The sequence below is a fragment of the Lycium ferocissimum genome, chromosome 3 (genome assembly GCF_029784015.1).
Source record: "Lycium ferocissimum isolate CSIRO_LF1 chromosome 3, AGI_CSIRO_Lferr_CH_V1, whole genome shotgun sequence".
In the NCBI taxonomy this organism is placed as follows: Eukaryota; Viridiplantae; Streptophyta; class Magnoliopsida; order Solanales; family Solanaceae; genus Lycium; species Lycium ferocissimum.
Window position 1 is genome coordinate 1,592,332 of NC_081344.1, and position 61,459 is coordinate 1,653,790.

The 61,459-nt window shown below is 36.3% G+C and overlaps 6 protein-coding genes across 10 annotated transcripts; all 6 read left to right on the plus strand.

The window, feature by feature from the left end:
- The first annotated feature begins 12,189 nt into the window (after positions 1–12,189).
- Positions 12,190–14,268, plus strand: LOC132050735 (uncharacterized). The gene is made up of 2 exons (XM_059442100.1): positions 12,190–13,107; positions 13,201–14,268. The coding sequence occupies exons 1-2, from the start codon at positions 12,190–12,192 to the stop codon at positions 14,266–14,268; spliced, it is 1,986 nt and encodes a 661-aa protein (XP_059298083.1).
- A 14,412-nt stretch (positions 14,269–28,680) lies between these two features.
- LOC132049178 (stomatal closure-related actin-binding protein 3-like) lies at positions 28,681–36,026 on the plus strand. Of its 2 annotated transcripts, none has more exons than XM_059439873.1 (13): positions 28,681–28,940; positions 30,491–30,791; positions 31,318–31,446; positions 31,601–31,693; positions 31,823–31,963; positions 32,801–32,869; positions 33,184–33,267; positions 33,654–33,834; positions 34,053–34,169; positions 34,319–34,377; positions 34,511–34,645; positions 35,185–35,334; positions 35,678–36,026. In XM_059439873.1, the coding sequence occupies exons 2-13, from the start codon at positions 30,504–30,506 to the stop codon at positions 35,714–35,716; spliced, it is 1,485 nt and encodes a 494-aa protein (XP_059295856.1). In that variant the 5' UTR covers positions 28,681–28,940; positions 30,491–30,503; the 3' UTR covers positions 35,717–36,026. The 2 variants fall into 2 exon arrangements, with proteins under 2 accessions (XP_059295856.1, XP_059295857.1); XM_059439874.1 differs by lacking the exon at positions 28,681–28,940 and adding an exon at positions 30,153–30,276.
- Positions 36,027–37,991: 1,965 nt separating this feature from the next.
- Positions 37,992–38,879, plus strand: LOC132050736 (tabersonine-19-hydroxy-O-acetyltransferase-like). The gene has a single exon (XM_059442102.1). It carries the CDS (start codon positions 37,992–37,994, stop codon positions 38,877–38,879), a length of 888 nt encoding a protein of 295 aa, XP_059298085.1.
- An 800-nt stretch (positions 38,880–39,679) lies between these two features.
- Positions 39,680–43,019, plus strand: LOC132049179 (G2/mitotic-specific cyclin S13-7-like). 2 transcript variants are annotated; one of them, XM_059439875.1, is made up of 7 exons: positions 39,680–39,775; positions 41,023–41,234; positions 41,312–41,542; positions 41,648–41,773; positions 41,863–42,111; positions 42,195–42,353; positions 42,447–43,019. In XM_059439875.1, the coding sequence occupies exons 1-7, from the start codon at positions 39,739–39,741 to the stop codon at positions 42,771–42,773; spliced, it is 1,341 nt and encodes a 446-aa protein (XP_059295858.1). In that variant the 5' UTR covers positions 39,680–39,738; the 3' UTR covers positions 42,774–43,019. The 2 variants fall into 2 exon arrangements, with proteins under 2 accessions (XP_059295858.1, XP_059295859.1); XM_059439876.1 differs by having other exon boundaries at positions 41,023–41,153.
- A 2,464-nt stretch (positions 43,020–45,483) lies between these two features.
- Positions 45,484–55,068, plus strand: LOC132049180 (calmodulin-interacting protein 111). 3 transcript variants are annotated; one of them, XM_059439878.1, is made up of 11 exons: positions 45,484–45,851; positions 47,696–47,851; positions 48,897–49,723; positions 49,984–50,188; positions 51,174–51,381; positions 51,929–52,374; positions 52,819–53,245; positions 53,610–53,690; positions 53,796–53,986; positions 54,066–54,254; positions 54,414–55,068. In XM_059439878.1, the coding sequence occupies exons 1-10, from the start codon at positions 45,573–45,575 to the stop codon at positions 54,207–54,209; spliced, it is 2,964 nt and encodes a 987-aa protein (XP_059295861.1). In that variant the 5' UTR covers positions 45,484–45,572; the 3' UTR covers positions 54,210–54,254; positions 54,414–55,068. The 3 variants fall into 3 exon arrangements, with proteins under 3 accessions (XP_059295861.1, XP_059295860.1, XP_059295864.1); XM_059439877.1 differs by having other exon boundaries at positions 54,400–55,062; XM_059439881.1 differs by having other exon boundaries at positions 45,713–45,851; positions 47,696–47,846; positions 54,400–55,060.
- Positions 55,069–57,521: 2,453 nt separating this feature from the next.
- LOC132049181 (transcription factor MYBC1-like) lies at positions 57,522–59,185 on the plus strand. Its single transcript, XM_059439882.1, has one exon. The coding sequence runs from the start codon at positions 58,091–58,093 to the stop codon at positions 58,937–58,939; it is 849 nt and encodes a 282-aa protein (XP_059295865.1). The 5' UTR covers positions 57,522–58,090; the 3' UTR covers positions 58,940–59,185.
- Positions 59,186–61,459: the final 2,274 nt, after the last annotated feature.

Consider the following 61,459-nt stretch of genomic DNA (forward strand, 5'->3'; position numbering starts at 1 on the left):
GTTTCAATCAAATTTTGACTCAAATGCTATCAGTATAACAAGAGTCACAGTTCTTGAATCTTTGAATAAACCATTAAAAATTTCTAGTAGTAAATTTTTGAGAAAAAAAAAAATTCAACAAAAATCTGTACCTATGGTATTAATTCTAAGAAATAAAAGATAAAAACTCCCAACCATTTTTTTTTTTGTTTTAAAAAAGAACCAATTAAAAGATTTTATTCAAGAACTAGAATTGAAAAAGGAATTAGATTCCTAGATATCAATGGAAAATTCCATAGAGATATTCTCATTTCTCTCAATAAGGTGCTGTTTTAGAGGGACAACAAGTGAGAAAGGGAAATATTTTTTATTTAGACTATTTATATAGTAATTATTTATTTGTTTTTAGTTTTAAGGGGTCAAAGTTTGAAAATCTTGACAAAGAGCGGGGTTCATTGAAGGTTCAACTTGTTTCCAAAAGGATATTTCTTTACAATAAAAGTTTTCTTATATTTAAAAAAAATTGACTTATTTTATTTCCAAGTTAAGCAGAGAAAAAAAGAAGGAAAAAATATGGCAATAATAGAAATTAAGGATTTTAAATTAGGTTTTAATCCATTTGTGAAAGTACGATGCAACTAGATTGGGTTGTTGTAATAGTTATGGTTAATATGATGTTATAAATACTAATGAAACAGATACGGAAAGACAATTTTTGTAAAAGTTTTAGCATATTTTATATAGGTTTTAACTTTCATTAAGAAGCAAATGTCGATTTATAAATCACATTGTGTGATAATATCATAATGTATACGTACATAAAACATAGAGAAAACAATTGTTTAAGGTTTTGTTTTGTGTTAAGTTTATTAGGGTTTAATTACACGTTTAGTTAAATGCGGCTTTCTTATCAATGATTGAATAATGTCTAGCTTCAATTAATATATCTTGGGTTCAGCTTACACTTTAAAGTTGAGTAAATGCATTTCTTGTATGTAAATTATTTATTGGATAACTACTTACCTATTTAGTGAAATTACAACAATCAATCACATGATTATCCCAATACATGCAAAAAAAGGTACCTTCATAAGTATTCTTTTATAAGTTTCTTCATCTATCTTAATTAGCTTGCAACTAAATCATGTTGTTGTACTTGTGAATAGTTATTATTAACACGATGTGATTAAATAATTATGAAATAAAGTCGGTTTATAAGGATATATTAATATATTTTAGTTCACATTTAAATAAGGTTTCGACTTTCAGTGAGAGGCGATAATTTTTCTGTAACAATTGTCAATTTATAAATCTCGTTGCATGATAATATTCATAAAGCATATTAAGTACATAAACAAGTACTAACAGTTTAAGGTTTGCGTGATGTTTAAGATTTAATTAAACGCTTAGTTAAATGCGAATCTCTTATCATATTTGAATAAAATTTAATTTGAATAAATATTTCAAGTTAGGCTTACATTTTTTTAGTTGAGTAAATATTTTTCTTTTATGCAAAATAATGTTTAAAGATTTATTATTATTTTATCGAAGTTACAATAATCAATGATGTGAGTTTTCTAATATGTGAAAAGGTAACTTCATAAATTATAACTACTCTTTTTAAAATTTGGAAAGTATACCACAATTGGATTTTAGCATTCCACTCAAAATAGGCAATTCAATTAAGCTAGGTATTATTACAATAATTACATACACAAGAAACAAAATGTACATGTATAGCTTTAGTTACTATAACTCATTGAACAATTACAATATAATCCTTATCTCCTCTGTAGATGAAATATCCAGTTATACACACACTATTAGTTGATTGAACTACTCATATTTGAGTCAAAAAAAATACTAATGTATGTTATCTTGTAATGGACCAGATGCCACTGATATATGGACAGGCCCAAATCGAACCAACTAGTCAACTAATATTCTATATGGAACAGCGAAGCATCTTATACCTTTCTAAAGTCGCTTTTTTAATTTTTTTTTTTTTTTTTTTTTTTAAAAGTCCACGCGATATCCAGTATCGGGTTTTGGTAGCTCAACTAATCACGATTCACGATGTATAAGACTCATTAAAGGGGAAATTCATTCTCAAAGTTCGAACTCAAGACCTTTAATTAAGGATGACAGGGTCTTATTCATCCCCGCTGAAAATAATATTGGAAGAAAGAAACAGGGAAAAGGATTTTCTATGACTAATATTACGAGGTTTTTTTTTTTTTTTTTTTTTTTTTTTATGTGTGAAACCTGTTGAATATGGAAAAGGAAAAAAAGTTATTCTCAAATTCTATGGCCCATCCTTAGCATACCATAAGGCAAAAGCCCAACTACCTGATAAAGTGGCCCAAATTGCAGAAGGTCCAGAATTTTTAGGGTCATTTGCACGACTATCCTTCAAAGGCACTGGTCTTTAATTTTTGTCCCCTCAAATTGGTGGTCTTTAATTTTTTCCATCACCTAATACCATGAGATTTGGGATTTGAACTCCCGTTCAGTAAAAAAAATTGCAAGGCAGAGTTTCGTACCAAAGTTAGGCCTTAGGCAAAACTTAGTCTTGCGAATCCAAACTTGCCTTGCGAAATTCCTTTCTTTTTTTTTTTTTAATTTTCTTAACTGAGCTAGAGTTCGAACCCAGAACCTCGGGGTATTAGGCGGAGGACAAAAATTAAAGACCACCAATTTGAGGGATAAAAATTAAAGACCAGTGCCTTTGGAGAGCAATCCGCACAAAAAATGAAATTTTTAAAGAAGTTCGACTACTTCGTTTAATTGGCCCAAAGGTTTGGGAGACCAAAGAAACAAAAAGGGTGAGAAAACGAGTTGTGGGAAAGTGTAAGAGAAAGTGAGGCACGGAGACGGATTTACAGTTGAAGTTAGGTGTTTAACAGAATTTAATATTTAGTACAAATCCTATATTTGTATTAACAAATTTCATACCGTGAGAGACGGTGTGGAGAAGCATTAATAGTTGCTATTGACATTAACGATACGTTGTCTCTCTTATTGTTGGATTGAATCCTTGCCTTTTTTTTTGGGACAAATAGGCATCCCTAGAATTAGCAAAATAATGCGAAAAATTCATTTATTAGTAAAGTAAGGTGATTGTTTGTTGATAACATTGTGACATTAGCATATTGATTATTGACAGTTCCCGTTAACTAAGGGAACAAGACAAGACAGAAAGCCGATGTATTCACTATAACCGACTAAGGCCTCATTTGTTTGCACTTATTGGAGGTCTGAATCTGAATGGTTCAGACCTTGCCCATTGTGCGTTGTTTGCGACAAGATCTAGCGCACTTATCGGTCCTGAATAGTCTGAATCACAAGATCGAAACCAGCTTAATATCGGCTAAGGTATTTTTGTATTTAAACTTTTCCAACCCCAACCCTCCACCTCAACCCCACCCCCACCCACTTTCCACTCCAACCCTCCCCCCAATCCACCTCAACCCCACCCCACTACTCACCCACCTTCCACTCCAACCCCCCACTCTCCACCACCCCATCCCCATCACCCCACCCCACCACCAACCCCAATCCCACCCCATACCACCAACCCCTACCCCACACCACCCACCCCCACTCCCCACTACCCCCACCTTCCACCATCAACCCCTACCCCACACCACCTACCCCCACTCCTCACTACCCCACCTCCCACCACCAACCCCACCCCCACTCCCCACCAACCCCACCCCTACTACCTCCCACCCCTCACCCCAACCACCCACTCACCCCTTCACCCCAACTCACCACCCACCACGACTACAAAACATCTCCGTCATTACTAGTGAACATAAATATTTCATTTTTTTTAATCAAATAATATTTTATTTTATTAAATTTGTATTTATTTTCTACTATTTAGTTACTTTTTAATTTGAATTGTATATTTATTATGTTTAAATAAATACATTACGCACATTCAGATATTGAAAAAAACAATCTTAATCATTTAGTGTTCAGACCTAGAGACAACATCTTAATCATTCAGATGTGCATTCAGATTCAGACGTCTTAATCTTAATGAAATCAAATGAGGCCTAAATCCCCGTAAATGTATATAACTTAAAATGTTAAAGCGTGAGTTTAAATATTGTTTAGGTTTTCACAATATATAAAAGAAAAATTACAAAAAAAAAAAAAAAAAAAAAAAAAAAGCAGGAGGAAAGTGACAAAAATCATTAAGCTCGAGGAGTCATATAGACAGATTGTTGGCACTTAGCAGGTCTATACTATATTGGACATTTCTGAACAGTTCAAACAATTATTCTCTGTGACATTTGTGTCTTCTAGTGATGATTTCTGCAACCAAAATAGAGTACACATAATAGGAATATTGTCCTCTCCTCTTCTTGAAAAAGAAATTAAGTTAACTCTTTATACAATATTGAAGTGTTATTTTCTTTAAGAAACTTTAGTATTTTCCTAAAAAGTTGATCACAATTCAAATACAAAAAGTAAGATGTTGAAGCATAATGTAATGGAGGGAAATACTATCAAGTAGCAACTTTAGAAAAGCTGCAAAAATCCAGAAACACAATAAGAGATAAAGAGTATGGCTAAGTTGATGACTCATTAATGTAATGGCTTTAAATTGAATGCCTCTTTTTTTTCCTTCTTAGAACTTAAAAGAAAGAAGCAGTCTATTTTGTATAAAGCAAAAAGAAGCAGTCTATTTTGTATAAAGCACATTTTTTTAAAAGATGTATAGTTTTTTTTTTTTTTTTCCAGTAAAGATGTGTAGCTTGGACCACCATTTTCGCATTGTAACTTTTAAGTAACTATTCGAGATTTGAAACGTACTGGTCCATTTATTTTTGATTCGTATTGCGTAGAATTTATTAAAGAATGTCGCGCTCTTTATCGATCAGTTGTTTCTTCATTTCTAAAGTACTATTGATTACCAATTCAATCCCAACTCTTGAAATTGGAATAAACTTCGACAACGGATCACAAATTCTTGGTAATCTTCTTTATATAGTGAAAGAGGAGTCCGCTTTAAAATCTTTCACCCTGTACCCAGTCCCTAGTATATGCCTTAACGAAGAATCACAAAAGGGTAGACTAGAAATTTCTGATAAAATGCATGTCAATAACCTAGTAGATAAAAGTACATTACATAGTGCGGGAATTGACAACCTTCCCGTTCATTGACTTTGGTGTTAGACGTTCCCAAAATGAAGACTATCTGCAGGTAAATTCAATTTATATAATAGGTGTTTGTTGACTACAACTAATTTTCTTCTCTTTTTAGGATATGTTTGAAAGAGAATTCAGTACTTCTTGACGTGAATATCTGAATTGATTATTAAAATTAATACAAATTTATTATTTACGATTTAAGAGTTAAAAGACCTTATCCATCCCACCATACGGGTTGGTAGTCATATTGTATTATAAGGAAAACCCTAACAAGCTATCTTTTATCAGGTACTTATTAACCTTTCCGAAATCTAGATATAAAACAATATCATGTGATACACCACTGGTAATGTCTTCATCTAGACCCGTGACTTAGAACTTAATATCCCGCTTGGGTTAGTTAATATATGAAATTAAAATTAATTATATAGATCACAGTCCGTGTTATAACAAACAATTATTGGTTTGGAATAATTATTCTAGCGTGTGAGTATTGACATGAGATATATATAGAGATTTTTTTTTTTTTTTTTTTTTTTTTTATGCAATAGCCACACTTCCCACTTGGTTGTTATTAATGCAATACGACCAAACCCGTTAACAAACAAAAAGAAAAGCGATAAAAAGGAATTTTGTCTTTGTTTTCTATTAATAAATACCAACTGTTTTAATTTGTTTTCCAAAAAAAATAAACGAAAAATCTATCAAGAGATATTTCTAAAACGAGTTCTTCCAACACAAATAATAACTTCTTTGATCGAGACTAAATCCAGATACATATATACATTTTTAATTTTTTTTTCTAAAAAATATTGTTATCCAAATTAATGGCTATATCTTCCAAACTTTGAGGCCTTAATAGGCCAAGAGAAAAAGGGCAACCATTAGAGAAGAGTTCATAAAGGCAATAAGGGCCCTAGCTACCACTACCTAATTAACACTGGAGATGGAGTGATAAGTATAATTTCATTCTTAATCATAATCTTGATTCGAATTCCTGATATGACTTATGAGTTTGCTTTTGGTAGAGAGTGCCTTATCTCCGATGTGAATTAATTTTCTGCACAAATTCAACTTTAATCGGATCTCCATATGACTACAGGACACTGGGCGAAAACTTAAAAAAAAAAAAAAAAAAAAAAAAAAAAAGGAGGGCCTACTTACTAATATCCTATATAGCTAAGGGTCTACACATAGTATTATTTGTACATGCATAGGGATGGATATTGGACCTACCATGTGCGTGTTTTCTGGCAGTTAGAGAAAACCTTCCATCAATTTATTGAGAGCTCTTTGAACATGAGAATTAGGGGTGTACAGGGACCGGGTTGGTTCGGATTTTTTAAATACCAAACCAAACCAATTGCGTCAGATTTTTGTATTTATAAACCAAACCAAACCAATAAAATTCGGGTTTTTTAACCTCGGATTTTCTCGGGTTATTCGGTTTTCTCGGGTTTTTCGGGTTTTTTTCCGTAAAAAGTCTTCATACAAAACATATAACTTTTACTTCAAACATTTCTTTAGTCCTAATAAGAAAATATTCAACAAAAAAGATTAATAAAATCGGTTAAAATAAATCTTGCTAATTAATAAGCCATAAAAAAATGACCATAATCTAAAAATACTAAGTCGGGCTAAAATAAGTACGGCTAATAAGTATTAATTATATGACAAAGAAAAAAATTAAATTATGTATTTTCCTCTCAAACCAATTATGCAAAAGCTAAAGAATAGATATCAACATTATTGTCATTCCTAGTGTTAGCATTGAATTTCTTTTGTTAGCATCGGTGTTGAGTTGATTTTGATTTGACTTTATTTGAGTTTTAACATCCATGGGATATAAAGCTTAAGTTCAAAACTTGAAATAATATGATAAAGGACAAAAAACTATGAAAAAGTTTAAGAAATATTTATAAATTACATTACAAATAAATATTTTTATGTATAAAATATTCAAAAGTTGAGTACATGTAATGTCGGGTTGGTTTGGTTCGGTTTGACTTTTTTTAGCTAAAACCAAACCAAACCAATTATGGTCAGGTTTTTTTATTCAATACCAAACCAAGTCAAACCAAACCACTTATCGGATTTTTTTCTCGGTTTGACTCGGTTTATCGGTTTGGTGCGGTTTATCGATTTGCTTTGTACACCCCTAATGAGAATCATGCAATAGTCTTTTTGGGATATACGAAAAATATAAAGAAGTCTATAGTAATTAGTAATGGTCCAAAACTAATTAACTCCTTGTCACTAAAAAACAATATACAAAGTATATGTCGATTTGGAACAGAAAGTAAAATCTTCTTGTTTCCGAGACCGTTTATCAAATTTTACCAACTATGCATTAACGAGTTTATCCTAATGCAGACGATTTTTGTTAGGAAGACGTAGAAATAGTACTTCAAAATTCATTAAGTATTAATCCAAGGACTTTAATTTTTCTTGGCATCTGTTATATTTTTGGCACAAATCGAAAGAGGAAATGTTGAATACTGTTAGAAATTCAAAAGAACTGTCCCGCTTACGTAAAATATAGTAGAAACAAAAGTCGAGATAGAACGAACTAAATTGAATTTGATTAATTCAACTTATAAGACCTTGAACGTGATTTCATATTGAAATCCACTTACATGCAACTGTGTCGGGTTGGTTCGGGGTTTTTAAATATCAAACTAAATCAACTGTGCCGGGTTTTAAATGTGTAAACCAAATCAAACTAATAAAAATCGGGCTTTTCAACCTCAGGTTTTCTATGGTTTTTTTCCGGAAAAGTCTTCATATGAAACTTATAACTTTTACTTCAAATATTTCCTTAGTCCTACTAAGATACAACAATATAATTAAGGTGTTTATTAAGAAATAACACAAAATGTGAGATGAGAGATGAATTGTAATAAAATATTTAACAATGAAAATATGAAATCGCATAAAATAAATATTGCTAATAAATAAGGCATAATGAAAATGATCATAATCTAAAAATTAATACCAAGTCATGCCAAATAAATACGGCTAATAAGTACTAATTAAATGACAAGGGAAAAATAAAATTAAGTTATTTATTTTTACTGTCTAAACTAATGCAAAACTAAAGAATAGATAGCCCACATTATTGTTATTCCTAGTGTTAGAATTATATTGAATTTCTTAGCATTAGTACTGATTTGCTTTTGACTTGGACTTTATTTGAGTTACTAAAATCTATGTGTTAATAATAAAACTTATTGGAACATTTAAAATTTTAGATCCAAGCTTGAAATAATATGTTAAAAAGACAAAAACTATGAAACAGCTTAAGATATATTTATAAATTACATTACATAAAATATTTCAAAAAACTCTATACATGTAATGTCGGATTTGTTTGGTTCGGTTTGACCTTTTTTAGTTAAAATCAAATCAAACTAATTATGATCGGATTTTTTTTTCAATACCAAACCAAATCAAGTCAAACTACTAGTCGGGCTTTTTTCTCGGATTTTTTCAGATTATCGATTTAGTGCGGTTTGTCGGTTTTCTCTGTATGCCTCTACACACAACATGTATTATGACAATTAATAAAGATCAACATCATTTACGTAAAATCCCGTGTAGGCCACAATAACTAAAACAATGTGCATTAAAATGAAAGAAGAAAAGGATCCATTATAAACTAGCTAGCTACTGGGCTATTGATCAATCACGATCCTTTTATTAAATTTATGAGGCAAACCTAATATTTTTAATGCAACTATAAATACAAGTCGTAAGAGTAGTTATTTCCATTATATAGGCTAGGGTTATTTATAAGGTCATTGTCCCATTACTATCAATCTTGTGAACTCCCATTTTGGAAAAACTTTTTACTTCTGTAGAACTTAAATAATTTTAAAATGATTGGATAACGTCGTACACAAAATCCAATCACCAAGCCAGACTTGTACATTACAAGAAACTAATAAAGTACTGGACTATCAATTTTTTCTAGCTGTTCTAACGAATTGATTTAACTTATTAACTGAGGACCGAACCATTTGTCATTCTTCCATCTATTTATTATACGTAAGTACTGATTTTCAAACACCAAAAGAATGTGTGCGGATAGTTAGGATCTCTCTTTTATTTATTAGAATTAGAGGTCTCGGATCCACTATGTGGGTGGCATCATCTGCGGCATCAAATGTGACTCGCATGTTGAACCTGCGTCTCGCAAATGGTGCTCGCATATGCTGCTTTCAATTTCCCAAATTTCTCAAATTATTATCACCTTCTGCGTTTCATCTGTGTCTCGCAGGCATGAGCTGCGGTTTGCAGGTCATGCTCTCCTGTATCCTTGGTCTGTTTTGCTCCATTTTGCTCCGTTATCTTTCTCCGAACATCCTATCCTACAACAGTGGCGGAGCTAGGAATTCCGTCAAGGATGTTCGAATTCATATAATCTATATATTAAGGGTGCTCAATATGTAATATATGTCTGTAATATGTAATAATTGACATGTTTACACGGTATAATTTTTCGGCGAAGGGTGTTGAACACCCTTGCCAGGTTGTGGCTCCGCCGCTGTCCTACAAAATGACACAAACACAAGAAAAGTAACACAAAAAGTACTTAAAGAGTCACAAAAGTCTAATAAATTAGCATCAACTGTGCCGTAATTTCATGGCACATCAAGTACGACTGTTTAGTAGGAAAAACGAAAGAAGCGAATTCGAAATTAAATTTTTGATCTATTAATTTTAGTCTTAGAAGATTGAGCTTTTGAGAGCACATCACGCGATTGAACACTATATGATTTGCTAGTTGCATTAAACCATCCGGAGGAGTCCAGTCAGCCTCCAAAGTGCATTTTTGTGTGAAAGAAAGAAGATATTTAGCTTTTTTTATTGTACATTAACATTGTGTAATTTTTTATATACCATAAAATTAAGTTAAACATATAATTATAACGATGCAAATATATATTTTATCTATTCTCGTGTGAAGAAAAAACAAATATTTAATTATTCTCATGTCCTCTTATCTTTTTCAAGAAATAGTTAACCATAAAGAGTTTCTCCTTTCTAGTAAAAATCTTTCATATTCAATGACGTTTTGCTTATTAACTATATAATAATAATAAGCATTAGGTAAAATAATCATTAATGGACAGCTACCAACTCACATTAAACAAAGTAGGGTTGATGAAAGCTATATCTAGTTAGGTTCAACAAAACAACTCTCTAAGATTCCAATTTCACTTCCTTTTTTATATTTATTTATTTATTGGGCACTTTAATCATGCTTCAGAATTTAGCTCTAATTTAATCACTAATTACAATTAAAAAAATAGCTGCTTCGATGATACCTACCGATTGCAACCCACCTACATGTAATAAACAATACCAAATGTTAAAGCAAAGCTTTGTCAATTAGCTCAAATTTATCTACAAAACATATCATCATGAGGACAAAGCGTTGATTAATTAATTGAAAAAAATCTAAGTGGACATATAATTAGAAAAAAAAAATTTAATATACGTGGCAAGATGTGATTGGGCCGTGGGAGCCACAAGGAATATTTAGAAATTTTTGGTTACAAGTAAACAACATTCTTTATTAGTACTTGAGTATATTCATCATGAGAAGATAGAACCCAAAGCCTTAATAAAAATTAAGAAAATAAAAAGGTTAGTTGCATCCAACTGATTTAATGATTAAAGCTTGTGCGAGAGGACTGATGTAGTAATTTGTACTAATTGAAACAACACATTTGATTCACCTTTTTATGCTTTTCATTTTCTAATTCTTTTCCTATTCATGAAATAAATCCGAACTTGTGTTTGTTTTATTAACTTATGATAAGATATCCTCTTTCGTGAATCGCTTTGTTAATTTTAATGAAATCCTACACATTTGGATATCTTTTTAGTACGAATATGTAAAATTGAATTACAAGGCATTAATTAATGATATATCCTGGTAAAAAACTTACTCGCATCCAATATTCACACAAAACTAGTGAAAGCATGACATGCATCTTCTGCAAACTCTTTTATCACCTAGCTATGATTAATTCATGTACATTTCACCTGACTTATTACTAAACCATGATAAGATATATATGCTTTAATGTAAATACCTTATCAAGTTATCGTATGACAGGATCACAAAGTATAAAATAGTTGGATTAGGAAATTAATTGGGCATTAATTAAAATATGTTATGAAAATTGTATACGGGTAAAACCGAGGACGTGGTCATGCTCGGTCTCCCGTTATTACCCTCGTGCTCGGTTATGCCCGATCATCGCATCGGGATCGAGAGCTCGAGAACGGAGTTGTGCAAGATAATAATGGAAGGATGATCTGCTGCCATAACGGAAGGCCGAAATATCCGCCCTCACCCGGATATTCCGACGCCAATCCCGGCGACGTAGCTGTCAACAGAATATTTGCTTTATTTAGAGTTGTACTAGGTCTGAGATTCCTCTACTATATAAAGGGGATGACCCCATTCAGAAAAGGGGTTGGCAAGAAAAGAATAGCGAAAGCATTGAGATCAATAAACGAGAGAATATAGTTTCTGTGCCCATTTGTTCATAAGTTTATCCTGTTTACATTCTTTGAAAGCTCGAGATCAAGAGGCTTCGACCTCGGTTTCCTAACTCGAGGTCCTGTGAACCCGTTGTACTTGGTTAGATTTGATTCCCTGGCCACTACATCACATGTTAAACTGTTCATATCCCTAATTGAATTTAGCTGCATATCTTTGGCACCGCGTACAAATTTAACTGCTTACGTATTTAGGGTTAAACAGTTTGGCGCCCACCGTGGGGCCTTAGATATTAGCAGCGGTTCAATATAACACTGTGTTCACACTCGATATTTTACACTTGCTCTTTAGGGTTTGATTTCAGGTATACAGGAAATGTCGGATTCATATTCTGTCAATTTCCAAGTGGAACCGAGCCATCACGAGCATGGTGGCGGTGATGCACCGGATCACGATGTTCCCCCCGTTAATCCAGCTCAAGTCGGTTCATCGGTGGGAAATATGCCGGTCGTGAAGATAACGGAGCCATGCTGCAGCAGCTCCAGAACCAGTTAGACATGGCCATGGCTGCGGGCCCGACGAGAGATCATAGTGCGATTGCAAAATCGGAATCGAGCGCCGATGTTGCTCCATCGGAACCTACCCAAGATGCGGAAGAGAGGCAGGTCCCGCAAGGTAACGATGGACTCCTCGGGCAAAATATCGAATTGAAAAGAATGCTCAAGGAACTGACTAAACGAGTTGAATTCGGTGAAAAGAAGATAGAGGCAAATGATAAGAAGGTGGAGAACTATAATTCGAGGGTTGATCAAATACCGGGGGCTCCGCCGGTACTGAAGGGGCCGGATTTGAAAAAATTTGTTCAAATGTCGTTCCCGCCGAGCGCGGCGCCAATGAAGATCCCCAAAAGGTTTCACATGCCCGATATCCCGAAGTACAGCGGGACAACCGACCCGAACGAGCATGTAACTGCATATACGTGCGCTACAAAGGGTAACGACCTCGCCGACGACGAACGGGAATCAGTGCTACTTAAGAAATTCGGAGAAACCCTGTCGAAGGGAGCTATGCTTTGGTATCATAACTTGCTCGAGCATTCAATTGATTCGTTTGCCATGCTTGCTGATGCTTTCGTTAAGGCCCATGCCGGAGCTATCAAAGTCGAAACCTTAAAGTCAGACTTGTTCAACGTCAAGCAACGAGACGACGAGACCCTCCGTGAGTTCGTGGCTCGATTTCAAATGGAACGCATGGACTTGCCACCAGTTACGGACGATTGGGCCGTTCAGGCTTTCACCCAAGGGCTCAATTCAAGGAGCTCAATCACCTCGATGGAACTGAAACAAAACTTGATAGAGTACCCAGCGATCGCCTGGGCTGATGTGCATAACAGCTATCAATCGAAAATAAGAGTTGAAGACGATAAGATTTTGAGGGCCGCTTCGGTGTCGTGGCACTCGGGAAAAGAAATCGATCGCCCGACGAGAGTAGTGGATCGAGACTCCAGGTCATCCTATGACCGGTACCAACCATATTAGCTTGATCGAAGGGCAAACGGGCGTAGCAATGAATCGGGCAAAGTTGATAGGAGAAGTGACCGAAGGAATGACCGAGGACCGAACAACCGCGGATTGATTAACAAAAACGCTGTCAAAAGAATTTCGGGGAACAGGGAGATTCCGAGATTATCCGAGTATAACTTTTGCGTCGATATAGCAACTTTAGCTGCCGCCGTTAGCCGGAACAAAGAAACAAGGCATCCAAGGCCCATCCAGTCCGACCCGGAGAAGCGGGACAAAAGCCTTGTTTGCAGGTATCATCATACTCACGGTCACCGGACAGAAGATTGTCGGCAGCTGAGGGAGGAGGTGGCTCGTTTATTCAATTTGGGGCATCTCCGAGAATTCTTGAGTGAGCGAGCAAAAATCCATTTTAAAAGCCTGGATTCTAACAAGCTGGACAGACCGGAAGAGCCTCATCAGGTGATACACATGATCATGGGAGGAACCGATGTGCCCGTGGGGCCAGTGATGAAACGCACCAAAATCTCCATAACAAGGGAAAAGCGTGTTCGAAGCGATGACCCCGAGGGTGCCATCACGTTCGACGACGCGGACATGGAAGGCATTGCACAACCACATAATGACGCACTGGTAATTTCTATCCTTGTCAATAATTTTAGAATTAAACGTGTGCTGATTGACCCAGGTAGCTCGGCTAATATCATCCGATGGAGAGTCATCGAACAGCTGGGACTACTGGAACAGATCGTGCCTGCCATCCGAGTCCTCAATGGATTTAACATGGCATGCGAAACGACCAAAGGCGAGATCACTCTACCAATCAGCATGGCCGGTGTTACGCAGCAGACGAAGTTTTATGTGACAGAAGGTGATATGGGATATAATGCACTGCTCGGCAGACCGTGGATTCACCTCGCAAGGGCGGTCCCATCGACTATACATCAGATGTTGAAGTTCCCGACCCCTAAAGGTATCAAAACCGTCCGTGGTGAACAGCAGGCTGCGAAAGAAATGTTCGCGGTCGAAGAATCTGCTAAGACCACAAAAGCTCCAGATCGGGCTGAAGCGGAGAATGTCAAATAGCAATTACAGGTCCCCAACCCGGAATCCTCGAAAGAGCGGGACGGGGACACACTAGATGACGAGTCAAAGCTTGGGGTACCGAGAACCTTTGTGGGACCCGACGACTCTGATGCCACCAAATCCACCATTGAAGAGCTCGAACAAGTGGCATTGTTTGCCCATTTGCCAGAAAGGAAAGCGTACCTGGGCACGGCGTTAACGCCCGAGCTTAGGGACGAATTTATTGAGTTTCTTAAAATTAACTCTGACTGTTTTGCTTGGTCCCATTTAGATATGACAGGTATCCCACCGGACGTGACGACACACAAACTAAGTTTGGACCCGAGTTTCTCCCCGGTCAAGCAGAAGCGAAGGCCGCAACCCGAGGTGAAGCATGCTTTCATCAAAGACGAGGTAACCAAACTCCTTAACATAGGGTCCATTCGAGAGGTAAAGTATCCGGATTGGCTAGCTAACGTTGTAGTGGTACCTAAAAAGGGGAATAAGTTTAGAATGTGCGTAGATTACAAGGACCTAAACAAAGCACCCGAAGGATTCTTTTCCTTTGCCCAAAGATCGATCGCATGATCGACGCTACCGCGGGTCATGACACCCTGAGTTTCCTCGATGCATACTCCGGTTATAACCAGATCCAAATGGATCCGGTAGATCGAGAAAAGACTTTTTTTATAACTAGATTTGGCACGTATTGTTATAACGTAATGCCTTTTGGCCTAAAAAATGCCGGTGCCACTTATCAACGCCTAGTAAATCGGATGTTCGAGCATCAAATAGGAAAATCCATGGAGGTCTATATTGATGACATGGTCGTTAAGTCCCTGCGAGCAGAGGACCATTTGAAATTTTTGCAGGAAACTTTCGACATACTGAGGAAATACAACATGAAGCTGAACCCGGAAAAATGCGCTTTCGGAGTCGGATCGGGTAAATTTCTGGGCTTCATGGTATCAAATCGGGGAATCGAAATCAACCCGAATAAAATAAAAGCCATTGAAGACATCACTGTGATAAACGACATCAAAGGGGTACAGAGGTTAACGGGACGCATAGCCGCTCTAAGCCGGTTCATTTCCAAATCTTCGGACAAGAGTCACCGTTTTTTCTCGTTGCTCAAGAAAAAGTCGGACTTCGCATAGACCACCGAGTGTCAGACGGCTTTGACAGAACTCAAAAGATACTTATCAAGTCCACCTCTACTCCACACACCGAAGGCGCACGGACTTGTATTTTATGCAGTTGTCGAGTTGCGGTGAGCGGCGTCTGGTTTGAGAGAGAGAGAAGAGGAAGCGATATCCGGTTTACTACGTAAGTAGAACTCTTGATATTTTGAGACCAGGTATCCACATTTGGAAAAACTCGCTTTAGCTCTGTTAAGTGCGTCCAGAAAACTGAAACCTTACTTTCAGTGTCATCCAATATGTGTTGTAACATCGTATCCCCTAAGGAACGTTATGCATAAACCCGAACTCTCAGGCCGACTGGCAAAGTGGGCTGTAGAGATTAGCGGGTATGATATTGAGTACAAACCCCGGACCGCAATCAAATCCCAGATACTGGCAGATTTCGTGGCCGATTTTGCCCCGGCCATGATCCCCGAGGTTGACAAGGAACTGCTTCTTGCCTCAGGGACTAGTACGGGAATCTGGACCCTTCATACGGATGGTGCATCCAATGCAAAGGGGTCCGGGTTGGGGATCGTCCTCAAACCGCCCTCAGGTGACGTGATAAGGCAATCTATAAGGTCTGCTGAATTAACTAACAATGAAGCCGAGTATGAGGCTATTATTGCAGGTTTAGAACTGGCCAAAAGTTTGGGAGCCGAGGTCGTGGAGGCAAAGTGCGATTCTCTCCTGGTGGTCAACTAAACGAACGAAACCTTCAAAATCAAAGACGACAGAATGCGAAGATACCAAGAAAGATTGCAGGTTGTCCTTCACCGGTTCAAGGAGTGGACATTGGAACACGTACCCCATGATCAAAATAATGAGGCCGACGCCTTAGCAAACCTAGGATCTTCAGTCGAATCAGAAGGGTTCTCCTCTGGAGCTGTGGTGCAGTTAACAAAATCAGTCATAGAAATCGGCCATGCAGAGGTTAACTCGACTAACCTCACTTGGGATTGGAGGAACAAATAGATAGACTATCTCCAAACGGGGAAACTGCCATCAGATGCCAAAGAGTCACGTGCCTTCCGAACTAAGGCAGCTAGATTTTGTTTGGTCGATGGCCAGTTGTATCGAAGACCGACTACGTTCTAAGGGAAGTTCACGAGGGCACTTGCGGGAACCACGCAGGAGCCGATTCGTTGGTGCGCAAGTTGATCCGAGCAGGTTATTACTGGAACAAGATGGACGGAGATGTCAAAACCTTCGTTCAGAAATGTAATGAATGCCAGAGGCACGCCCCGTCCATACATCAACCCGGAGAGGAGCTGCATCCGGTCCTCTCCCCGTGGCCGTTCATGAAATGGGGCATGGACATAGTGGGACCCGCCGTGGGCTCCGGTGTAAGGCTCAATTTATCTTACTTATGACCGATTATTTCTCGAGTGGGTTGAAGCACTGCACTCGAGAAAGTCGGGGAGAGAAAGAGGTCATAGATTTCATCTACGACCGCCTGTCTAATCCGCCGTTGCGGGTACCGGCAGAGATCGCGTGTGACAACGGGAAACAGTTCGTGGGTAACAAGGTCAGCAAATTCCTTAAAGAATACAAAATTAAGAAGATCTTATCAACCCCATATCATCCAAGCGCGAATGGCCAGGCCGAGTCCACCAACAAAATCATACTGCAAAATTCAAAGAAGAGACTGGCCGATTCCAAGCACCGATGGAAGGAGGTCCGCAAGTTTTATGAGCTTACCGCACAACGGTGAAATCTAGCACGGGGGAGACTCCGTTCTCCCTAGTGTATGGAGCCGAGGCCCTGATACCCGTTGAGGTTGGTGAGCCGAGCTTAAGATTTCGTTATGCCACCGAGAACTCGAACCACGTGGAAATGGCTGTCAACTTGGATCTCGTGGACGAGAGAAGGGAAGCTGCACATATCCGGATAGCCGCACAAAAGCAAAGGATGCAGAGGGATTATAATCGGAGGGCGAACCTTAGACATTTCCAAATTGGGGACTTAGTATCGAGAAAGGTCACGCTTCACACGAAGATCCCTCGAGGAAGCCGAGCTCCCAATTGGGAAAGGCCCGCACGGAAATCGGAATAACGAGGAAAGGGCTCTTATCAGCTCGAAGATAGAGAGGGACACCAGTTGAAAAATAACTGGAACGTAGCACACTTGAAGAGGTATTATTGTTAAAGGTATGAGTAACTCCTCCTTTTTTCTTTATTTATTCAACCTAACCATGCAGGGATGCAGCCCGAGGGAAGCGGAACGGATAAACCGGATGCCCCAATGTCATAAGCGTAGGGATCGAAAGCACGTCTTCGCACTCTTTTCCCCGACCGTTTGTCCCGAGATGGGTTTTCGGCAAGGTTTTTAACGAGAGAGCGCCGAACGGTCGTGCTACGAATATAGATCAGAAACCGGGAATCGGGGACTTCATCATATGATCAAGTAGTACCCGAGTCCTCATACTTCGAACTCGAATACTAGGGGACTACCTACTATCATGAGTAAAGGCCACGATCTAGGCACATGTACAAACATGTAAAAGCCAGTGCTTGAACAATAGGATTTGATGTAAGGACCAAACGATCGATTGAATCGTGTCCATTTAGTTCGTTCTCGCCACTGCAACAATTACGAATGTATTCCCAAGCCGGTTTCTTCAATAAAAATCTTGTTTCGTTCTAAAAGAGCCTATGTTATCAAGTATCGAAAAACAGTCAAAGGACTACGGTCTAAAGAATCGCATAAAGTGTCACACCCCAATTTCCGATAGGGCATGACGGGCACCCGAGCCACTGCTTAGGCCGAGCGAACCGCGCGAGACTCTCGACTACACACGGCCACCCGCAAACATGTCAAAATGCGTAAGGGAAAATTTTCGGAAAACAAACATGCCTTCATCTTTTTCAAACCAAATAAAACCCGTATCCATAACAAATTTGTACCCACATGAAATTCATAACACAACACGCGATATGTCGGCTTACATAGCCGCTACAAACGACATCTCATACACACGACCACATCGCTCGCAAAGTCTCTATCATAACTTCGAACACCGTACAAGACCTACGACTCGGCGACACTGATCGGAGGAAATGGAGCTCGCCAATCCACCGAGAGCTTTACGCTAACATCACCCGCTCATCCGTGGTTACTGCGTGGCATGAAACGCGGCCCCGAAGAGGGGGTCGGTACAAAATATGTACCGAGCATGTAAAGCATAAGCATACATCAACGAGGTCATAACCCAAGTAGTGGAGTACAGAAAGTAAAGTCGTAATAACCCAACTACCCAAGTACTTACATCCGACACACAAATCATACATACTCATACCGAACGCATCATAATCTGTCATTTGGAATGACATTAACCGATGTGGGATTTGCCTCATCATCGGTGAACAAACTCATCATATCATCATACATTATCACATATCAAATGCGGTCCATAGACCGGCGGAACGTAACGTGGTCGCCTCACTATCCTGCGCCACTCATAACACCGAAGTTTCAAATCTCGGTACAACCCCGAACACAAGACACCATCACAACAAATCATAAGCCATATCACAAGATAGCTCCATAAACGGAACCCGGCCCACATGGCGAGGTCTCGGGAACCGTAACACAGCATAACACCGCAGTATATCATAGTGCGCGCGATCATATACCGACCCGGATCCCGGTGAAAGAAGTAACACCAAACGCACGAACAGATCGTAAGTAACCACACGCATATCGATAGCATCACAGTAGACTCAACCGAATGATCAAACGAACCCCTTTTTTGAAAATCCAAAACCATAGTCAAATCAAGTTTTCTCCCGAATCTCGCTCGGGGCATATCAAACCGAACTTCAGAAACCGTTGTTACGTATTAAAATCATGGGCATAAAATCCTTATTTCCAACTCGACGGAAAAATAAATAATCATAATGAAGAAAATATTAAATTTTTCGAAAAATCCATAAAGGTAGCATAGAAAGGCCGCGGGCCCCACGGACGGGTGCCGACCCCCGCCCGAGCCCGACTACGAGGGGTAGGGGAGAGTGATGCCTTATGAACTTACATATTATGTTTGGGGGCGTTTCGAGGTCGTATGCAAAAGTTACGGACGTTTGAAGTTTCGGAGTCGTTTAGGCATATATATTTTTTTAAAAACAAAACTCTTTTGAAACAAAACTCTTTTGAAAATATAACTCCTTTGCAACCTAGGAAGTTTAAGTATACAGAAGACGTAAGGATCATAACTCGACCGCATTAAGGATACGAATTTCAAGAAACATGTAAAAATCGCTTACGCAACATTTCAAACTCAATCATATCCAAGACATACGGACCATAACCTAACCATACTAAGAATGCCAACAACATCGAAGCAAACACGAATCACAAACATACTCGAAATTTACGAATGGAATTACCCCGAGGCAAATATCATGTCATACCTTAATTCCGTCTAAGACATGCCAAAAAGAAAGAAGGGTAAACTTCACATACCTCGATTGCTTCCCAAGCTAATCCGAACCCACGTCGTGAACTTTCCAAAATCTACAATACATCATTAAATGTCAAACATTAGCTAAGGCATTTAGAACCCGATTCCAAGCGCACACCAAATTCTACAGAAATTTCGACAGCACTTCCCCTCTAGCTACACCACCCCGAGAATTAAACTCGACCAATTCTTCAACACAACAACACCAATTACCATTCCAACAACATTATCAATTCATTCAAAATACATTATAATGCTAATAACTCTTCTTCAAATATTCCAACACATTCCAATTATGTTCAATTCAACTTCATATATCCAAACGAACCACATAAAATCAAACTATCATTAACGCTCATCCGTTTAATTACTAATCCAAACCCATTCAAATAATATACAAGAACAACGAGCAATTCATACAATATTTCCAACCAACCAAATATTGTTCCAACTTACCCGAAATTGCTTCCAAACCCGAGAACAACACCAAATATATCCTTTCCTTCCAAATTCATGAATTTCACTAATAATCCACGCCTTAACAAAGCAATTCTCATAAATACAAAATCACATAAAATGTACATAAACTTCCAAACCATCCCATAACTAACATAACATTGTTTTGAGTCGTCAAACTTGCATTTTTCATCACACAATCCACAACGACGATAGCGAAAACGCTAACGACAATTTGTTCATTCCCAATTACACAAAGGGACCTATTCGGCCAACACCATCCAAACACATATGCATGATTTTCATCTTTTTCTTCACTTCACAACAATCAAAACATGCTAATTAAAATTAATTCACCACTCCTAACATACCATACACATGCACGGCCAAAAGTCATCATCCACGGTTCAACTTCAACATCCATATCTTCATGTTTTTCATTCATTTCTACGTACTACAACATCAACAAATCATGCATAACACATAAAAGAGACTTGGAACTTACCTTCTCCCTTCTACTTGTTCATACGGCCATGGTGAAGTTTCACAAGAATAAGAACTTTGCTCAATTCAACAACTACCTCATGTTGTTTAGCACCTTCCAAAGAGTAGAATTGTTTGAGGAAACTATTTTTTTTTCCTTGGTGTTGCTCGGCCAAGGAGAGAGCCGAATGGTGCTCTCTCCCTTTCTCTCAATGTTTCTTGAACTCTCTACGGATAAGTGAAGGAAAAGATGACTTGGTCATCTCTTAAATTTCCAAGTAAAATGAAAACATGTGGCCTTGGCCCACAATTAACTTGGCCGGCCACTTTGGCCCCTCAATTTCAATGATTCCCAACTTTTCTTAATTCATTTTTTTGGTCCCAAAGTTCTTCCAACTTTCATTCTCTAAATTTTTTTTCCTTATTCCAATCTTACCCTTAACACTTCATTCCCGCAAAAGATGAATATGCGACTTATGCATTGAGACAAAATCAACAAAATCGGAAATTAAAAGTCTTGCCCATAACTCGTCGCAACCAACTTAGAATATTCCAACGTACGAAGTACGGGGTGTAACATCAAGACTACGGTCAAAAGAATCGCATAAAGACTATGGTCGAAATTATCGCGTAAATCGTTAAGGACCACTGTCCAAAACGATCAGTGACCCCGGTCCGAAAATGCAAAATCATCACGATCGGGGTCGCATCTTAAATTACGAACAAAGCAGTCGCTACCGTCCGAATTCTATATTGACCGCAATATGGCAAATCATAACAAAGGCATAAACCAGGCAAACAGTGAAGCAAGAAAATACTTCGCAAAATACAAATTTCGGTCATTCATACGCAAAAAATGAGATTTACAAAGGCCCAGACAATGGCCCCAAAACGAATATCCGAAAAAAAAAAAAAAAAAAAAAAAAAAAAAGAGAATCAGTTACAGCATCCCGAAGATTCTTTTTCCATTTCATAGAAACCCAATCGTGCCAGCTACATCGGTACAAAAAGCTATGCAAAAACCATATCCAATGGCCTGTATTCAAAAACGGTAATAAAACGGCTACATCTTGGTTCGAATTAACGAGGCGAAGGACAAGGTCTCCGAGCATAGCCACAGGATGCAGTGGCAATCGGTGATACCGGTTAACTGTCCCCACGACTTGCATCCAGGGCGGAAGACCCGGGGACATCCTGTTCGGACAGATCCTCCTCGTCAAGCACAACCATCGGCGCACTTTCACCCGAAGGCATCTCCCTGCGAGTTCCCATGATGTGGCGAGTTCGAACTCGAGATCCAACCCCCGAATGCACAACGGGAAAACTGCCGACCTCCCTGCTCCTGGGTAGCCTCGATGGAGTATGCGCTCTCCTTCGCCGAGCCACATCCTCGGTCACTGACCTAGCCCCGAGTGCCCTCCTCGGCGGAAGTCCTGGAAATAATAAAAAAAGAAAAAAAAAGGTCCAGATAAGATACAGAGGAATATAGGACGGAATATTTGGGACGAGGAGTTACCGTAATCCTTGCCCTTCCACCCATCGGGTGCTATCCTTCTCTAAGAACGCCCCAAAGCATGCTGAAGCCCCGAGAGACAATCACCCACTCAAAGATACCAGCCTCAAGCGCGGGCTCGACTGGAGTCGGCGAAGGGTTCCACACTTCGGGAAATTCGACAGGGGAGGGGCGGTGCAGTTGAGCCGTGCGAATCATCACAAATCGATTCAGCCACCCCCTGTCATAATCATCTTCGGATCACCGAGACTTCGCTTCCCCGGGAATCAATCGAACGATTCCTGGATTACCCGAGGAACATACAAACGGGAGTAAGTGATCGAGAGTAAAAGCCACCCCGTACCGCATTGGCCAACTTCGATACGTAACACAAGCCTCCAAATTTGAGGGGCTATCTGCCCCAGACATATTCGATATCGACGGCAGAGGCCCTCGATTATCTTATGAACCGGAAGGACGAACCCTATAGCAAAGAGGTATGTGTACACCAACGAATAGCCGGGAACATGATGAGTTATTTTTACACCACTCCCGACAGGGCGAATATCAACATCCACGCCTAAATGGCAATCTTCCCTCACCGAGCTAATGGCGCTATCGTCAATAAGAGATTCGAAGCCCTCCACCTAGTCGAGATAGTGGAGAATTTTGCAGTCGTTTGTATAGCTAAAACCCGACGGGACTATGCTCGCCGCAGAAGACTCTAACTCCTTGTCCACGCCTTCGGTTCTCGACGATGGTATGAATGAAGATTGATCTTCACCTTGGGTCAACAATGGAACATGCGCCATGGTTATAGGGTGTGTTTCTTAGCGTGATCTGAAAGGAGAAATAAAGGTGCAATTGAAGGAAATACAGGTGCAGAGAAAGGGATGAAAGCATGGGCTTTATATAGGAAAAGATTCTTGGGTCCTGTAGCGTATCAAGAATTCTGATTCATGGTGGATTCCCAGAAAGATTTGGCGGCTGGCTAATAATGACTTAGCATTGGGCAGAGTGGAGTTTGACTTGCAGGTTCCATTCCCCGCCGTCAATAAATGCGCCCCAGGAAATGGGGGGACTATCTGTATACAGGTAAAACCGAGGACGTGGTCATGCTCGGTCTCCCGTTATTACCCTCGTGCTCGATTATGCCCGATCATCGCATCGGGATCGAGAGCTCGAGAACGGACTTGTGCGAGATAATAATGGAAGGATGATCTGCTGCCATAACGAAAGGCCGAAATATCCGCCCTCACCCGGATATTCCGGCGCCAATCCCGGGGACGTAGCTCGTCACCGTAATATTTGCTTTATTTAGAGTTGTCGTGACAGGTCCGAGATTCCTCTACTATAAAGGGGACGACCCCATTCGGAAAAGGGTTGGCAAGAAAAGAATAGCGAAAGCATCGAGATCAATAAACGAGAGAATATAGTTTCGTGCCTATTTGTTCATAAGTTTATCCCGTTTACATTCTTTGAAAGCTCGAGATCAAGAGGCTTCGAATTTCGGTTTCCTAACTCGAGGTCCTGTGAACCCCTTGTACTTGGTTAGATTTGATTCCCTGGCCACTGCATCACATGTTATACTATTCATATCCCTAATTGAATTTAGCTGCATATCTTTCTAAGACCGCGTACAAATTTAACTGCTTACGTATTTAGGGTTAAACAAAAATAAACTATAATCATTTAATGAGCGCACACCCCATATATAATTAGACTGAAGTCACCTTCGTGGGTTCGATTCAATTTTCTAATTCATTGTTTCTATGTCAAACCTCAAAATCGTTGATTTGTTCAATAGCTTCAAATTATCCAATTTGCTCTATTAATTAACAAATAACAATCACACAATTTATTTTTTAATTAATAGGAACGACATATTATAATTTTGAAAATGACATAACAATGTAAGATAATGACATCTCAAGGGTTGATGAAAGCTATTGCGCTCCCTCTTAAAACACGTCGAATTGAAAAGAGAGAGAGAAAAAGAAAGGAGAGAAAAATATTATCAAAGGGATTTGGTGATATTGACACTATTTATATAATGCCTTTTTCTTGGTAACGCACTGTTTATATAATGCACTTAAACTTAGGTAAAAATAATTAGTTTCTCATGCAAGGAGACATTAATAATGTTTACTATATAACTTAACTTTGCCTAATGTTTTTAGTTTTTTTGCAACACAATAGTCAGTTCGGATAAAGGACAAATGAAAAGAACGGAGACTGTTAAAAAATCAAAAGTAAGAAGAAAAGATAACATGAGAGCAAGATACACACAAGAAAAGATAACATGAGAGCAAGATACACACATTTCATCTTCTTATTAGAAAAATAAATAAAGCACCCCAAAAAAAAAGGTTTTGTTTCTCTTATAAAAAATCCACAAAGAAATTCCCAAAATTGCACCCCCCCCCCCCCCCCCCCCCCCCCCCCCCAAAAAAAAAAAAAAAAAAAAAACACCCCTTCCCGCTAAAAAATTTCTGTGTTAACTTTGGAGTCCTTTATTCTCTTTTAAAGCATAGATTTGCAAATTAACAATAAGTTAATGACTCAAAATTTGTTTAAGTCTTAGCATTAAGTTCAGTCTAATTTCTTGGTGGTAAATCATTAAAAAAATTACACTTTGAATATAAGCAGGATGGATAGATGCATGAAACTTTCATGCATAGGGTAGCACATAACATCTGTTCTGGTACAAAAACGTCGATAGATGCTAATCCCATCGTCCAACCCAACAAATGGAGCAATATCAATTTTTGTTGCTCATAATTATTGTGACGACCAATAAATTGTTAAGATTTTCTTTTTCTGGACAAAGCAAAAGCGACAATATCGGCTACACGTATCAAAAGTTTGATCACCTTTCAATAAGTACATTTTCATATACTTCTTTTACCAATACAAAATATTCGAGACCCACGTTTCAAGCTAATGGAGTCCCGACATTCTACTTACACTTTTCCTTATAAGAAGTATATCACGAGTTAGATCTTAATAACTTCATAAACGATGAAAAGAAAGGTCAACTTTTGCTATCTTTAAACTCTTGTACCAATAATCACCGTATGTTTTGCCTTTGAAACCTTAATTATCACTACATTCTTCTTATTAATTAAAAAAAAAAAACTAAAAAAGATAACATGCACGTGCATCCATCCTAGGAACTTAGATTAAACCGAAAACGGTCGTTGACATTAGGTCACCCAACAATGGCGCGAAATGGCAATTTCGCAAATCTCTCAAACTTGAAGGTGAATCTGATAACAATATCTTACCGCAAAAGCATGTCCTCAAATATGATAATCCCACTCGCACTTTAGCACGCGCCAGCGAAAACACATTGATTATTGCGTTGATCAGGCTGTAATGTGGGCCCACTTGCGCGTGGTCTGTTGTTGGGCTTTTTGACTTTTTACCCTAATTTTAACCTATTGAGTATTGACCTTTTAACGGATTTATAATGATGGGCTTCAAGTGTGCAGCCTGTTAGGAGACACCACGTGAGTGCCTACTATTTCCACTTCACAATTTACTCTGGTCAATCTTCTTTTTGACTAAGACTGCAACCCTGTTGCAATAAATAAATAAAATAGTTTAATAATAAGTTTCAGGTTAATAATTAATAATCTTTTGTCATGCTTGCTATAGTATTTTTCTTGATTTCACTTCCGTTACTTTTATTTTTCAAACTGCTTTGATTTGCATGCCTTTAGCCGAGAGTCTATCGGAAACAACTTCTCTACCTCCCAAAGTAAGGGTAAGGTCTGCGTACAAACTAATCTCTCCGGACTTCATTTGTGAAATTATACTGGGTAACGTTGTTGTTGTTGGATTAAGTCATAGAAACGAAAAATCTCTTAATAACGAGAATCTGAATCAATCGTACCACTAAATCCAAAATATGAGATGGTGATACAATTTCTAATGATATTATTGTCTCGCATTATCTCTTCTTCTTCATTCTCAAGAGGAATGCATCAACAAAACTGCATAACATTGTTATTATTGAAACAATAAAAATGAAGATGAATCTTTTTTCTTTTTAGTAAACCGTAATTGAGATAATCTGAATTAGTCGTGCCAGTAAATATTGAATAGTAGATGGCTATACAATTTTCCTTTATGATATTGTTGTCTCGTATTATCATAACTTTGATAATGGTCATAAAAATTATGAACTTGGGACAAAGAGTCAAGTCACAACATTACTTTTTCTAAAGAATTTGGGTGTGATATGTCCTTTCTAACAAGACTAATTTTGGAAATAATTGCCTTAGTTGGAGTAGGTACCATTATCCTTACTGCAAGACTTTCATTTTCAAAAATTATTTAAAGTCAAATAAATATGAAAGTCTTTTCACCCCATTTATAAGTTTATAAGACCAATAATAAAAATGACAAAGAAAGTCATTTTTTTTGGTAAGAAGTAGACTAAGACCTTATTTGTTTGCACTTAATGGCGGTCTGAATCTGAATGATTGAGACCTTAAGCCATTAAGTGCATTTATTTACATTAAAATCTAAGCGCTTATATAGTCTGAATAAGTCTTAATCATTAAGATCTTGAACAAAATCTTAATATCATTAAAAGGTATTTTGTATGGATAATGTTTACCACCGGATCCACCCCACCCCCACTCCCACCACCCACCACAACCTTCCACTACCCAACCCTCTATACCAACCCCCCACCCTACGCCCACCACCCACCTACCTTACCCCCAACCACCATCCATTCCCACCCTACCCTAGACCCATCGCACCCACCACCCCCACAACCCTCCCACCACCACTCACCCCCCACCTACCAATCCCCCACCCACCTCCACTAAAAAGCATCTCCACTATTACTAGCGACCATAAATGTTTTATTTTTTTATCAAATAATATTTTTATTTTATTAAATTTATCTTTATTTTCTAATATTTAGTTACTTATTGTGTTTAAATAAATACATTATGCACATTCAGATGTTAAAAAACAAACAGTCTTAATCATTCAGTATTCAGATCTAGAGACAACATCTTAAACATTCAGATGTGTATTCAGATTCAGACGTCTTAATCTTAATGAAAACAAATGAGGCCTAAGCTCAATTTCTTTTCCAAAACAATTCGTTTAAGAAATAATTTGAAAATTATAAACCAGCATAATTTTAGTTTTGGAAAAAAACTAACTTTGAATCACTTTCAGTTTTCCAAAAAACATTTGTTATCTTATTTTTGGATCACAATCTCTTACCATCTAAATTGGTTTTTTCTTTTCTACAAACATTTTTAATTTTCTTTTTCTAAATCAAGCTATCCTAAAAGAATTTTATTTTTATTTTCTATAGGGTATTCGTAGAGGTGTGACAACGCTTTGGTAGTGAGTGAAAACTTACTTTCTGTTTGGTTAGTAGAAATTTCTTGGCCGCTAAGGGATTAGTCCAAGTTAGACCAAGAAGCAAGAGTTTGTAATTGAAGTCGCGTGGGGGGGGGTGTTGCTGAATAGAGTATTCGATATCTATATTAAATGACCAAACATAAATTCACACCGAGAAATCTCACAATAGGGGTAAGACGTCCCTAATAGAAGCAACTCCATATCTAGTGCTCGAATCCAAAACTTATGATTAAAAATACGGAAAAGGGCCAAAATTACCGAACTTTGAAAAATAGTTCATCCATACCCTTAGATATCTTTAAGTCAATTATACTTACAGATTTATCTATGGGGTCAATTGATTATACTTCGTCTAATGCCGTTGCCACGTGGCATCATCCTTTAAATAGCCAAAATTATTTCTCTCAAATAATTTTTTACTCACTAAAATAACTCAATCCGACCCAAATTTTTTTCGATAGAAAAAAATAATACGGATAATTTTTCCAAAAAAAATATAAAAATAATTCGTATTATTTTTGAAAAAAAAAATTCGGGTCGGATTGTTATTTTAGTGAGTAAAAAATTATTTGAGGGTAAAATAATTTTGAAGGAGATTTAGGATGTTACGTGACAACAGAATTAGATAAGGGTATAATTGACCCCATAAGTAAAATCAAGAAAGTATAATTATCGCCCTAAAGTATAAGGAAGGGTATGAATGAACTATTTTTCAAAGTTCAAGGGTAATTTTGGCCCTTTTCCGTTAAAAATAAATAAAAAAATAGAAGTACTTACGAGCACACCACAACCCGATTGTGCTAAACATTTAATGATACTGTGCATAACCTATTATAACAATAATAACATATTCAGTATAGTCCACGAGTAGGACTACGAGTCGGACTAGGAAGGGTAACTGTCCATAGTCTATTATGAGATACTACTTACTGTACATATAGTATCTGTAAATGTCTTTTGCTTAGCTGTGAGTAGACCAGAAAGAGAAATTGAAAAAGGGGAAAACTGAAATCTGGTAAACCAGAAGAGGAAGCTTTTCTTTTTTCACTTTGCTTTTAGAAAAGCCTAACATTCATCTCTCTCTTCTTCTCACTTGTTCCCATCACCCTTCTCTCTTTCTCAAAGAACTTTCAGTTTCAAGTGGCCTAATATTGTTCTTCATTTTCAAGAACATTAAAAAACATGTTCTTTTCATCTGCCTAATTAATTTACTCAATAATCTGTAAGTATTAGCATTTTTTATTCATTCTTTAGTGTTTTATGCATTTGGGGTTCTTCCATTTTTGTTCCTCTGCTAATGCATTAAGCTTTTTTTAACATTTTTTTTTTTAAAACTATTTTTCTTGTTCGGTCTTTGTTTGCTTTGCTGGTGAGTAAAAGAATGTTCTTTCCTTAATCAAGCCTTGATTTTTGCTTATTAACATTAAGGAAAATTCCTGTTTTTATTATATGCCTAGTTCCTCAATAATCTGTAAGTATTAGCATTTTTTAAGATTTTTGATTCATTGTTTAGTGTTTTATTCATATGGGGTTCTGCCATGTTTGTTCTTCTGTTAATGCATGAAGTTTTATTTTTTATTTTTTTTATTTTTTTATTTTTATTTTTAATTTTAAAACTATTTTGCTTGTTGGATTTTTGTTTGCTTTGCTGGTGAGTAAAAGGATGTTTTTTCCTTAATTAAATGCCTTGATTTTGGTTTCTTAAGCATGTTTAGTAAGGAAAGTTTGTGTCTTTATGCATCTTAATGCAGTAATATTCACGCGAAATAAAAGGGTTAATTATAAAGAAATGTCTGTATCAGTAAAGAAAATTTTGGTTTCTAAATTTGGTAATGCATGTGTCAAGAATTTAGGTTAGATATATTCACATTCTCTGTTTGAATTAGGTTAGATATCTTCACATTCTCTATTTGAAGACAGATAAGCTACTTTACCAAATTACAAGAATTATCACTCTCAAGAAATAGTTACAGTACATATTAAGGGAAGTGCAAATTTATGTACTAGTTCTTGATTCTACAAGTTCACTTTTTTCTTCTTTATTTTGGCTGTCAAAGGTAAAATCTGAGGTTTGCCTTTTTTCACTTTACTTTCTCTGAAAATGGTCTTTGAATCTTTATTTATTTTTTATTTTTTTTGTCAATTTCTTTTATGACATTTAAGATCAGAATTGTTGATGATGGATCTTCACTAGTAAGCTTTTGTTAATACAATTATTACTAACTTCAGGCAGTTATCATTATGTCTTTAACCAAAACATGCTGTGTTCCTTCTTTGGTTGTATATTGCAGCCTTTTAACTTTATGTTGCCCCCCATTTCACCCACCAAAACTCCTAAATTACCTCCTTTTGGTATATTTTTTATTTTCTGTGTGGAACTTTATTATATTAACACTCTACTTAATATTTCATTCCTTGATCAGTTGCAGTTTTGATAATTTGTGAATACCCTTTGCCACTATTGTTACCAAGTTTTAGGCAATTACCCATTTATTTTGGGTTTACAGGCCTATATTTGGTGAAATGCCTGTATTCAACATGTTATTCTAAAGCTTATGGTTAGTTTCCAAGATTGTCTTTTTTTTGGGCATCAATGGTTTTTAATTATATCCCATCACCTCAAGTTATCTGAATTAAATGCAAAATGTGACCTTTATTTAATTTTGGTAAAGAATTATATTCTATCTGTATTTTTGGAGCCTTTCTTGTAGTTATTTGATTTGTTGCTGATGTCTGCTGGGATATTAAATTTTATTGCTTCTTGATGAACAGATAAACTGGTAAAATGACAAAGGTCAGTCCAGAATTTGTAGATGAGCCTGATCAAATGCAGATAGTTCGGTCAGTATCAACAGATGTGAGCTTGATCAATAACCAGTTTCCAACATATAAGCTAGGACCCAACTTTGAGGTTCTACAGGAGACAAAAGAGGATGATAAAGGCCCGCCTTTAAAGGAGGTAGTCGAGGAAGAAACAAATCGGCTTACAGAACAACACAACCGCCTTTCTGTTCGTGACCTTGCTAGCAAATTTGACAAAAATTTGTCTGCTGCAGCTAAATTGTCTAATGAGGTACATTCATTTTTCTGTTTGCACATCTAGTGCCATTTGATTTCAGACTACTTTTAGTAGGCGTTTGGCCATAGATTCCAAATATTTTTACTTTATTTGGAGTTTATGAAGTTGGAGTTGAAGATGGAGTTGTGTTTGGTTATAATTTTTGCGAAGGAGAGAATAGAGCACTTTATTTGGAATTTATGAAGATGGAGTTAGAAAATACGTTTCGGAGCACTTTTCCAATTCTGGAATTCAACTCCAAGTTGGATTTGGAAATTTTATAACCAAACACTGATTTTGAAATAAAGTGAAAATCTATTCCGGAAAAAAGTGAATAATTCTCATGGCCAAACACATTGTTCGTCACTATTTTCATTTTACATCACGTACGAAAATAGAGATGAAAAGAGTAAACAAAGACATGAAGTTTTTCATGTGAAACTATACAGCTTTTACTGCTTTTTTGGTCTTTGAGATAGATATATTTTTTACTAAATACAGGACTTGAATTATATACTAATTGAAGCTTTTCGTTTTCCAGGCTAAAATTAGAGAAGCACCTTCCTTAGAGGGACATGTACTTTTGAAGAAGCTCAGAGATTCTTTGGAATTTCTCAAAGGAAGATTGACAGGACTAAACAAGGAGGACATTGAAATTGCTATTTCGTTGGTTAGTCTTTTTGCGAATCATCCCACATACTAGTATTTCTGCTTCAATTCTTTTTCCATGCCAGGTAGTAATAAGCTATGCGGAACCGAGCAATATCTCTGATATACTTAGCCAAAAATATATCTTCCTAAAGCCTCGCGCATACTTTGTCCAGGTGGAAGCTTTGGCGGTAAAGTTGACACAAAATGAGGGAGAGCTGATTCAAGAGAAGTTTGAAGTGAAAAAGCTAGTGAATTTTCTCAAGCAGGTTATTTATATATCATTTGAATTATGGTCAAGCCTCGATTGCTAATTTTTGTGTTTTTCGGTTAGTGAAAGAAACATGGAGAAAAGAAACTAAAAGTCTTTTTTTTTTTTTTTTTTTTCCTTCTTACAGGCCTCAGAAGATGCTAAAAGATTGGTTAACCAGGAAAGATCTTTTGCTTGTGCTGAAATTGAGAGTGCCAGATCAGTTGTGCAAAGAATTGGAGAGGCCCTTGACGAAGAGGAAAGGAATTCCCCGACCTCAGCAAAACAGGTAACTACCATGCATTGTTCCATTTTTATTTTTGATATATATCCATTCATTTTCCATTTTCAAGCTGTTAAATTGCCTCTTTGAAGTTTGACTTGTTTCTAAAAATATTGGTTAAGTCAACTTTTGCGCTTTTGATCTTCTGAAATTTAGCCCAGTAGTTCCAGTGTCCAACTCATTCTTCCGCTTTCACTTTATTTATTTAGTCTTTCGTTTACTATAACTCATTAAGGGAAAAAAGTTTTTATTTTGTTTTTTGGTCTGCTAAAATTCTGATCATCGGCCTTGAAAGAACATTCATTGTTGTTAATACTTCTTTTATCTTGTCACAAAATACAATATGTAAGGCTTACATTTGACCCAGCATTTTCTATATACTACGAAACTTGCAAAAAGAAATCCTTGTATGCATCTGTATCTAAAATATTTTCAGTCTTGAGCCGACTAATAATATCTGAAAAGAATATAGTGTCTATGGAGGTGATAAATATAAGTTCCATCTTTCTGTATATATACAGAACTAGTTTTAGCCAAGTGAAAGAAAGTGTACTAAATTCTCAATAGATGCCCTTTTTGACTTCCATGTGAGTTGAAGGTCAGCAAGGTTACCTTATCTAAACTATTCTCAATCTTGCTGATGGTCCACAGTTGCCTTGACAATTTGAATGTGTAGAGAACTACAACAGCATCTGAGTTTGCTTTTCCGCTTTAGATATCCAAATTATGGCTTCCCTTTTCTTGACAATAGTTGATTATGGTAATTATATACAAAAACAATTTGACTTTCACGAAAGGAAGAATGTTTTATTTTCCCATGGAAATAACACTTGTCCTTTTCAGGAAGTGGAGGGACTGCTGGAAGAGGTTCAAGAAGGTAGAAGAATAAAACTGTTGCATCAGCCTAGTAAGGTATGCTTTAAATATGCTTCACTTTACTTTGTATATCTATCAACATATGGAAATATCAGTTCGCTTGGACAATGTGCACTCCTTAACTTGAATTTCTTCTGTCTGTTCTTTGTTATTCTACCTTAACCTAATCTTTTGTTATACAGTCCATAAGTTAATAACTTTTCTTATGACTGCATGGGCAAACTCTTTGTTCCTTCTTTTCCCTTATGATCCATCTTGCGATTTAGCGTTGGTCTTGTTCATACAACATTCAACCTTTTTATCTTATTTTCATATGCACTTACAACGAACAATCTTTTTGTATTTTTTAGGTGATGGACATGGAACATGAACTGAGGGCTTTGAGAATTCAGATCAGGGAGAAGTCTACTGTTTCAATTAAGCTTAAGAAAGAGGTATCCTTCTTGTTTAGGATCGAATTATTCTGGGGCCCTTCCTATATTAAACAGTATAGATTAACTACATTTTCAGTCATTATTATATTCACATAGCATTGTACATCGTACGTACAATATTATTATTGTTTCGCTCTGTATGGCCTTTACAAGATAAGACTATTCCAGATAATTAAGCAGATATGTTCATTTTTTCAGAATTACACATAAGCCTCTTAAACTTTAATGCTTTTTCAACCTTTCACCAACCTGATAGGATACAAGCGTTGATACTAGAATCTTTTTACATTTTTATCTACCAATATTATGTCCAGTAGAATTATTGAGCCTGTAGTAAATCTGCTCCTTTTCGGTTTGGAAGACTGATGATTCCTCATTGTTTGCAGCTAGCAATGAGCAGAAGAGCTGGGCAAAATAAATCCGAATTTTATGAGTTGACTGGCTCTGAAATGTTAGGCTCTATCTTAAGAATCCAGTCATGTTCAGATGAAGCCATAGATGTTTCAAAATGTTCAATTCAGTGGTATCGCTTATCATCTGAATGCAGCAGAAGAGAACCTATTGTTGGTATTAACTCTGCTTTCCATTCTGCATATATCTTCTGAAGTCTTTCATTCAAAACGGCTAAAGAAAGAGGAAATTCATTCACATCTCAACAAATTCAATGCTAGTCTATGTTACAAGGACACTAAATAATGTCTGCAGTACACTATGGGTACTGGTGCTTTCTTCTTTTTTCGTACCACAATTTTTGTCATTAAATGATTACTTGTTCACTACACCAGGTGCGGATAAATTTGTTTATGCTCCTGAGCCCATTGATGTTGGGAGACTCTTAGAAGCTGATATAATCTCAAATGGCCAAAAAGTCTCACTGACAACTACTGCTCCTATAGATCCAGGTTGGTCTTGGACCACGTTTATTCTCATTTATGAGTTTCCATCTTAATGTTCACTTCTAAATGTTGCTTTGTCATAGATTTTCTTCCTGTATTGTCTTTTTTTATTTATGTTAATGCAAAAATGAGTTCTTTTAACTCGATTCTTACAGCATCTGGATTGGGGAGTTATGTGGAGACACTTTTCCGGAAGTCAAACATTGAATTCAGTGTAAGTTTTCTCGTTCATATATATGCAGATATCTTAGATAAAAACTCCATAAGAGATTAAATAATAGTAATGGACTTGTCTCTCAGTTGACTATATTTCATGCCAATCCGATTATCATTTCTTCTTTTTTCAGGTGCTTATTGCACAGATGAATGGACGGAACTATTCATCACGTTCTACACACTGCTTTCATGTCGGGAAAACAAAGCTGAAGTTAGGCAAAGGATGGATTACAAAAGCTAGAGATTCGTATTCTCCGTCTATGCAGGTATTTGGTGAAAAGATAATCAAGAAAGTAGTTCATTCGTGCTCCAATAGGCAATAGCCCGCTACCAGTGTTCAATATTCATAGCATGTTTGACCAAGCTTCCAAAATTTGCTTATTTTGAAAAGTGTCTCGGAAGTGCCTTTAGGAAAAGTTCTTTTGGAGAGTAGCAGTTTGTGTTTGGCTAATTAATTTGAAAATCATTTTTCCCAATATTAGAGTAGTACTTCGTGCTTGGTCTATGTCCCAAAAGTGCTTCTGGAAAAAAGCTACTGTTTTTAGCTTCCAAAAACTGCTTTTGCTACTACTCAAAAACTCTTATTTTCCCCTAAAGCTTGGCCAAACACCTCAACTTTCTAAAGTAAGCATTCTTTTAAACAATAAGCACTTTTAACTTCCCGGAAGCTTGGCCAAACAGGCTATCAGTTTGAGTTATTATATGAGCTTCATAGATTCTTTGAATTATTCACAAGATCTCACGTTGTTCACACCAAATACTAAGTGACAATCATATCTTATCCCAAAAAAACCTTTTATTTCAGCTATGTGGATTTAGAGGAGGGGGGAATTCTGCAGCAAAGTCATTGTTTTGGCTACCAAGGAAAGGACATTCCTTTGTGTTGGTATTTGAATCAGAGAAAGAAAGAAACGGAGCCCTTATGGCAGCTCGGAAATACGCCATGGACTGTAATGTAAGTAACTTCTGTTTGTTTCTTCAACTTCATGCTGGAAATCTTTGTTATAAATTACTCAATCAACTATGCATCAATCCTAGAATCAGTTGAAGTCGGCTATATGAATTCTCGTAATCTATGTCAGCTCGTACAACATGTTAAACTGCATTGGTAATGTAAAAATTCTTTGCACTGTTGGTGTATGTAAATTAAGCCCATTAATGTTGGATATGGTATAATACTAAGTTAACACCTCATCACTAAGGTATAATGTGTGCAATCATATTGTGCGTTACTAACTTAAATTCTTGAATCCACCACTGCTCGTAGAGATATTAAAGCCGAAAATTTTAAATTGCAGGTAATTCTTGCTGGACCTGATGATGATGCTTTGCTCTAGACATATATACTGATTTCCAAGTTATTTTTCACTGATGAGAGAGTCACTTAATTAGGTCTTCTTTTATTTTTGGTGAGTTATAATTAGCTTCTTCTTTTTTCCTTCTAAATGTGAGTGATCAGTTCCTTATTATATTTGTGTGCGCACTAGTAATGAAACATGTTTTCTTCACTGTAATTTTCCCCCCACTAATTAGTTACATCCTTCCTACTAGGCAATGTTCTTTTTTCAGGTTTGCCTGATTATTGGTTGTAACAAATTTACTAATTGATTGGTCCATTTGCATTTTAATGAAATTGCTTTTTACTATATCTTTTTATTTTTCCTACGTCCTGCTAATAGTGAATGGTAATTCACGTGGAGTACGAATTACGAAATGTGGAGTAATTCATTTAGAGAAAAGAAGCCAAAGTGGAATTAGGGAGACGTGCATTGTTAATCGAACTTTATAGAGAGACGGATGCATATTACTAATTGTGAGCATCAAGTGTTTCCCTATCCATTATCTTCAACTCAAACTATATTTCTATAAAATTGAAATTTAAAACAAATACATGTATATATATATATACACGGGAAAAGGGTCAAATTTACCCTCGCTTCATGTATGGTTTATAATTTAAATTTGCCCTCCGTCAAAGTTTGGGATCAAATTTGTCCTCTCCGTCAAAGTTTGGGATCAAATTTGTCCTCTCCGTTAGGATACTTGATAAATTTGCCCTTATATAGATAGAAGTCTGATTTGGACTCCACAATACAAAAAAATTAGCCACGTCGGATCCACATAGGCTCCACGTAGGCTTTCAAACCTAATTCTCTTTTTAACACGTTTTTCAATCCCAATTCTCTTAACCCGTCTAGACTATTGCTGACACTAAGGCACCATGTAGCAATGTGAAAAGTCGGAGTTTTAATCGCATCGAGGTACACATGTAATGCATATGATAAAATAGGAGGCATGTAAGAAAAATTCTGCCGCAGCAACAACAAATTTTTAATACAGCCAAGGATTCGTTATTCTCTCCAGAAACATAGAATTTATCTGACTAACAAAGCTTTGTTGAACGTGACATCTATCTTAGGTGAACTTCGATGGAGCTAACTCAACTCATTGTTATCGCCTCCTTGTCAGAACCTCTCAAAAACTATTCAAGAGAATTGAAAATGGATTTTCGTTGAAGAGAACTGAAAATGGAGTTTCAAAGCTGAACTGCACAAATTTATTTTATTGTCTTGTTATCACTTTTGCAGGATCATAGCTTTTCTGATCTTACTTTCTGTATACGTTTAGGAATGTATTCTGAGAAAAAATATTTTTCTCTGTTCAGAAATGCTCTGAAGAGTTCATGAAGAAACTTTCACTATGACAAAACAAATGCTACAGGGGCATTTTTTTTTTTTCAAAAGAGAATTGGGTTAAGAGAATTGGGATTGGGAGTCTACGTGGCTAATTTTTTTGTGTTGTGGAGTCCAAGTCAGACTTTCATTTATATAAAGGCAAATTTATCAAGTATCCTAACGGAGAGGGCAAATTTGATCCCAAACTTTGATGGAGAGGGCAAATTTGATCCCAACCTTTGACAGAGGGCAAATTTAAACTATAAACCATACTTGGAGGGTAAATTTGACCCTTTTCCCATATATATATATATATATATATATAGACACACACTAAGTTGACATAGTAACGGGTGCAAAAATCTAATCAACCGACATAAGTTTTTTAATTTGACTCTACCTATATTTTATTTCCATTGAATGACTAAAAGCCATACGTGTAATGATTTTCACTAGACTCATATATCTATACTATATATGATGGATCAAACATAAATTTATGCAGTTGGCCACCCAATTCGTGTTGTTTTTTCTATTAGTATGCGTTAATCAATTGTTTAATTTAATTAAAACATTATCTTCTTCTAGTTTTTAAGAAATTACATGATTTCAATTCTGATAATCCATTTAGATGAGGACATGAAACGATACTAGTATATAAACTACGCATAACTATTGATTGGATCTCTCATTGACTACAAGGTAATAAAAGTGAGAGAAAAACTACGCTTAATCAATACTATAATTTATGAATAAATGAACCTTTACAACTCATTCTAGCATTAATTAATACCACATCATGAGACGTACAGTTTAACTTTATAATTAAAAATTCGAATTAGAACATCATAAGGTACCTCAATCTACCGTTGATTACAAGTTGAAATTCACTATATAAGCCAATATACTTAATAGTTGCATAATTAGCAAGTTAGCCATGGAAAGAAAGATTGAGATAGTTTCTATGGAGCTAATTAGACCTCTTTCTCCAACTCCAAATCACCTTAAATGCTTTGAATACTCTTATTTGGATCAACTTCATGATTCATCTGAACTCGTTGCAGCTGCAAAATTCTTACCACCAACTATGCTTCATGTTTCAAACGGGCCCACGTTGCAGTCTGAATTTACTAAATTCTTTGGTAACGAACAATGCGTCCCTAAATTATTAACCTTTGATGTTTCTACTATAGCACTGCTCAGGGCTAAGGCCGTGAGCGATGATGTACCAAGGCCTACACATGTTGAAGTTGTATCAGCTCTAATATGGAAATGTGTCATGGCTAGTGCTAATTCAGGGTCATCAAAATTGGCTAACCTTGTAAATATAAGAAAGCGATTTGTCCCACCATTGCCAAATCATTGTGTAGGAAATGCTGTTGCAGTAGCCACAACATGTAAAGTTAAGAATATTGATGGTGACTACTTGGCCACCTTGGTGACATGTATAAGAAATTCGTTATTGGAATTGAGTTCTAAGTATGTGGAGAAACAAAGTCGAGATGAGGCGATTTTGGCTATTCCTTATGAATTCATAGAGCTAAGTGAAGTGCAAATCCTAGGGGAGGTAGTGATGCAAGTTAGTAGCTTATGTGGATATGAATTATATGTTGATTTTGGTTGGGGAAAACCGTTATGGGTAAGTCCAAATCCGAGGATAGGTGCAAATAATGTTCGATTAATGGATTCAAGGGATTGTGATGGAATAGATGCGTGGATATGCTTGAAGGACAAAGACACCATGTCAGTTTTTCAACATGAGCTAGAGCTGCAGTTGCTAGCATTTGGTTCTGTCAAATGCTTCAATTCCGTTGTTTCTTTTTAAAGTGGCATTAGCAATTTTTTTAATTTTTTTTTGGTTTGACTATGGCTTTTTTAATTATGTAGGGCACATATGTGTGTGCGCACAAGTGTATGAAGGTAATCTAAAGCTAATTAAAGTATCCTAGACTAGGCGACGTTTTCTCATATATATTTTGGTACAATCTCACAGTATCTTTATGAATATAGCTAAAACATAAAATATTAGTAATAAATGATCCAAATATGTAATACCAAACTAGTTACAAATTAATTTGTGTTATATCATCCGTATGTTTAGTCCCAACATTTTGTTAGCACTACGGGAATGAAAAGAGCTCTGAGTATAAAGAAATGATTTAGAACCCAAAAAAAAAAAAAATCATATAGTTGGCTCCAATTCGTAGACTTGCATAAAATGATCGAAATCTAATTAGATTGAATAATAGTGAGTGACTAATTATTTTAGAAGTTATGATATTATTATCAGTAGTATTAGTATCTCAATGATTATTTATTCAGAAATATTTGAAAATTATAAAGCTTGTAGTGGAGGTGTGCACACTATTTCAAAATAGTACAGTAATAATAATTTTAAATACAACTAAACTCAACGGTAAGTTTTGAACAGTCCTTAATGGGCTTTTATTACAGCCGCAGTTAGAGTCTTACACAATAGGCCCAACTATCTAAAAACCCAATCATCACCGTCCGATCTACAGCTTCATCAAACGGCTTAGATTTAAAGAAAAAAAATAAGACCGTTAGAAGTGAAGCGCCGATTATACAGCTTCAAATAGGGTGCTTCTTCATTCACCAAAAATATCCCTTTTTACTCAAAACAGAAAAAAAAAATAAAAAAAAATTCAAAGGTTTTTCTGAAAATGGCTTCAAGAATTGCTCTTCAACAGCAAAATAAAGGTGACATTTTTGGTTCTTTCTTTGTATACTTAGATTTTGAATTTTTTTTTTTTCTTGATTAGTTTTCATGTTTTTCATTTCCAAAAGTCCCATGAATCTTATTTGGTTCAAAGATTTCTCATTTTTTTGTTTTATATTTTAATTAATACTTACCCAAATCTTTTTTTAGCTGTTATTTCTCTTAAAGATGCTTAAATTAAATGTAAATGTAAACAAGATATTGTTAGTAACTTCATTGATTAGTTTTCTTGTTTGTTTGATTTGATTTTATTAGTAAAGTTAATTAATCTTATTTGGGATAAAGATTTATCATTTCTGTGATGGATCCTTCAATTAGTACTTACCCAAGTCTTTTTTTTCCTTTCTTTATTTGTGTCTCTTAAAGATGCTTATATTAGATGTAAAACTTCATTGTTAAGAGTGTAACCTGTTGAAAAATGGGGCCTATTTTCTATTCTTTAAATGGGTTTCTAGTAATATTCAGGACACCCAATTTGGGTATTTGTGATATAGTTTTTCGGTTAATTATGTCACACTAATCTTTATATGTTGATTCTTTACCTTACAAAAAAGAGATGAAACTGTTATGTTAAGAGTAACCTGATGAAAAGAAGCCGTGGCCTAATTGTCTATCTATGAATGGGTCACTTAGTAAACTTTCAGGGATATAAATATATATATATATAGATATACACACAGTGTTATTGGGTGAACTTCTTGAAATGATTATGATAGATGGTTCAGTAAATGATGTTACATAATCAGCCCTTTAAACATTATATTGAATGTTAGTAGTGTTTTGTTTGATACTAAATAGAAATGATGTTATATAATCAGCCCTTTAAATATTATATTGAATGTTAATGGGGTTTTGTTTGATACCAAAATATAGAAATGATGCACATAATCGGCCCTTTAAATGTTATATTGAATGTTAATGGTGCCTTTTTTGATACTAAATAGGAATGATATTAGTTAATCAGCCCTTTAAATATTACATCGAATGTTAATGGTGTTTTGTTTGATACTAAATAGGAATGATGTTACATAGTCAGTTCTTTAAGTATTATTGAATGTTAGTGGTGTTTTGTTTGGTACTAAATAGAAATATTGGTATGTTGTTCAAGTGAGGTAGTAGTCCTTGATAACTAAGTAGAAATGATGTTACATAATCAGCCATTTAATTATTGTTGAATGTTACTGGTGTTTTGTCTGATACTAAGTGGAAATATTTGTATGTTGTTCAGGTGAGGTAGCAGTACCTGGTGCAGTAAAGCAGAAAAAGAATATGGCAGTAGAAGGGAGAAACCGAAAGGCGCTTGGCGATATAGGGAATCTTGCTACTGGTCGTGGGGTCGAAGGAAAGCCGCTTCCTCAGGTATCTCGCCCGTTAACAAGGAGCTTTTGTGCACAATTGTTGGCTAGTAGTAATGCACAGGCAGCAGCTGAAACTCACAAGGTCATTAAGAAGTTTTTTCAATCAAAATGATGTTATGAAGTACTGATTTTGGTCGTTTTTTGTTTTAATGTTTGCAGAAATCTATGGCTGTTAATGTAAAAGGAGCAAATGTTACTAAAGTACCTGCAGTAAAGAAACCAGCTCAGAAGAAAGCCACAGTTAAGCCAAACCCTGAGGATATTATTGTAATTAGTCCTGACACTCATGAAAGACTAATGGACAAAAAGATGCAAAGGAAGAAAAAGGCTGCTGAAGACCCAGCAAAGAAGAAATCAACTCTTACTTCAACTCTCACTGCTCGAAGCAAGGTTCGATATATATCCCAACTGATTTGGGATTGAGGCGTAGTTTTTATTGTTCTGTGTTTACATAATTGTGTCAGTTGTACTGATTTTTTTGTCAACATTATAAAGGCTGCATGTGGTCTGAGCAAGAAACCAAAGGACCAGATTGTGGACATTGATGCTGCAGATTTGAACAATGAATTGGCAGTTCTTGAATATGTTGAAGACATTTACAGTTTCTACAAACTAGCTGAGGTATATATTATCTATTGCTTCTGTCTATTTTTGTTTCTTGAAGACATTTCTGTATTTGATAAACTTGAATATTTTGTGTGACTTTGCAGAATGAGACCAGAGTTCATGACTACATTGACTCACAGCCTGAGTTAAGCGAAAAGATGAGAGCAATTCTGATTGATTGGCTGATTGAAGTCCACCACAAATTTGAACTTAATCCAGAGACTCTTTACCTCACAATCAACATTGTTGATCGCTACCTTGCCGTGGAAACTACATCAAGAAGGGAACTGCAGTTGGTTGGCATTAGTGCTATGCTTATTGCCTCCAAATATGAAGAAATTTGGGCTCCTGAGGTATAGAACTATGCAAGTTTTGTTCACAATATGAGCTGCTAATGGCTAAAAAAGCTTACAACTTTCTGAATTTGATTTTTCAGGTCAATGACTTTGTGGGCATATCAGACAAAACTTTCACTCATGAACAGGTGTTAACTATGGAAAAACAAATTCTTGGAGGTCTGGAATGGTACTTAACAGTGCCAACACCTTATGTGTTCCTCGCACGTTTCATTAAAGCTTCAATACCGGATTCAGAAGTAAGTTCTTTTGACATTCTTGACTACTACTATTTGTGTCACTATGAGTTTACAGTACTAATTGTAACTGCTTTTTTGAACATCGAAAACCAGATGGAGAGCATGGTATATTTTCTGGCTGAGCTGGGGTTGATGAATTATGCAACTATTATGTACTGCTCGTCGATGATTGCTGCCTCAGCGGTCTATGCTGCTCGACACACCCTCAATAGGACACCATTTTGGAATGGGACACTTAAGCTGCACACTGGTTTTTCGGAGTCACAGATAATAGAGTGTGCGAAGCTGTTAGTTAGCTATCATTCTGAGGCTGCAAATCACAAGCTAAAGGTGATTTACAAGAAGTACTCAAGTTCTGAGAGAGGTGCTGTTGCATTATTATCTCCAGCCAAGTCCCTTTTGGCTGCTCATGCTAGCTAAAGCTGACCAAACTACAAGAAAGAGCAGTACTAGGAAGATGACTTAGTTTTTGTTTGATCAATCAAGAATCCCCCTTTGACCCCCTTTTATTTGGTTTCTATAAATAGTGCTACTTGAGCTCCAAGTAGCCATTAGGAAGTTTGAAACTTAAATTCTTGATTGTTGATTCTTATTCTTTTTGCTATGTTGTGAATTGTTGTGGATGATGTATCTTCAGTTTATTCTAATGTTTTCTTTGCTTTTTTAGTTATTCTGTCCTGATCAAGTGGAATTTGTCCACTTCCAGTCTTTCATAGGCATGATAATGTCCACTTCCAAAAAGATGCAACTTTTCCAAATTATTAGGCAAGAAATATGTGAGGCATAAAAGAAAATGTTAACACAAAAATTTGTATTTGCAGTACTACCTTTAAAAGGAAAACTTTATTTGGTGCTCAAGCAGCACTACTTGTGCTCCAATTCTTGTTTTTTTGTTCTTATTCTTTTACCCAACAATGTTGTGAATTGTTGTGTATCTTTTAGTTTTTTCTAATGTTCTTTTCCTTTTTTATTCTCTCCTGATTAAGTGGATTTTGTCCACCTCCAGTCATTCATAGATTGGCATCATCATATAATTAATGTCCACTTCCAAAAAGATGCAACTTATCCAGATTAAACAAGAAAAAATATATGTGAGACTCCGATCGAGAAAAAGGCAAGTAGCTTTGCTGAGTTTCAGAGGTGAGGGAGGTCAGAAAATAAGTTCAACCGTTCCCTAAACATGGCGTCAAGGACTTTGAAGGGTCATTATTAAGTCAAGCAACTGAAACCAAGCAAAAAAAGTTCAACATCAATGAGTTGAAAGGGTCATTATTAAGTCCAGCAACCAAAACCGAGCAAGAAAATCACATTTGAGCCAAATTGTAACTGAATCATTTCTCAAACCAGTAAAAAGGAAATGGTCGAGTTATAAGGCCCAGAAGTGAATTGGGCCTAGCAAATCTAATATGAGATCCACCTTAATGCCACCATTACAACAGTGAACCCGACTCGGCCTGCTCTGTTAGTTGAAAGGGTCATTATTAAGTCCAGCAACCAAAACCGAGCAAGAAAATCACATTTGAGCCAAATTGTAACTGAATCATTTCTCAAACCAGTAAAAAGGAAATGGTCGAGTTATAAGGCCCAGAAGTGAATTGGGCCTAGCAAATCTAATATGAGATCCACCTTAATGCCACCATTACAACAGTGAACCCGACTCGGCCTGCTCTGTTAAGCCAAACCGACGCATAACACAATTACCCAAACGAGTAGAGATCAAATCTTTACCAGCCAGGTATTTGTACTGGACCCCGTAGTAGAGTATACTAGGCCCAAACCCTTCTCTTCCAACTAAATGGGCTATAACTTCCCATTACCTTAATACTCCCACTTGGGTTACAGGCCCGCGTTACTAAGCCCAGTGAAACCGTGTTTCTTGTAATTTGATTATAAAGGGATAAATACTTTTTTCTCTCAACGATGTGGGAGACCTGCAACATTATCCCTCTTTCGTCCTCCACGTATAGGCAAAATTTATTCTCTCTCTCATTTTGTGTAATAAATTAACAAAACCAAAACTCTTTCAATGACTTTAAATATACGATATTATCTCTTTCACTGTTCTATGAATTTCGAAATACAATGTTATTCTATACTTTCAACGGCCGGAAGGCTGCCATGAGTAAGTAAGTTTGAGGGATCGAAGGCAATTCTCCCTTCACCAGACACGTAATCAGTTGCGATACATATAGAAATGCATGTTGTGAAAGATAGGGGCAAGTATGCTCCATGACTTTGTGTGATACATATAGAAATTCATTCTCTCTAATTTTGTGTGATAAAAGAACAAAATCAAACTCTCCCAATGACTTTAAATGTACAATATTATCTCTCTTAGTGCTACGCTATATCCTTTTCAGACCCCACCTGTGGGATTTTACTGGGTATGTTGTAATGTCTATTTTACCCTCTAAGCGGCCTAAGAGTTGCCACGAGTAAATATGTTAGGGATTGAAGGCAGTTTTTCTACACCAGACACGTAGCTTACTGAATTAGTTATGATATGAATGAAAATACATGTTATAGAAGATAAGATCGAGTATGCATAATGAAGCGCTCAAGAAGAATGTGTAGGGCATTGAGCAACGCTAGTCAGCACTTCGAAGTACACAAAATATAGCCTGGTACAAAGCAAGTTAATTAGCAACCTCTAGTTCTAGTGATACTTTTTATTTTCCAATCTTTTCGTTTGTTAATACATGTTGTAAATTCACACATTTTAAAGTTAAATTGTTATTCGAAAAAGAAAGAAAGATTTTTAAAACTTATTTTCTAAAAACAAGCCACAGACATTTATATGGTGATAAGTAAATTTCATGAATATGAAATAAAAAGAATTAATATTAAATTATTTTCAAATATAAAATTGTAGCATTTTTTTTGACACATTATAAAAGGAAAAAAAAAATGTCACATGTAATAATAAAGTAAAAGGAAAAAGAAACGAGAAAGGACTGCTAAAGCACTTGAGCATGTAGATTGACGACCAATTTGTTAAATTAATATTTCTAGAGGCTAAAAACGCAATTCCTGAAAATTTGGGGAGGAAAATAGCATTTTACTCTTCTTTTTCCCAAGTGGTAAACCTCTGTTAAGGGTTTAAACAAACAACCATAGCAGCAACACCAGAAACTCAATTCACAAAATTGTTTGATAGGAAAAAAAAAAAAAAAAAAAAACCAATATTTATTTCTTTGTAATTTTATTCAATTTTGAAAAATGCCATCAAAGAAGAAGAATCAAAAGTCATCATCAAGGCTATCACAATCAGAAATTAGTAGTGATAATACTCAATCAGATGTTGAATTAACTGAAGAACAACTTAAGTTCTCTCTTCTCGAAGCTTCTAGAAAGTTCCCGAATTTGATTTCGAAAACAGCTTTTATTGGTCGAATATCAGAAGATGCTGTTGAAACAGTGGATACTAAAGGCTGTAAAATTTGGGTTTCAGAATCTTCAATGCTTGCTAATTCTATTTCACCTGGCTCCATTGTATCGGTAAATTTTGTTTTTTTACTTTCATGTTTACTGTTGTAATTCAAAAAGATATGCATTATTTACTAGCTGTGACGGAGCCAAGATTTTCACTGAGTGGTATGAAAATATTAAGGAGTAAACCCGCGAAAAAGTAGAGATAAAAGTTCAAAAAGATTCGTTTTTTTTCCTTCTATATATGCATTATCTACTAGTTATGGCTATGACGGAGTCAGGATTTTCACTAAGGGATATGTCAAAATATAAAGGAGTAAACCCACGGAAAAGTCAAGTGGAGTCAATGTATAGCATATTTATACATAAAAAAGGGGAAATTTTCAAAAATACATAATCCAACATAAAATATTATGCCGGGTAGCCATATTTTCAGTTTATACAATATTATACGCGGGGGGGGGGGGGGGTTGGAGCGTTTAAAAGTGTATAATACTGTATCAAAGGTGTTTATACACAAATATGAGCCAAATGGGGTTGCAAACTCAAAGTATGGGCTACGTGGCGTAAATATTTTCTCCTACTAGACATAGAGCATAATTTGGAGTAAACCCCATGAAGAAGTCAAGCGGAGTCTATATATATATATATATATATATATATTTTACCTAGCTATACAGTGTAATTTTCCTATGAAGAGCCACTGTTTACTAGCTGTTTATTAGGGGTTGATGTGGTTGTTATGCCTTGAACATACATTAGGTGGAAGTTTGGACATAAGAATTGTGAAATTTGAAAAAAATGTAGTATTTGTTTTCATGTTGAAAATGGTATTTGGAAATTGGAGCTGTGTTTGGACATGAATACAAATTGTAGTTGTTTTTAAATTTTTGGAGTAAAAATTGTGATAACAGGTTTTTGGATTTTTCGAGTTCCGGAAAATTGTAAAAATCTATGCCCAAAAAGATTTCCAGAATTTTATTCCGGAAAAAGGTGAAAACTATCCGTGGCCAAACGGGCACTAAAGTGTATCTCTCTCTGTGTGTATTTGCTGCTTATAATAGTTGTTTCGGGGGTTTGATGTGGTTCCAATGGAAAAAATTATATATACTAGTGTGTGTGTGTGGTGGTTGTGCATACTATGTGTAATACATACACATACATATATATATTGAATTTACGTTAGTCTCTTTTGAATGTTGAGCAAGTTCTTTTCTTTTTTCTCCTTTACTTTTGATTTTTTCGAAGTAGTTTTCTTCTCTTTGATCAGTTGATGTTTGAATTTATGCGTAAAACAACATGTACCTCTCATTAACAGCATCCTTAATGTGAGATGAATTATGTTTGGTCAATAGACTTAATTTGTTTGTAACTGATATGTGTCTATGTTTTTCCTTCGTTTATGAGTTGAGTTCGAATTAGAACTTAACCTGAGCCTCTTTCAACTAAAAGAATATATTCATGAGAACAATTAAAAAAGGCTGCATTTATTTTCTCTTTCGCGTATGCAAAAGAGATTGTCCTATTGAAGATGTTGAGCCTAAGTGGGCCACGTACTGCATGATGGAGATCCAAACTAAACTTTGCTGATGAAGCAGCTTCTAATATGGATCTTTGTTCCAGATAGTTGTTGAATAAGGGAAAAAGAAGCAGGTAAAAAATTTGTAAAATGTGTATCAACATAAATATTACTCCTTGAGAAAATATTAAAATCTTTTGAGCTGGTTTGTGATTTGGGAAGAGGGGGTGTTTGCCAAGGCAATGTGGTTTCTCGGGGTTTACAGGTGCCGCCTAAGTTATAGTATGTAATTGCCCATATGTCGTTGCTTCCTTATCAACTTTCAACCTTCCTTTGGAATGAAATATTTATTGGTTTCAGAGTTTGATCTCATTTTACTTTCTAATGTTAACAGGTATCCCTTGCTCCTTTGAAGAGACATGAAAGTAACTTCCCGCTTAGATCATTAGTAGATGAGTGTACAAGGCATTTTGGGCTTGAGTATACAGAAAACGCGTCTCTTGAAGCAGGAAACTTCTTTGCTCTTGCAACTGTTTTCCCATCTTGTAAGGTTTGGATGCAAATATTTGTTTTTTTCTCCTTTTCTCTGCTGTCCAATTCCAGTTACTTAATTTGACAATTAAGTGTATAAACCTGAACATTGCTTCAAATATGTTTTTCTCCTGAGCCTGAGATGAAAACAGAGCGATATTCCAAAGAGATTATTATACTTCGTGAAATAGTACATTTTATCTAACACATTATTGATTGATCTGTTGGTCAAAATTGGAGCATGATGTCTTCCATATACTCGTGCAATCGTGGTGTGGAATTTCTACCTCTACTCCATGTTTCTGTTTTCCTATTTCATTTTTTCTTAGCTATTATGTCACTAGGTTTGGTCATATCATTTTTATTGCCTGAATGTGCAGTTTCTCTTTTGAATATATTTGTTATGTTAAAAACTGATATGTTAAAGTAAGACAGGAAGCGAGAACATAGGAAATCAGTAATATGCTTGTAGATTACTTTATGAAAAATCAGAAGGGGCCCCGTATTCTACCAACTAGGAGAAACGAGTGGTAGAAATATAGTTATCACCAAAAAGAAAAAAAGAAGGAAAAAAATTAGTTCTAGAAATGTTTTTGGCATCTTCAACTGCTGAATATTATGTCTAGAAGTTCTTCCAGCATTTGGAGTCCTCGTTAACTTTGTATCTCCTTGAATTTAGTTGTTGTATCATAGGACAATCATTCTCTAGTTTCTTCTTTGTTCAACTTGGTTTTACAAGTTGCCTGATGGGTTTCGGTAACTTGTCGAAGTGTCACATTAATATTTCTAGGGCATTACTCTAATAGGAGTCCCTGAGGTTTCTTACGTGAAAGACCAGTTGCTTGAGGTGTACTATTAGGAACTTTGTATCATTAATTGTTCGTCTCTGAATTTTTCTTACTTAGAAGTCATGAAATTTGTTACCGACTGGCAGCTGGCGCTGATGTTGGCTTGTTATATTTGTTGTATGTTATTATTTTAAATACTTCTCTTGCTGAAGTTTTTTTTTGCATTCTTTCCAAATGGTAGAATTTTGCATTGACTTGACATTGATCTCTTTGCAGGTTTTAAAAAATGGAGCACGTTTATCTTCAAGCCTCTCATGGAGTATGGGTTCTCCTGCCTCGGGTAGGATCATTTTTGTTCATCCTATTGGTGATCATACCATAAGGAGTATTGCAAGTGGAATCAATGGATCGTCCAATGGTAGTGTTAGTTCCCTTTTGGTTAGTAAGTGCGAGGAACTATCTTTGTTGCTGGTATCTCGTGATGGAAAATCACCGATGAACAGCTTCATATCCTCCCAATATCCAACCACTGAAACTAGAAACGGTCGAGTGGATACTACGATGGTTTCATCTCCTCGGACTCCAATACATTCGCACTCTAGACTTAATTCTCCTAGCGCCAGGGAGTTCAATACGCCCAAGGATGAAGAATCAGTGTCGATTTCTTCTGATATAGGTGGTACATCTAGTAACATATTCAACATAAGAGAAGTTTTGGTGGATGACCATTCAAAGAAACTCATACAAACCTGTACAGCTTCGTGGTTGTGTTCTCGCATTTTACTCTCTGGAAATCTTGTGATTGTCCCACTGCTTTCAAGGCTGTGTTTTTTCCAGGTTACAGGTGCTTCTTCTCCACAAAGTTTGGGGGACTATGACAATATTGCTTTCCCTGTAGATCATAAAACAAAAGTGGTTCTACATTTACCCCAGGATACTGAAATGGGAACTCCTATAAGAAGATTATCATCATCAGAGCTTGAACATAGAAATATCAACAGTAAGGAAGGAGTTGACTGCCCAAAATTGGGTGGTCTTTCTGAAGAATTTGCAGTTCTAATGGACATAATAATATCGTCAGCTGTGAAGGGTACAATGGCCAGGTATGCTCTCTTTCTAATGTAAATATCAGGTTTTTTCTAAAAGCATATAACTTTTGGTACTATGGCAAAACTATCCTTAGAAATATAGGGATCTGCTTGCTTTCTGTGTATGGATAGTTGCAGTTCAAAATAAGCAAAATTATCCTTAGAAATATAGGGAGCTTGCAGTCTTTCTGAAGAATTTGCAATATAACAAAATCAGTTGTAGAAAATGTCCACTATTTTATCATATGTTTAATGTTCAGTTGTCAATATTTCAGCATGGGTTTACGACCTACAAAGGGGGTTCTTCTTCATGGCCCACCTGGAACTGGAAAGACTGCTTTGGCGCAGTTATGTGCTCATGAAGCTGGTGTAAATCTATTCTCTGTCAATGGGCCTGAAGTAATTAGTCAATATTATGGCGAAAGCGAACGGGCATTGAACGAGGTCTTTGATTCAGCGAGTCAAGCAGCTCCTGCCGTGGTTTGCTTTCTCACTTTTTAGTCGATTTCAGATATCTTCTGTTTCAATAGTAAACTTGCTTGTGTTCAAATGTCACAAAATAGCTGAAACAGAAGTTTCAGAGCTTAAATCATAATGTGCAATGCCAAAGAAATGGAACATAGAACTTCTGTAGAAGGAAGTTACAATGGCATATCATTTTAAAGATAGAATCTTTTTGACATGTATGAATTATGGGAAACTAGTAAATATTACAGCACCATCTTAGTGCTGATTTCAATGAAAATTACCTCTTTTACGACTCAAAAAGAAAAAGAAAAAAAAGAAAAAAAAGAAGAAGAAGAATTTAAGGAAAGCTATGATAGGTCCATTTAAAAGTTTTGGTGGTTTAATTTTTGTTACTTTGTATTGGTTTCCTTCTACTACGTTTTAGTCCTGATCCATAATCTTATATCTTCTTTAGATGTTCTTATTAGAAATTGGTTGCACCACGGTAGTTCATGAATTGTAACTCTAGATTATTTCTCATTCATAAACTATGGCAGTCTTAACATTTGAGCTCTGTGTGCTATATAATATTAGAGTTTGTTCCTTCATCTGAATGTTCCTTCATCTGAATGAACTTCTTTCCTATAGAATTAACTCTTTAGTTTTGCAAAGCAACATCTTTTTTACAAGGTAAAAGCAAACTGGATAATAGTTTTTCTAAAGCAACATTGTGGATGCCAACCATGTGTATTGAGTTATAAGAAAAGATATTGCTGAAACGGATAACCATATCTGAAGATTAGCATAGCGGCATAGCCTAGCATGTCTAACCTATGAGATTCACACTAAGTGTAGTTAACTAACCATATTTTCCTTTGGCCGTATAAAAGTGAATCTGATTTCTGTATCTTTGCTGTAATACAAACCTCACGTCATGGTTGCCGCGATATATAGGCTTTCTAATTTCAAATGTCAATTAAGTAACTTTTCCATAACCCCGAGCCTTTTTCTTTTGCAGGTCTTCATTGATGAGTTGGATGCTATTGCGCCTGCTCGTAAAGATGCAGGTGAAGAGCTTTCTCAAAGAATGGTAGCTACATTGTTAAACTTGATAGATGGAATAAGAAGAGCTGATGGAGTACTTGTTATTGCTGCAACCAATCGACCTGACAGTGTTGAACCAGCTCTTAGACGACCTGGAAGACTTGACAGGGAAATTGAAATAGGTAACTACAAAATCTTATCAATTATTGTTATCGGACTTTATCATTTCAATAAATGACTTGGATATCTACTGCAAATTACTGGACTCTCATATAATCATTTAATTTTCTTTCTCAAGGTTCCTAGCGAAGGTTGTTTACTTCTGCCCCTACTGTGACTACTCCTTAATTTTTTTTTTTTTTTTACTGATAGTGAGATATTCTTTTCCTAAGGGAATGCCTTCCCTCCCTTTGTACAATTCATTTATTGGTTCCTATTTTCTTTTCTACATTGTGATGGTAATTACATGTACTAAGAAGTTCCTACAAGTAATATTGAATTAGATCGAGACATTTCAATGCTAAGATTCTGTAAGTTCATCAATCATCGGCCAGTCATTACTGGTGTTAATCGTCATATTCTTGTTGTGAGTCGACTGAGCATAGTCAGTAATTGCATAGAGTAATCCCAGGATGTTTGACTTATTCGATGTGCTCCAAACTTGAGCTCAACTTCCTTTTTTGATTGATGTGATATATTACATCTCATTTCATGGAAAAATTTGTTTAGGTGTACCATCTGCCAGACAACGGTATGAAATACTACATACACTGCTTGGTGAAATGGAACACGTTCTTTCGGACAAGGATGTTCAAGAAGTTGCAACAGCTACACATGGTTTTGTGGGCGCTGACCTAGCTGCTTTGTGCAACGAAGCAGCTTTGAATTGTCTTCGTGAACATGTTGATTCAAAAACAAGCTTTGGAAATACTCAGTGTAAACCTATAATGCCAACATTTGATGCATGCCTTGGAAGGAATGGTACCCATTGCTTACAAGACAATAAAGACCTTTCTTCTGACAGTGATTCCGAGGGTGTATCTATTTCAGAAGCACGTATTTCATCAGATATTCCAAGAAACTTTACTAGCATGGCACAGACAGACACTCTTAGGATCACTTATAAAGATTTTGAAAGGGCTAGAATGAAAATAAGGCCAAGTGCCATGAGAGAGGTATGTTTTACCCTTTTTATAAATTTTTTGTTGTTAAACATTGTTGGAAATTATGTTTGGTGATGTTCTCTATGTTGATGTGCTGGTCACTTTCAGCTATTGTATGATTACACGTTTCAGAAAACAGGCTATTTCTTTTATGGTGTTTGACCGTCGACCTTGCAGTTTTTGGATTGACCCCAGTCAAATTGCATGATTGAGTCATTTTTGTAAAGGATCAAATTTTAGCATGCCTTTGATTGATTTAGTGCAGCAGGGGTATGCTTTCATCCTGTAAATGGAGTTTATTCTGTAAATATTTTGCAAATTAAAATCATCTTTAGTTTCTTTTCATCATTTGAAGTTCCTGCTGCCTGTTGTTTCGAGAAATTTACATACGACCATTTGTATAGACATCTGGAGTTCCAGTCTGCACTTCACTGAATTAGTTCCTCTTAATATCAGGTTATACTTGAGGTTCCAAAGGTAAACTGGGATGATGTTGGAGGGCAGAGGGAGGTTAAGATGCAACTCATAGAAGCTGTTGAATGGCCTCAGAAACATCAGGAGGCTTTCAAGCGTATTGGCACTCGTCCCCCTACTGGAGTTTTGATGTTTGGTCCTCCAGGATGCAGCAAAACATTATTAGCTCGTGCAGTTGCTTCTGAAGCAGGGTTGAACTTTCTTGCAGTGAAAGGACCTGAGCTTTACAGCAAATGGGTGGGTGAATCAGAAAAAGCTGTCAGGACACTATTTGCAAAGGCTAGGGCGAATTCTCCTTCAATAATATTTTTTGATGAAATAGATGGCCTTGCTGTCGTACGTGGCAAAGAAAGTGACGGGGTTTCTGTGGCAGATCGGGTCATGAGTCAACTTCTTATCGAATTAGATGGTGAGTGTTCCACACTTAAAGGACTTTACTGCTGTTTCTACACTTGAAGTCTATCGAAGAACATTACTGGTCATTATACTCCAATGTTGTTTGTGTTTTGGTCAGCAAGTTTAGTTGGTGGCTATTTGACTAAGCAGATTCTTGAAATGACACCAGATAACCATTCTGTCAAAGCTCAACTTCAAATTTTAAAGGGTTACAAAACTACATTTTCCAGGGGTTACTGTATTTTAATTGGTAGAACTAGGATTCTAACATCGCAAATCAGTTCAAAATTGTCTCAGTTTCGTTATGTATGGGGAATCTCTTGTTTGTCAAAGTTTTTGATTGCCTTAACGGGAATTATAAAATTCTTTTGTTAAAGGTTTACACCAGAGAGTTAATGTCACTGTTATTGCTGCAACAAATCGGCCAGACAAGATTGACCCTGCTCTTCTAAGACCAGGTGAAATCCCGTTGTACCTCCTTTTATGTTAAATTTTTCTCCTACTACCCAATGCCTTGCTTGAAATCTGTTAGTGCTACTTAAAGATAATGCTATTTTTGTCAGGACGTTTTGATCGATTGCTGTACGTCGGACCTCCAGATGAAAAAGACAGGGAGGCAATATTCCACATACATTTGAAGAAGATGCCATGCAGTTCTGACATATGCATTGAAGAGCTAGCTCGTCTAACCAGTGGCTGTACTGGTGCTGACATATCACTGATATGTCGTGAAGCAGCTATAGCAGCTATTGAAGTAAATTTACTATCTCCTCCCCACCCCCCCTCTTATTGTATGCATTCTTTTTCTTTGTCCTAACCTTTTCTGGCATCAGGAAAACCTTGATGCCTCTGAAATAACAATGGAACATCTGAAGGCTGCTATTAGGCAAGTGCCTCCATCTGAAGTTCATTCTTACCAGGAGTTATCAAATAGATTTCAGAGGCTTGTGCACTCAGATCCTTTGAAAGATGATTAGTGTCATCAATGATTGCTAATACAGATTAAGCCGAATTCTGTGCTGGTAGATTCTCATCCATTGTCCTCCTTTCCCTTGGTTTAGTAATCTGGATCCACTTTTATTGTCTTCATTAAATGCTCTGGTTGAATAATAATACCTTGTGCTGCATGGTACTTCTTTGATTACTGACATCTGGTTATTATTCAAGTCGTCTTTGCACAGATGGATCCTGTTGCCATAATTTACACATCTCATGTTAAAACCAGAAATACACTGCAAGAACGTAAATGCAGTTGATCTCCACAAGCTAACGATTTAGATGCATCATGGGGGAGTCTATTCCATATGGTGAGGGCGTGAACTTCTGGTCGCGGAAGCTTTCATCAGCAGGGCCAGAATGATTATTTCTATTGGTCAATTCAAGTATTTCATGCCATCAACGAGCAGTCTGTGCAATATAGTGAGTGACAGCTATTCAGTGAGTAATGTTTTGGGATTTTATTCTGATCCTTCAACGAATTGTTTGCAATCAAGGCTTCGATACGAATGAAATGTTCAATATGATGGTGGTATTAAGAAGATAGCAAGGAAGCTCCACTATAGATACTTCTGGGGTTTGCTCTAAATGGAGACCAGAAAACCAAAAACCAGAAGACTGCACTATGCATGATGTGTTTTAGTTCATGGTATCTTGTGTAGTATTCACATAGTACATTACTTGTAAGCTATGCAGAACGACAGTGGGTATACATCAACATTCTGATTGAATAGACCTTTCACATATATTTTCTATTTGTGGCAAATCACAGATTAGCAATTCTTGATGGGTGATGTTTGCACTAGTGCACAATCCAATTCTGAAGCAGGCATCTAAAAAGGATGTTGCTAGAGTCCATATCATTAAAATAGGTACTAACTTTTTGGTTTATTAATAAAAGTAATGCGGTATCATACATTCTTCAGATATAAGAAATTTGATGTACAAATACAATCTATCAGTTTGCACTAAAAGGCAACATCTTATTTATGGTATGAAAAATGTGTAAACTTCCCCTTTAATCTAATACACATTATTGAAGGTGACTAGTATAGGCTTTAAAGGCTTGCAACTAGGTAGTACTTGCACACACTCATGTCTTTTTCCTATATTAGTTTTCTACCTAACAATATTTTCTAAAATTATTGGATAACTAAACACTACAATATAAAACTTTGCCAGTGTGTTAATATATATAATAGGCCAAATACATAAGCAGCCCCTTAAACTAGTCGTAAAATTTCATTTTGACACCTAAACTAATACTTGTTCCTTTTAGACCCTTTTAACACATATCGAATTGTGTCTATTAAACACAAACAATGACATGTCACAATCTGTGAGTTACACATTTGTTGAGCGCGTGACACCATGACAATTCATATTTTTTCTCTCTTTTTTGATTGGAAAACATCCCCTTTCCCAAGTCCATGTAACCACCACAGCCAAGCCTCATCCATCAGTGAAAATTAGATCATTTGGATGGTTATGGAAAATAGAAATGTAGAATAGCTAAATTATAGTGGAACCATAATTTCTAATATTATTTTGAGGAAAATCCACTGTTATTACATTTTCAGTGGAAATCTATATTCCATTTGCTAAAAACCCAACCACTCTGTTGGCGTAATATTCCATTCAAGCACTGTGAGTTGTTCCTTACCCCAAAATCCCTTTACCAGAAGAAGAAAAAGAACAAATAAATAAATAAATAAAAAATTGAGGGATGGAGAAGATTTGGTCAAATCTGTCAAACTAATCGGAGTTTTAACTTTTGCATTATATCTATTGATTTCTTCTACTTTGATAAGCATTTATCTGATTATCTCAACTTGCCAACCCCTCCAATACCAATTTTTCATTTGTTTAAATTTCTCCTAATTTGAACAAAACATTTTGATTAATCATCTATAATTAATAGCTCATCCTATAGAGAAATAATATTAATCACCAAAACCTCAATCCAATAGAGAATGGGAGTGGTAGGAACTAGGAATTTAGCAGAACAACAACAATGGATGCATTCGCTGTCAATACGAGGTCGTTATAACGGTTTTTTCATTTTTGGTAATTCTTTTTTTTAAAAAAAAATTGAAATACACAAATTGAGGGAATATAAGAATTTTGTTTCTTTCATTATTATACACATGTCATTGACTTATTGGTCCACTTTCCATGTCAGCGAGATTGTAAATCGCGTACTTCATTCTTAAACGAGATGGTAACTTAAGTGTTTAATAGACACAATTTAATAGGTGTTGGAAATCAAAATAAAATTTTATGACAAGGTTAAGGACTGCTTATGTATTTGGCCTATATAATAACTCCTTTGTTTCAACTAAGTTGGGTTCACTGTTTGTTATGTTAATGTGCTTATATGCACTAGTAGATCATCCTTAGTAGATAATCTTTTTCATGTAAATTATAACACACTCAATTTGCAATAGAGCATATTATTACATAATTACTTCAAATGGGGTCACTTTTCCACTTTCCTTTCTTTCATTGGACTTCATCTTGTTCACACACACACTCTCTCTCCTTTCCTTTTTAATCTTAAACTATTTTGGGGAAAGTGTATCTCTCTTTCCACTTCATAATTTATATTTCCTCAATCTAATCATAATATCTGTACAACCTCATCGATTGTTTCTGTGACAATGTAGCAGAGTTTTTTTCTAAAAGAGAATCTTTGTGACCTTTGACTTGAGCTGTAAATGCACCTTTAATAGCCACCTCATCAATTCAGTTTTGTTGGGTCTTGATATACAAGCATTATTAAGTTCATGTCGGATTAAATGATAACTTAATAAAACAGTGAAAATTAGTACTTAACTAATTAGATTAATATTTATTACCTTATCATAAGTAAGTGATTAACACAAATGATGTTATCATAAGTTTGGTTTAAACACTAATGTGAGTGTGTGTGTATATATATATATTTTATATTTGTCCATCACTATCCCCCTTAGCCACCCTATGACCCACAAGTAAAATTAGATATTTAAAGTGATTAACTTATTTATGTAATAAGTGCTTGAAAACACATGCATAAGCATTTTTAAAATTTGAGCTGCAAGTGTCTAACAAAAACACATTATCATACATTCAGGTGCTCAATCGGGATATATCATAGTTAGAATATCTAAATAAAATTTACTGATAAATTTAAGAGCAGTCCGTTCCGCCTATATTTTTTTCCATCAGATACTACCCCCTAGTTCTACTAGCCAACCTATGACCCCATCTAGGTTCTCATCCACATGGCCCCCAATAAAACTCCATAAAAAAATCATAAGAAAAAAAGCATCTGCAACAGTAACATAAATGAAAAGCTGAAAGAAACAAGATCCACCTCGAACACCCCTCCACAAAACTCTCTTCCTCACCCCACTATCCTTACACCTAAAATTCCCACAATTCCAAAAATTAAAATAAAAAAAAAAAACCCACCATTTTCTCTCTTTTTCTTCAACACCCAAAAATCAAGATTCTTCACTAGTAGAGAAATATTGTGATAAAGACAAACACCCATCTCATAAAAATCTCATTTTTCAATTGTTACACTTGTCTTTTTCCAGCCCCATATCTTCACATAGACTATTTTGTCTGATTATAGCCTTGGTTTTAGATTCTTTTATGCCAATCTTTAAGTTCCCATAAAAGGTGAGATCTTTTTGTTTTTTGTTTTTTGTTTTTTGTTCTTCCCCTTTTGATGTTGGTAATGTTCAAGCTAGTTTAAGTACTTGTAGTAGTAATTCATCAAGTGTACTTGCTATGATTAAGTTGGAATAGTCATAAAGGTGAGATCTTTACACAAAAAAATCCAAGATTGTATCAATTTTGGCTGTTTTGAAAGATGAGGGAAGAAGATTCAAATTGGTTTGCTAAATGGGAAGAAGAATTGCCTAAACCTGAAGAATTAATGCCTTTATCTCAAACCCTTATTACACCTGATCTTGCTATAGCTTTTGATATTCCAAACCCTACTAGCCCAAATCCTCAAAACAAGCAACAACAAACACCACTTGTTCAATCATCTCAGCCTAATTCATCAGCTGAATTTGAGTCTGGTGAGCTAAATGGGCCTGGTGGTGGTGGTGATGAACCGGCCCGGACCCTTAAAAGGCCCAGACTTGTGTGGACCCCACAGTTACATAAGAGGTTTGTTGATGCAGTTGCTCATTTAGGGATCAAGAATGCTGTTCCCAAAACTATAATGCAACTGATGAGTGTCGATGGGTTAACGCGCGAAAATGTGGCTAGTCATTTGCAAAAGTATAGGCTTTATTTGAAAAGAATGCAGGGTCTTTCTAATAGTGGAAGTGGTGGTAGCAATGCTCAATCTTTATCAGGTGCTGATCCAGCAATGGATAATTTGTTCGCTAGTTCGCCTGTTCCAGCGCATTTTCTGCAGCATCCGGTGAGGGGTAGTTCGGACCATTTCATGCCGTTTGTGCCACATCACCATCATATGGGAGTTGTTGTTGGACACCATCCACAAGTTCAACAGCAGTATAGGCAATTTGGGTCACCGGGGAACGGGCATTTTGAGCATCCTTTTTTGTCTAGGCAGCAATCACAGCAGCAGGTTCAGAGAATGGGGGCATCAGGGCATAATGGTAATTATGTGGAGGATGTGGATTCAGCCACAACCGGAGTTAACGGGAGGAAGGTACTTACTCTGTTTCCAACAGGGGATGATTGATATTAAGGGTAACCGTTGATTTTTAGCCTGTCGATTTGACTTACTATGTATTCTAGAATTTAAGTTGAATAACATTTGCCTCTTTGTTTTAGTACCTTTTAATTGGATTAGTGGTGTTTCAGTGTTAATATTATCTATATGGAGTTGTTGGTATGGTCTTCAACTCTTAATGGAACTGTGGAAATCCCCCTTTTATAAGAATCTGGATTTGATGCTTTTAGTGTCAGTCCTGGAATTGTTCAGTTAGATGAATTGTACGGTTGTAATTATGTTGTGACGAGTTTGACTTGTTTAATTGTCCCTTACATTTTTATTTGTCATGCTGAGCCACTGAAGTATTTTTGTCACTGTTGGTTTGGGGAGAATGAACGTATTTTCCCCCTCTGAAATGCCAAAATAAGTAGAAACCTGCTATGAATCTCTGTCCTCAGTATTCTTGGTTGAAGTACAGTCAGACCTCTCTATAACAATCATCCTCTACAACAACATTTCACTATGACAGCCATATTTTCTGTGGAACTGATCATTCATGTTATGTGATATTATATGTTCTCTATAACAACATTTCATAGCAGCCAAAAAATATTGGAACAAACGATGTTATAGAGAGGTTTGCTGTAGTAGATGAGTGGTAAACTCGTCAAGTGCAGGAGCCTTTTAATCGTCTGGTTTGTAACGGTTTACTATATGCCAAAGGACTTCTTCTTATAACTGTATGAGCTCCTCTCCATCTGTTTTTCGTTCTATGTAGAAAACTTCATCAGCTCTTACTTTTCCCATTGTTCGTGTTTGTCAAAATCCTCTTTCCTTTTTTCTTTTTTCCTTTCTTTTTTTTCTTTTTTTTCATGTTCTTCACTCTGGAAGTGGGATGGAAGATCATCCTTGCGATAAGAGTTTTACTCTTGTAAAATCAAATGCGAATCAATCTACGAAGAGAGTACCATGGGTTTCCTTACTTCAGTGGCTAGAACCACAAGAATTATGTATGTAACCATGCATTACTTGTATTTCTTTTCATCTTAAAACATATTTGCCTTTGTGGACTTCGTCATCTGAGACAGAGAAAGAAGAGGACTGGAACATGAGAACTTTATACTACTTGATTAATTAGGATTGGATGCAGAGTTGAGTGTCATTGCTATTACTTTGTTCCCTTATTTGTTTTACTGATCTGAACAAATTCATCATTTGTGGTTTTAAAATAAGAATTGAAGTATTTCCTCACCGGCCATGTGGTGCTGCCTGTATCTTCAATTTATATATAGTTTTTTATTTACTATAATTTCAGTCTTTCAAGACAACTAAAATCTAGTTTAAATGTTAATTATATGCAAAGTGCAAGTAGATCAATAGCCTTCCAACTTTCCTGAAGTTCTTTCTTGGTCCCGGTAACTGTTTCTTCCATTTTTATTTTCCATGCCGAGGTAAATTGGTAAACACCCCCCCCCCCCGGCCGCGCCCTGAAACGGCAAAATAGATTGAAACATGCACCTTCTAAACTCAGTTTTCTTGCTTGAAGTGGTAGTAGTAAACTCTGCAAGTGCACGAGCCTTGTAATCATCTGGTTTTAATGGTTTACAATATGCCAAGAGACCTTTTTCTTACATGGTATTATCTCCTTCCCATCTTTTTTCCCTTCTGTGTAGAAAACCTTACTAGCTCTTGCTCTTCCCGTTGTTCGTGTTTGTCAAATTTCTGGCTCCTTTTTCTTCCCCTTCTTTTCTCGGGAAGTGATCCAGAACTATAAATCATATGTGAAATGAGTACCATGATTTTTTCTACTACAGTTGCTTGTATCACAAAGAATAATATAAACCTTTCTGGTTAGGTATTACTCAATCATGTACTATAACTTTAGGAGGATCCGACACGGGTGAAGCAACACTTTTGAAGAGTCTGAGTAACTTAGCTTAACAAATATTTTCCCTTGTGGACTTCCTCATTGCTATTACTTCGTTCCTCTTTATTTGTTGTTACGTTGCTCGGACTCTTCAAAAATGTCGACGGGTGTGTGTCGGATCCTCCAAAAATAGTTAATTTTTGAAGGATCTGATACAGGTGTGACAATATTTTTGGAGAGTCTGAAGTACACATTTTTTTTTTGGTACTGATCTAGTGATCTGAGCAAATTCATTGTTAGTGGCCTAAACTGATACAGTGTTAGTGGGGACTAATAGTATTTCTTGTTCTTTTCTCTTGTGTAATTTTAAAGTATTTGCCCAATGGCCATGTGGGGTGCTAGCTGTATCTTTTTACATATAATTTGGATTGGATTAAGCCTAGAGTTCTGTCCAATATTGATTGGTGTTGCCAACTCAAATTTTGTCATATATTAACATCTTGTCACTATCATTCAGTATAATGCCCAAAAATATCTATTGAAAACTGATAAAGACAGTATATATTACTATATTATATAATAGCAAATGTGAGGACTTTTGTAGTCCTCACAATAATTTCCCAATTTTTTAAATTTTTTTTAATTAATTACTTTTATGTCCTAATCTTATTTATTTAAGT

Bases quoted from the DNA above. Each gene is read 5' to 3' on its own strand.
- LOC132049178 (XM_059439873.1), top strand. From the start codon at position 30,504: ATGACAAAGGTCAGTCCAGAATTTGTAGATGAGCCTGATCAAATGCAG. The intron at 34,170-34,318 runs GTTGGTCTTGGA...CGATTCTTACAG, and splicing joins TACTGCTCCTATAGATCCAG to CATCTGGATTGGGGAGTTAT. The intron at 34,378-34,510 runs GTAAGTTTTCTC...TTCTTTTTTCAG, and splicing joins AGTCAAACATTGAATTCAGT to GTGCTTATTGCACAGATGAA.
- LOC132050736 (XM_059442102.1), top strand. From the start codon at position 37,992: ATGGAAAGAAAGATTGAGATAGTTTCTATGGAGCTAATTAGACCTCTT.
- LOC132049179 (XM_059439875.1), top strand. From the start codon at position 39,739: ATGGCTTCAAGAATTGCTCTTCAACAGCAAAATAAAG. The intron at 41,235-41,311 runs GTCATTAAGAAG...TAATGTTTGCAG, and splicing joins CAGCAGCTGAAACTCACAAG to AAATCTATGGCTGTTAATGT. The intron at 42,354-42,446 runs GTAAGTTCTTTT...ATCGAAAACCAG, and splicing joins CTTCAATACCGGATTCAGAA to ATGGAGAGCATGGTATATTT.
- LOC132049180 (XM_059439878.1), top strand. From the start codon at position 45,573: ATGCCATCAAAGAAGAAGAATCAAAAGTCATCATCAAGGCTATCACAA. The intron at 49,724-49,983 runs GTATGCTCTCTT...TCAATATTTCAG, and splicing joins GTGAAGGGTACAATGGCCAG to CATGGGTTTACGACCTACAA. The intron at 50,189-51,173 runs GTTTGCTTTCTC...TTTCTTTTGCAG, and splicing joins GTCAAGCAGCTCCTGCCGTG to GTCTTCATTGATGAGTTGGA.
- LOC132049181 (XM_059439882.1), top strand. From the start codon at position 58,091: ATGAGGGAAGAAGATTCAAATTGGTTTGCTAAATGGGAAGAAGAATTG.
- LOC132050735 (XM_059442100.1), top strand. From the start codon at position 12,190: ATGCTGCAGCAGCTCCAGAACCAGTTAGACATGGCCATGGCTGCGGGC. The intron at 13,108-13,200 runs GTGTCGTGGCAC...CAACCATATTAG, and splicing joins AGATTTTGAGGGCCGCTTCG to CTTGATCGAAGGGCAAACGG.